Source organism: Prosopis cineraria, unplaced genomic scaffold, assembly GCF_029017545.1.
Source record: "Prosopis cineraria cultivar Desert tree isolate PC_DT_omini unplaced genomic scaffold, ASM2901754v1 PC8, whole genome shotgun sequence".
Classification (NCBI taxonomy): Eukaryota; Viridiplantae; Streptophyta; class Magnoliopsida; order Fabales; family Fabaceae; genus Prosopis; species Prosopis cineraria.
The window spans coordinates 15,252,087-15,324,175 of record NW_026555339.1 but is presented as its reverse complement, the minus strand read 5'-3'; the positions used below and the strand labels follow the sequence as shown (position 1 = coordinate 15,324,175).

Sequence of the window (72,089 nt, the reverse complement as noted above, 5' to 3'; positions counted from 1 at the left end):
TGATCCCCTCTCCACTTATTCTACCCATATGTCGAGACTTTGGAAGCCCAACATAGCTAATATGACTCAAGTATTCAGTATAAAAGTCAATAGCCTCTTCACAAATATACCGTTCAATAATACAACCCTCCAGTCGACTTCAATTTTTCATATAGCCTTTCAAAATCTTCATATAGCGCTCAATAGGATACATCCATCTTAAATAAGCAGGCCTACACATTTGAACATCCCTAACTAAGTGAATAGTTAGGTGGATCATAATATCAAAGAATGCCGGTGGAAAATACATCTCAAGCTCACATAGTGTTAATACAATTCGAGCTTGCAACCTTGGCAACTTATGTGGGTTAATCACTTTACTGCAAATGGACTTGAAAAACAAATATAACTTAGTGATCGTCCCTCATACTTTAGGGGGTAAAATTGCACGTATAGCAACTGGAATGAAATCCTCCATTAAAACATGGCAATCGTGAGACTTTAAGTCCTTCAACTTCAAATCTTTCATTGATACAATATTTTTTATGTTTGAAGAGTAACCCTCAGGAACTTTAACTATATTAAGGAACTCAGAAAATGCAGTTTTCTCTTTCTTAGATAGCGTATAAACTGTCGGAGGGAGAAAGGTACGGTTCCCCTTATCTTGAGGTGCTAATTCTTCTCTTATTCCTAAAGAGACCATGTCCAACCTTGCTTTTATGCCATCTTTTATTTTTCCTGACACTTGGAGTAAAGTCCCAATAAGACTCTCACAAACATTTTTTTTAATATGCATGACATCAAGAAAATGCCGAACATCCAAGGTGGTCTAATAAGGGAGTTCAAAGAAAATAGATCTCTTCTTCCATCCGGTTGTCCCAAGGTGCCTTGCAAATGGTTTGCCAAATTCAATATCCAAATCTTTAATCTTCTCAAACAACTCATCACCAGTTAACGGCAAAGGTGTCTTACCTTCTTCTGGATTTCTATTGAATGCTTTTCTCAACCATCGATAATGATGTTCTTGGTGTAAAAACTTACGGTGGCCGAGGTAAACATTCTTCATCCCATGCTGAAGCCTCATAGAATGTGTTCCCTCTTCACAAATAGGGCATCCAAGTTGCCCTTTAATGCTATACCCTGACAGATTGCCATAAGCAGTAAAGTCATTGATTATACCAAAGAGCATAGCTCTTAAATTAAATCTTTCTTCTCTATACCCATCATATACCTCTATACCTGACTCCCACATGATCTTTAAGTCATCAATTAGAGGAGCCAAATATATGTCTATGTTATTCCCAGGTTGCTTGGGTCCCGCAATTAGCATGGACAACATCATATACTTGCGTTTCATACAAAACCATGGAGGAAGGTTATAAATCACTAAAATGACTGGCCAAGTGCTGTGGCTACTACTTTGAATCCCATGAAGATTCATCCCGTCGGTAGACAATGTAAGGCGTAGATTCCTACTATCTTCCCTAAATTCAGGGCACTCATAATCAATCTTTCTCCATTATGGAGAATCAGCAGGATGACGAAGCATGCCATCTTTTATCCTTTCATCCGCATGCCATGTTAAGTTTTTCGCAATTTCTGCACTGCTATACATGTGTCTAAATCTAGGCACGATTGGAAAATACCATAGTGCTTTCGCAGGACTTGATCCGTTCTGCTTGTAGCGTGAGGCATTACACTTCGGACACTCGGTTAACAATGCATATTCATTCCGAAATAAAAGGCAATCATTAGGGCACGAGTGTATCTTTTTATAACTCATGCCAATTGATCGCAATACTTGTTTTGCATCCTATGTTCGACAAGGAAGCTCATTTTCCTTAGGAAGTAATTCTACTTTCAAATACCCAAGCAACTCAGTAAAGCTTGCATTACTCCATCCATGTTTTGCCTTCATGTTGTACAATTTTAACACTGTTGACAACTTTGATGCACTACAACCAGCATACAATGGTGTCTCTGCATCACTTTTCAACTTTTCAAACATTTTCGGATAATCCTCGAGGTCCTCTTCAACTGCTTTGGCCATCTGTTCAAGACAATCTTCCTCAAGTGTGCATGTGTCAAAATCATCAGGAGATGATGCACAGCTTTCACTATGCTTCTAGCTGCAACCAATATCATCTCTTGTCTCTCCATGCATTGTCCAACACTTGTAACTTTGATCCATCCCATTAATCACTAGGTGTTCTTCACAAGTATCTGGACTAACCCGCTTTACAAGACCACACTTTAAACATGGGCAAACAATCCTAGTAGGATCCTCCGCATGCTTAACTGCAAGCTTAACAAATTTGCCACCGCATCCCAATATTCCTTGGATAGACGATTGACAGACATCCATTCCTTATCCATAATTCCTAGAAAGATTAAGAGGGAAATATGATTAGTGACTTTGACTACTCCTAGATAGTGGGAGAATTAGATACAAAGATCAATTAGTCAATAAGTCACTAACCACATGTTTGCACATTCCCTCTTTAATCTTATTTAAAACTAATAATTATATTTTAATGCTAGCCATTGAAATAATTTCGGCAGCATAACAACTTAAAAAAGAGAGTTTCCCGAGCCTTATCCCCTCTTCTTATTAATCTAAATGACAACAACAACAGCATCCACAACAACAAACACATAAAGTTATATTCAAGAATAATTTAAAAAAAATTAATAGTATATATAACGGCTTAAAATGAGTATTACCAAGTCCTTATGCCTTTAAAAAAATCAAGTTATCCATAATGAGACTATATATGATCCAACGACAATAATAACAACATTAATAAGAAACTCAATTTTAATTAAAATCATATTAAACCACATCAAACACTATATAAATATCAATTTAAAATATCAAAAATATTAAAAACAAGGTAATTAGGTGGTATACTATTTTCATATCCTTAATGAATCTCCTCATATCAACAAAATAATTGGATGATCCCTTAATTCAATAATTAAGTACCCAAAAACTCAAAACTTCAAACACTCACTGGGAAGAACAACAATGCAGATCAAAATAAATAACACAAAAATTATTTATTACGTATGAAAATCAAAATCAACAACCCATACATTCAAAATGAAGATTAATGATTGGGAAAGCAAGAACCTACCTCAACAAGAAGAGGGAACACTGACTGTGCAGAAAAACAGAGACGAGAGTCTGTTGCACAGTGATAAAGACCGAGAATCCAAACGAACGAGTGCCTACGAGACTTATGGAGGCCGAGAATCAAAAACCCCTCAAGAATCGAGACCGAAAATATGTTTTTTGGCAGTTAGAGTGATGAAAAATGGATTTCGATGGCTCTGGGTTTGTTTCTGAAGACGAAGGATTTGCAGAAATGGAGAGCGAAAAAGAAATCTGGAGGAAATTTAAATAACAATACTTGATGGTTATTTCATAATAACCATCAAGTATTACATATATGACGCTTGTTTTAAAACAACCATCAAGTATATGACAGACAAACTTGACGGTTATTTCAAAACAAGCATTAAGTATGTGAAAAAATTTAATTTTTTTTTCTACTATTAATTTGATGTTTGTTTATTGAAGACCGACGTGTAAATTTTAACTTTATGTGATGGTTATTTATAAAAAACGTCAAATATATATACTTGACGGTTATCTTACTTAAATATTTGACACTTGTTTCGTAAAAACTGTCAAGTATTCTCTACCTTTTTTATTTGTCATTTTTTTCAAATAAACGTCAATTGTAGGGTGTCAATTATACACCTTTCTGTAGTAGTGCAGTCCCTCTATATCTTATTTGTCTCGTCATTTCATTTGAATCACGTCAATCAAAATTTAGCATGAAATATAAACAAATTAAGAAAAACATGGACAAAACCAAATCACAGGTATATATAATATATAGGTGAGTTTGACCAATGAGAATCTAAATCCTTCAGAGATTAATACATGGCCCATCAATTCCGAACCCTTCGATATTTTTCTCTTTGTAGTATTGCACAATCACCACCACGGAATCACAACTCAAATTCAAAGATGATGACGAGGAAGTCTAGGAAAGAATGGTGGCCTAGGCGGAGGAGATGGATTGGAGTTCTCGTCATGATTGAATGGATTAATCGTATACATAGTCTGAACGACAGTCAACGCAAACAGAAATATTGCAGCAGCAAGAGACACAATCGCCCATGGATTCCTGAAGTAAGTTTCAATGAGATCAGCTCTCCACTTATTCCATGGCGTCTTGCAATATCTACACACACTCACTTGCACTATATCCAAACCTCCTTCACGAGCCACTGCGAGATCTCTAGACAATGAGTTGAAAAGCTTCGCCACAGCTTTGTCACTTCCAAGAGCATTCTGTACAATCCCTTTCTGTTTCAAAATCACTACATCAACTTCGTTATCGATGATGTTATCCATGAAGAACACGAATGAAGAAACCTCGTTGCCTGCTCCAACATGCATGCGTTCAAAAGCTATGAGGTTAAACGACGTTGTGTCGGTGAAATCGTCTACGACGATTGAAGGAATTCTGAGGATTCCGGCGGCGCCATCAAAGGAGACATCTTTGAGGCTGTGGCTTTTGCTTGGCTGGAAGACGATGCCGGATTCTTGAAGCTCTCTTGCAGAGGGAATGATGAGTTCATCATCTTCTTGTTGGAGTTTGGTTGATGCGATGATTTGTTTGGGAATGATTGTTGGGTGAGTGGGTTCGTGCTGAAGAAGGCTTTTTCTGAAGAGATCTAAGATGTGTAAGCATTTGCCGAAGCTTTTGTGGATTGGAATGTGGGCGCATAAGAACTTGAGGATTAGCTTGTTCAAGAACTCTGGGTCCTTTGTATGATGATCCATATATACAACATGCGTTGAGTCAGATAAAGGGAATAAATTCAGTAAAAAATAAGGACAGATAATAAACAAAACGGCTTCTTTATTTGAATATATAACAAATATTAATATACTGGACCATTGATTTAATTTGAGGAATATAATAATGGCTTGTTTTAAAAAGGCCATTTTGACTAAAAGCCAATTGGAGTCAACCTCGAGATGCTTGGTTATCACTTTTTTATTTCAACACTTTGATGCCTCTAAAAGGGAGTAGTAAATATTTCTTCATGGCTAATAAAACAGGAAAAATGCCATTAATTGTTGCTATGAAAATCTAAAATGACATGCATGTAATATGAAACAATTTTTTTCTTAAAATAACAAATATATATACCTGGTTATTGTTTCCATCAAATTCAAGCAATATCTCAAGAACCGCCATGGGAATCTGATTCTCAAGCATGAGCATATCACGTCTGATATAGGGCATTACATGCAATCTTCCATGGCCACTAAAAACAGGATCATTATCTGCATAATCACCACCATTATCATCACTATCTGCAAATCTTAGCACTTCAAGCGTGAAACACCCATCAAGAATCATCATCTTCAAGAAACTATGACTCTTATTCTTCCATCGATCATCATCAAATGGCTTGTAAGAGTCTTTCAGATCTTCTTCCACTTTCGCCATGCTTTCAATCAGCAACTCCAATGGCTTCCCGTTACACCTCCTCAGAAAGTGAACCAGAGCTCTATGCTTGTGCTCTTCCATGGCTACCAGATGATTCTTCATGTAATGGTATGGGCCAAACGACACCGTTTGGGGGCTGTAAGCCTTCTTGTTCAGGTCTGCAACACAGGATGGTATTGCGTAAATGCAATGCTTCGTCCATTTTTGAATCTCCATTGATGAAGATTCATGGCTCTTGAGCTTCTCGTTTATTTGAAGCACCCACGCCTGATCTGTTTCTAAATCCATGTGTTTTGAATTTTGATGATAACAGTGTTGCTCTAATTTGAGATGTGTTTATAGTGTGCTGATGCATGTGAGGAGCAAAGATAAACTCAATTATAAATATGTAATCATGATTTCTTAATCTACTTTACGTGTCCTAAAATTCCTTTCCTTCTGATTGTTGTTTGTTAAATTATTGTATGGTTTCTTAGTTGGCCGGTTAGCTCTGCTCTTTATGTACTCACATGAAGATAAGAACAAAGGTCGCCAGAGGAATAGGAATGCATGCTACTTTTTCAAGCTTTTTCTATGTAGTTTTGCCAAAAAAAAAATTGATGATTAAAATTAAAACTTGAGAGCTGGGATCACATAAAGTCCTTATATAATTTACACACACGAGCAAAGCAAAAGGAAGATATGGTGCCATGTTGATCCCATTCTTGACTCTTAAGCAATGAAGTCAAGTCTTGCAAGAAAGACATGGAACCAAGAATTCATGTTGTGGTTTAATTCACATGAGCTATATTTCATAACGGATTCAATAAATGTAAATATATCGTTAATTATTCTCATTTTTTTGAAACATACATGTGCCTACCTATATATACATTTAATACGGAAGAAGTCCCTTTTTTTATTTTTAAGTATGTGTATTTTCTTTTATTATATTATCTTTAAATTACTTAAACAATAACCTTATTTGATTGATAATCGATCAAATTAGATCTTTCTTATGTGTCTCAAACAGTGCTACTTCTGATAAATATTGCTTAAATGGTGTCCACATTAGAACACATACATCATAATTTATATGGAAATCCATTAAAAAGTTAAAAATAAAAAAAAGAGGGGAAAATGATTTCTAAAATAAAAAAATCACTTCAACTAGAAGCCAGATTGATTGAAGGTGCCACAATGAAAGCGAAGGGATACGAGAAAGCATAATACCCTTAGGCCTTAACAAATCTCATGAATTACGACTTAAAATAAAACAAAATTCATTTCGCTAAAGAGTTTGCACTAACAAAAGTAAAATCTTATGCTTAATGCAATACCCAAAACAAATAACAAACTCAAATCCAGCCTCTAATATAATAATTATGTTGGTCCAAAGATGAAACAAATAACAAATTCAAATTCAGTGTTTAATAAGAAGCCATCATAGAAAGCAAATATAATTATGTTAAAGACTGAATTATTTTTTTTAAAAAAATTTATTTAAAGAAGTGTATTTTGAGTCCACATGTGTGTGTGACTTTACAATCAATTAATGGTTGCATAGATATATAGAAATGAAAAATTAGAAGTAGAAAAGAGGTTTAGGTTTTGTGACTATTGATTCTAGAAAAGGTTCAGATAGGTTTTACAAATTTAGAGATATATGTAATTAAGATAAAATAAAGGAAATGTCATATTCTTTACTACAATATAATGTGATTCATATAGTCCACCTCACATTGCTTGGTTGGAGACTAGACTCTTATGCTATGTTTGGTTGGAGAGAAAAGTGGGATGAAGTAGAGGCGAAAACAAGGGGGGGAATTAAAAACCTGTAGACTTTTGGAAAGGATGAAAATGAAATATATTAAAAATTAAAAAATTAAAAAATTAAAATATGAAAAGAAGATAGATCAACAATGTTCATGAGGGGAGAAGTATTTTAATTAGTCCATATGACTGGAAGTCAAGATTTATGAAATTTTTAGAGCATGGTAATTTTCCTACATTTTTAATACTGGATTTTCCCATAGGGGAAAGATGATTTCAAAATAAATGTTCCATACATTAGCTTATCATATTAAAATGGAGACTTTTATTTTTGTTATCAATTATTTTTTAATATATTCTATTCTCAGTCTTTCCAAACAGTCAAACGGCTTGTTATAATTTTTGCTTAGATAAAAAGAAAAAATTAAGGGAAAATAACATGTGAGACCTATATTTTTTTTGGACTTGACGATCACTATTTTTTCCTTCCACTTCCTCTCCATTTTTAATCTCAATCCTTAGATCAACTTAAATTTTCAATGATTTAAAATTTAACATTTCACAAAATTATTTTTAAAATTTGAAATTATGAAAAATAAATAAGTAAATTTAAACAACAAAAGGAAGATTTAAAAGAGAATGAAAATTATCATCCAATTATCTTCTTATTAGATGTTTCCATGTCTTAGACAATTCAATTAGCAAAATAGTGCTACAAAATTAATACTACTTGCCTAGATCATCAGTTTTTTGGAAGCTAAATTTGTTGCAATTGGAGACCACATCATGATGCAAAGAAGAAATAAACTAGGGGGAGCCAAAATCTATTTTAAATTATTTTACAAAGAAAAAATAAAATTTTAAAAATAGAAAGGAAGTTTAAGTAATTAAGGTAAAATAGCAGGGAGATTTGTGTATTTTATTATAATTATAATTATAACGTTAAAAAATAATAAGAGACTCAGGACTGTGGAAACATCATCAGTAGCTTGTTAATTCTATTGAGTATTTTCCTAAAGTATCTCATCACCCAAACTGATAGTCTCTCTTGCACCTTGATTGAGAAATACTTAAGTAGATTGGTGCACTATGTCATTTCTGATATGTCAAAAAACATAACATTTAGATAGCATTAAATATAAATTAATTTTAATATTAATGATAGTAGAAAAAGAAAATGCAAGAACTCAAATATGCATTCTATTATAAAAATAAAATCAATTTAAAAAAATATTATATAAGATTTTATTTAGATTACTTGAAATATTTTAATTGGACAGACTACAAAATGATATAGTATACTCAGTCTACTTAAGTATGTCTCGCCTTGACGAAGGATTCAAAGATATCCACAATCACTTGAAGTGAAATCCTAACTAGCAGATCTTTAAAGATTTGCTAATATCTGGCACAACTATAAAAATAAAAAAAAAATCACGAAACAATAAATTACTTTCATCATTACAACTCTATATGTAAAAATTTTCTACTTTTCATAAACTTTTCAATCAATAAATTTCTTTTCATAAAATTTGTAAACTAATGAAAATCTCACACTAACTTATCATTACTTTTGAAGCAATATAGGCCAAAACGCACACATAATGAAAGAAAGTACAAACAAAAAGCACTATTATTAGAGGAATAATTCATTTACAAAGAAATCAAATCTTCAAACTAGAAATCATAATAATATTTCTTCTGTCAAAGAGAAACAGTTGTTGCACCAAGGCCACATGACTGAAGGGTAGGTGAAAAAGAAATGAAGTCCAAATTAAAATCCCTTTCAGATCCAAGCATGCTAATATGTTCAAGCTTCGTCTTCTTTCTTTCACCAACTAAATCATACTTATACACATTCGATATAGTAGCAAACACCAAAGAATTCCCATTCATAATTGTAAATTCTACAGCAAGAGAACCCAACCCAAATAATTCTTCCAAATTTATTGTCAAATGCCTTGACCAAGAACTCGATTCATAATTCACCAACACCCATATGGTAAAAATTAGACCCTTGAATAATGTCACAAAACATATTGACTCATCATAAACTTTGCCCCACTTGAAAATCCCAAATTCGAAGTCAAAATGACCAGGATACTCAAAGGCTTCTAATGGAAGTCTAAGGAATCTTGACGTGCCACTCTCAAGATGGTGAACTGTCATGCTTACTGGAGTAATATATTCACAATTTAACATTAAGTGAATGGCCCCCTTATGGATTAAAGCAGGGTCACATATCTTGTGGTTTCCCCAACACATTCCATCAAAGAAGCCTCCTCTTCTTTATCACGCTCCAAAAATAGAGGGTGACCGGCATGGGTGCGAACTACATTGCACATTCTCATAGGCCTCAAAGTAAAAATTCATTTCATTTTGCTTTTAAATAAACAAGTCATGTGAAAATTCTAACACTTTTAATACTAGCTGTCAAAGCAAAGCTTCAAAGCTTTTATAAAAATTTTGACAGAACCTCCTCTGCAAAAAAAGTCTCTCGAAAATTCTTTAACATAAAAAAAATTTCACAAAATATAATATTAATCAAGAACTTAGCTCTTTCCAGCTAGCAAACAATATATAAAACAAAATAAAGTTCTCACAACAATCTATGTGGAGCAACTACTCTTTTCTCTAAATTAAAATACATAAGACTTAAATATTTACATTAAAAAGTAACAATACCAAGCCAAATTTCCACCCAATATTGCCCTTTTGAGGTCGACGATAGGATCAGCATCAACTAATAAATCTGAGACCAAAATAAATTTTTCAGTGAATAGCATCCCTAAAACCGAATTTAAAAGAATTAAAATAATAAACTTAAATAATCATGTAAATAATTGAAAAGATGATAATCCAATATAATAACTTCATAAATCTATAAATCATAATCATAATCATGAAATGAGAGTAAAGTGAAAATACTTTATTCTATCCTTGTTAAAGAAAACAAATTACTTGTACATAAATAATTAAAAAATACAATTGCTAATTAAAGCCATTAGAATTTCAAATAAGTGAGTTTCAAAATTCAAATTTTTGAGGACTTAATAGAACAAATAACAAACATGGACACACAATCCACGAGGGTAAGGATAACCAAACGCGGCTTATGCCACGAAAACAAACGTGAATATACAGTCCACGAGGATAAGTAATCAAACGTAGCCGAAGCCACGAAACAAATGTGGACATATAATCCACGAGGGTAAGTAACCAAACACAGCCGAAGCCACGAAACAAACGTGGACACACAGTCCACGAAGATAAAGCTAACCAAATGCAGCTTGAAGCCACGAAATCAAGATTGGGTGCAAAGCTCACGAATCAAAAACGTGAGAACAAAGCCCATGAGACAAACTAGCTAGTTATTAACCACAGCGCGCTACGAGCTAACGGAACTGCCGTTAGCAGCAGTGTTCTGTTTAAAGTCCTCTTGAAAATCACATTTCAAACATGTGAGAAAAATAATTATTTCTGCAATAAAATTTTCCATTCTTAATACCAAACTCGTATGAATTGTTTCAAATCTCAAAATTTGACAAAATAGCAATTCATAGCTAATGTACAAGCTAACATTAATTGAGTAACCAAGAAATTCTGGAGTTTAATAAACAAGAATGCCTTCATCCATGTTGAAAATATATTTCTTGAGGAAAAATAAATGAACATATCATAATTCAATTATCCTTCTTCAATATTCCATAAAAAAAATTAATATAATTTAGAAGAGTGAAATATTTTAGTAAAAGACTATTAAAAATAAAAATAAATTAAATGGGATGCTATCCACTTACCTAAAATCTCCAAAATTTAAACTTCTCCTCTCAACTTTAATCAAATTTCTCCACTTCCAAATTCCCTATAATCATATTAAAATTTTATTTAACCCTCAACCAGTACAATAATTTTTTTTTCTCACTTCACTCACCTCCAATATTAAACTATAATACATTTAAATTTTCTTTTAAATCCTCACTAGCATTTGGTCAAGGCACCAAACATAAATCATTTCCAATCTCCTCATAAAAATGCTAGCATTCAATATTTCATCTACAACTATTCATCTTCTAAAATAAAAAAGAATCACATTACAAATTTCTAAAACAAATATTCTTTGCAATATCCAAATTCAATTTTGTACTTCCCACAAGAATTAATAAATCTTCATAAATATCCAAAAATCAAGTTCAATTTCTATTAATAAGCACTTCAACAACCACCTCATCTTTCATCAAGTTTCATATCTCATCTCTTGTAACATAATCCTAACCAATTCTTCATTATCAACCCATTTAAACCAAATGAATTCAACTCAAAAGTTGATCCATATGTATATCATTACCAAGCTTTAAGTCAAAAAAATTATTATTATTATTATTGTTCAGCTCAACTGTGCACCTTCTTCTTCCTACAATGCACAGTCAACAGTAACAGAGCAAAAAGAATGCTGTAACCACACACATAGAGCAACAGCAGCACGCACACACTCACAGGATCAGCACACGATCAGCAGGCAATAGATGGATGATCCAAAATTCCTCACCTCAACTTAGGTAGCTTGAACAGTGGCGGACAGACAGGGAGGAGAAGACGAGCTTCTTGGACGCTGAACAGGGGAGAGGAATAACTGAATATAGCTATCAAGCAAGGATAGAAACCGAGTCAGTAACAACAGACCAAGCTCGCACAGCACCCCCGCAGCAGCTCCAATAACTTGGTTCCTCATTCCAGCCACAACTTGAATGTAAACGACACAAGGAAAGCAGCGAACGAAGAAGGAAAAAAAACAGAGGTGGGAGATACGCAGATGAACCTGAACGTTTCAGAGCAGCCGTGAGCCCCCTCTGACATCGGTGACGGCAAGGAATGAAGAAGACAGAGATGAGTCAGTGATGGCAGGGGAATGAAGAGCAATAATCGTCCAAACTCTCGATTCTTCTCGCACTCTCTTATACTCTGATAACCGACATTTTCCCAGTGAGAAAGAAAGCAAAACGAGAAAATTACATAGGGTGAGGAAGGGTATATTGGTAATTTTATAAAGTTAAAATTATAAAAATAGACCCCTTTGTTTGTTTGTTTGTTTTTTTTCTTTTGCTTTATCAGATCCGAACCTTAAGCTTAATAATGGGTGAATTAAGTTTCCCTTTCTTGTCAAAATTATTCCAAAATTAATATAACTACAATTATAATACAATACTATATATTAATTTTTTTTACTTAAAATTCTTGGTTATTACACTCTTGATTTCCAAACACCTTCTTTTGGCATAAAAGTTTTGCATTTATAACTTGACTTGGCATACTCAATAAGAATGATCTTGTATTCCTCTGAATCATCATCACATTCTAATAAGAATTTCACCTCATCAAACCAGTATCTTCTGTCAAGTTGGTTGGGAAGGAAATGTCCAAGAATTATTTTGTAATAGGATTACAAACATATAGTTGTTTTTCTTTTCTTGTTTGTCTTTGACAGAGAAGCAAACCATTACTGGAGGCTAGAATTTTGGATCGTGTTTGAGAAAGAAACTGAAGGAAGTCTTTCAGAGCGCCAGAAAATTTCTATTCTCCAGGTAATGCATATGGTTCAGTCTTGAATGATGCCAAATAATAATGCTTCTGTGGCTGAATAAAGAAGCAATAGTCATTCATAACCACGGAATGTTGAGATTGCTTCAAGGCAAAGTATGAATCTTGTGTCAACTTATAGATGGACTTGGAACAAGACTTGAATCTGCATATTGATTTTTCTGGGACCCAAGAAAATATTTCAGAGATAATATCTTCTGTTAATTTCATTCTTTGAACTGCAAACAATAATGTAAACACACAGTAGTATCGTATTAGAGAGAAATATATAATCACACAAATTATCCTACTAATTCTATTTGCATAGAACAAAATGTTAATTGGGAAGTGTATATAAGATAAGTGGAAGGAGAAAAAACGGATTAAACAATTAGAAATTATAGAAGAGCAAGAGAAAATAGTAAATGATGGCACATAAAATTTAACATTAAAAAACCTCTGGTGGCAAAAATTTTACAATATAAAATCTACGAACAAAGAAACCCGATAAACGATCGCTACCTATTCCTAGCTAATACAAAATTGTTGAATAATAGCGTTGCAAGTTTGTTGTATAAAACTCAAATGGATTCATAGGGAGATTATATTATATGATCAAACCAAGTGAATAACATTCTTTCATTCTTTGCGATCATATACTAAATGAAGGTGAAACTGGAACATTGAACAAAATACACAACTTACTTGAGAGTATAGAATACGCCTTTCTTCTAAATCCTGAAAAAGTAATTCACCCGAAATCAACAAATAAGGATGGTTTTATAATTTTATTTTATTTTCTGATGAGACGAGAATTCTAAAAGAAGTTGGCAATAGCTAATGCTGATGCGAATCTTTTTGATGACAAAGAGTCACATAAATTTGCAGCCCTCATTGTAACCCAAAAAAATAAATTGATGCGGGAAAGGAGAATGTCATGAAATACGGAAGCCGAAGATTTTATAAAATTTTTAAATAATTATATAATAATTTTTTATAAATAGATATTCACAAGATATTATAAAATCTAAAAATAACAAAAAAATAATATTTTTTATTATTGTAACTAAACATAAAGTAATACTCTCTCTGTCCCAAAATATAGGACACTTTTAAAGAAATTTTTTCGTTCAAAATATAAGACATTTTGAGTAGATTAATGTTTTATTAAATACACCAATTTCGATATTATCCTTTCTCTTTTTATGATTAATTTCCATCACTTTTCTTTTCAATATATTAAATGATGGATATTTTGGGAAGTTTATATTATTATTTTAGAAAGATAAGGTTGTTAAGTGTATTTAATGAAGTTTATTGATATATGAGATTTTGTTTAAAAGTGTCTTATAATTTGAGACGGAGGGGGTATTAGTTTTATCCACAATATAGTAAATTCCAATTGTCATAATTCACACCTGATAATGGAGGGAATTATTGTGATGAAATATTCCATTTTAAATGCAGAGATAAACTTCCTGATTTGGATTTAATCAGAAATTGATTAATTCTCATTCAAGTCCCGGATTTCGGTCAAACCTCATTAAACTGATATATATCAAATATTTGCTCATTAATTTGACATAATGACCCAATTTCCATTGAGGACGGATTAGTAATTCCACTAATCATCAATCACCAAGCACACAACAAATAAAACAATCAACAAGAAGTCGATTCATTTTATCATAGAAACTACATCCAACTACATCCATGGCCGAAAAAGAAGCATTTGAAATTCATCATATAATTATTTCTTTACAAAAGAGAATGAAGCTAATTGGACAAGAGACCGCGGGTAAAGATTTCTAGTTCTACACATTTCACCGTCATCACGGCATTCTCCTCCATTCATCACTTGGCTGCAGAAACAAATAATGGTGGTGGTAGTAGTAATAACGATAATGATAAACAAGATTTACATCAAATATATATTTATGGATTTATATTTTGGTATCATACCTTGGGAGTTGCAATGATATCGGTTGATGCAAATCATAAAATGGATTTATCTGATTTGTCACATTATTGTTGTGTTATTCTTGACTTGTCCTTCCGGTCCTGTTTCATTGGGGAGAGGATCCTCTCCTTTTCCTTCCCATCCTCTTCTTAATTTTTAATCATTTGATCTTGATTTGGATGATTTAGATTTAATGTCCTATAAAATATTTCATTTCATTTTATTTTTACTGTATTTTTTGGTTATTTATATTAAATTTTACAAGTTTGATTTTTATTATTTATAGTTTTTAATAATTTAACACTTTAATAATAATTTTATAGGAGATAAAATTTGAACCATTTAAATCTTGATCTAATGGCTTGTAAGGATAAAGAATGGAAGAGAATGGGAAGGAAAAGGAGAGAATCCTCTCCCGTTTCAATGAAGATCATAGGATTTAATTCTCAAATGAGATCTTTGAACTCATCTTTTGTTAATATAAATGGAGGGTGGTTAACTCATTAAATCTGTTTTAGAATGAAAAAAAGTTCCAACTTTGCTTCTATTAAAGAGAGAGAAATACAATATTTGAAAAGTCATATAAATACATGAAATTGTAATTAAATTCTCCTTTTAGTGATTTGCTAGGGGTAAAATTAAAAAATGTTAATTAATAACCTTCTATGATTTATATTAAGGGTCAAGAAATTTTTCTAAAAGACACCTTACAATAAGGATTGGAGGGAGCCTAGTCCCTATTATAAGCCACTTACAACTAATTCACAGGAACCAAAAAAAAAATTTTATCATTAAAATTGTCTGAAAGTTGCTTTGATTTTCATTTTTTAACCAAAATAAATACCATAAATTAAAAAAAAATAAAAATGCTCCTATCATCTCATTGGAAATTAAGAAGGTATATTTGAAAAAAAATAATTAATGTTATATAAACTCTTGAAAAGTAATTTATATTTAAGATCACACAATTTTTTTAAAAGGCAACAAATTAAATATGTAATATCCAAGGAAGTATATTCTAATAATTATCAAACAAAAATGAAAACACTTAGGAACTCACAAAAGATGATTGTAAGGAAAATTAATTCTTGCCTTTTTTGCTGCCGTAGCTATTGTCACAAATTTCACATCGGCATGTTCTTGTCCAACTATTCCCTTCATTGAATAAATAGAAAATTGTTAACAAGAATTAATTTTGAATTTATTATTGAATTTTACAATAATTTTTATCCAAGACGCAATCATGTCATTAAATAATTTGATAGACAAAGTTTAATAAATGCACAAGATAAACAATAAATTAATTACCTTGTGACAAGGGCAATATAATATCCATTTGAACAATTTGACTTCGTGCAATTGCACCTTCTTCTATATTTTCCTTGAACAGCAATGTCCTCCTACAAAGAGCCAAATAGTGAAGTCATTGAGAAATCCATTGAATTTACTTTGATTCAAGAAATAAACCCTTAAATTATCCTTAAGATAACAGGTCAAAGAAACAAACCTCTTATTTGGGGGAGTTGACAATTGAATGAATTGGTGAGAAAGGCCAAAACTTTGATGTTGATGAATTGGGAATTGATAAGTTAATGAGGAATTCGCCATCATATTTGACATTTGATTATCTTTGCTGGCACGTGTTGCATAAATGAATTGATTTTCAACAGTTGACCAATCAGAAGCCATCTCATGTTCTGCAGAAAGTGAAACTCTGCACGTTTGATCAGGTGCTTCGCATGGAGGTGATGTCATAATTAGATTGAACTAAATTTCTATTCCTCCAACCCTGAAACAAAAATCAATGATGATCATGATGATGATTGCAAATAACTCCGCATTAACTAAAGATATAACTTTATAATTGAGGCAACAAGAGCATATATATATATATATAGTGATTAATTGGTATTGCGTAAATGCAGCGCTTCTTCCGTTTTTGAATCTCCATTAATGAAGATTCATCGCTCTTGAGCTTCTCCTTTATTTGAACCACCCACGACTGATCTGTTTCTAAATCCATGTGTTTTGAGTTTTGATAATAACAATGTTGCTCTAATTTGAGATGCGTTTATAGTGTTCTGATGCTGTGAAGAGCAAAGCTAAACTTGTCTTGAAGAAAATGATTAATTTAATGTAATCATGATTTATTAATCTATTTTACGTGTCCTAAAATTCCTTTCCTTATGATTGTTGTTAGTTAAGTTATTGTACGTTTTCTTCATTGGCCGGCTAGCTCTGATCTTTATGTGCTCACATGAAGATAAGAACAAAGGTCTTGCATGCTACTTTTTCAAGCTTTTTTTATGTAGTTTTGCACCCCAAAAAAGAAATTGATTAATTAAAATTAAAACTTGAGAGCTGGGATCGCATAAAGTCCCTATATAATTTATACACATGCACACAATAAAAGGAAGCTTTCCAGAGAGAAGCAAAGCAAAAGGAAGATATGGTGCCGTGTTGGTCCATTCTTGACTCTAAAGCAATGAAGTCAAGTCTTGCAAGAAAGACATGAACAGAGAATTCATGTTGTGGTTTAATTCACATGAGCTTTATTTCATAACGGATTCAATAAAGGTAAATATATTGTTAATTATTCTCATTTTTTTGTGACATACAGGTGCCTACCTATATATACATTTAATAGCGAAAAAATTCTTTTTTTTTAATTTTTAAGTATGTGTATTTTCTTTTATTATATTATCTTTAAATTACTTAACACAATAATTTTATTAGATTGTTAATCAATCAACTCTGATAAATATTGCTTACATGGTGCCCACGTTAGAACATATATATACATCATAATTTATATAGCAATACATTAAAAAGTTAAAAATAAAAAAAGGAAAAATGATTTCTAAAATACAAATCACTTCAACTAAAAGTTTGCGGAAACAAAAGTAAAATTCTGATGTTTAATGCAGTACCCAAAACAAATAACAAACTCAAATTCAGTTTTTAATATGCGGCCATCATAGAGAGCAAACAAAATTATGTTAAAGACTGAATTATATTTTTTAAAAAAGTTATATTTAAAGAAGGGTATTTTGATCTAACATATATATGATTTAACAATAATCAATGGTGTTTGGATAGAAATGAAATATTAAAAGTAGAAAGGTAGTTTGGGTTTTGTGACTACTAATTATAGAGAAGGTTCATATAGGTTTTAAAATTTTAAAATATTTTGTTACGATTGACTTGTAAAGAATTTTATGGAAACATTTAGTTAAACTGGCTGTCAAAAAAATTTTGATGTTGCATTGGTACTGTTATAAAATATTGAAATATTAATGTCACACATAAGGGGGCTATAAGGAAACAATTTTGATATCAACATACAATGTCAGGTTCTTAGGATTTCTTTCAAAATATTTTGAAAGAACTAGTTTCCCACAGAATTTTTAAAAGAAAATAACCAATGTAAGCCACGTCCCATATGCCATGTTCTCTTGAATTATTCCAAGAGAAATATGTTTTCTTAAAAAATTTTGAGAGAACTTTTTTTTGGAATAAATTGAGAGAACATAGCTCTCAAATAGTTCAAAGAGAAAGTTTTCTTAAAAAACAATTGAGAAAACGTTCTCTCAAAATTATTCAAGAGAAGCTTATCTCAGATAATTTTAAGAGAACACATTTCTCTCAGAAAGTTCTGAGAGAAAATATTTCTCTCAGGATAATCCGAAAGAGAAAAAAAATTTCTACAAATTTTTACTCTCTCTTTTCATGTGAGAGGAATTTTGAGAGAAACGGATTTTTTCTCAAATATCTTCACTATTCTTGGAATACATCTAAGAGAAAAGTGTTTTTTTTTTGTAATGAAAATTTTATTTTTTTTAATTATTTTTTTAAATATTCTATTATCAGTCTTTTCCAAACAACCAAACGGCTTTTTATTTTTGCTTAGATAAAAAGAGAAAATTAAGGAAAAATAATATGTGAGCCCTATATTATTTTTTAGATTTGATTATCTCTATTTTTTTTTCTTCCGCTTCCTCTCAACTTATCTCAACCCTTAGATCAACTTAAGTTTTGAATGATTTAGGATTTAACATTTCACAAAATTATTTGTAAAATGTAGAATTATGAAAAACAAATAAATAAATTTAAACTATAAAAGGATGTTGGCATGTCTTGGACAATTCAATTAGTAAAATCCTACTACAAAATTAATACTACTTGCCTAGATCATCAGCTTTTGGAAGCTAAATTTGTTGCAATTGGAGACCACATCATGACGCAAAGGAAAAATAAACTAGGGGGAGCAAAAATTTATTGTAAACTATTTTACAAAGAAAAAAAAATAAAGTTTTTACTAAAAGTTATATGACATTTGGGGGACAAGAATCCCTCCTTGCCCTCTTTAGATCTGTCTCTTCTTCACTTCAATATTGCTTAAGAGCGGAATCATCATTTGCTTCTCTCAACAGTTTCCTTTTATTATCACAAGCTCACAACCCTGTATGACAGTGCATGTAAATGTAATTTTTTTAATGGACAACACCCAACTCACCTGAAAGTTTATATTTTAATGTTAATTAATTAATTTCTCCAAATTGTGAACAAAAAAGTTTGAAAAGCTAGCATGTTCTGCATGCATTTCAAAAACAATCAATCAATATATACACTCTCCAATTTTATTGGATCCCTGGAATGGACAATCAATATATATATATATACTCTTCCACCTCTATTTACTTGTCCTCATAAAAAAAATTTACGGCACACAAATTATATGGAGAAAGAAAAATCTATAAATACAATGCAGGAATCATTTTTCCCAATTTTGTCCTCCATTTAATGCTCCACTAGAATATTATTAGAAACAAGTAATAATTATACTTTGAAATTTGGAACATGACATATATTTATAGATAAAATGAAAATGTAAATTAAGAAAAGTAAATAGGGAGGGCGGAAAACTAAAATCATAATTAATGTACATGAACGTTATTGTTTGTTGTGCATTTGTTTTATAATTTTTTAAATAAACTTTAACAAATAATAATAGAAAAATAAGTAAGTGAAGATTTAAAATGTCCAAATTAAAGAAGGTTAGAAAATATGCAATCGTAGACACTTGAGGCTAACTAAAATCAGGCTAACTAAAATCACAATTCTTCCTTTTGAACTACCTAGTTTTGAGAGAAAAATTTGCATTTAATAAAACCACATAATCAAACATAGACACTATTCTTCTTTAAACTTGTTTTTCAATTTTCAGTGTAATCCTTGAATTTTGACTCAAAACAACTTACTTCCTATAATTTCTTGACTTGATGCAATTCAATTTCTATAATTCATCAATTCAATGAAGCACACAACTAATTAAATTATATCGAGTCAGAATTCAAAGATTAGATTGATAATTGAGAAAAAGTTCAGGCACTGAAGTTATATTAGTAAAAAAAATAATGATACCAAATCATAGAAAGAAGAACTATTATTGTTATTCTTCTTCTGGACAAAAAGAGTTCCAGAAGTTGCATGCGGTAACAATTATGACACATCTTCTCGTTTCAACTCTGTGTAATCACCACAAAAATTCAAAACTCCAATTTAAGTATTATGATACAATTGAAGAATTGTATACACAGTCTGAACGATAGTCAACCCAAACAGAAATATGGCTGCAACAAAAGACACGATCGCCCATGGATTCCTGAAGTAAGTTTCAATGAGATTAGCTCTCCACTTGTTCCATGGCTTCTTGCAATATCTACACACACTCACTTGCACTATCTCCAAGCTTCCTCCACGATCCACAGCAAGATCTCTAGATAGTGAATTAAAAAGCTTCGCCACGGCTTTGTCACTTCCAAGAGCATTCTGTACAATCCCTTTCTGTTCCAAAATCACAACATCAACATGGTTATCGATGATGTTATCCATGAAGAACACGAACGAAGAAACCTCGTTGCCTGCTCCAACATGCATGCGTTCAAATGCTATGAGGTTCAACAACATGGTCTCGGTGCAGTCGTCGACGATGATTGAAGGAATTCTGAGGATTCCGCCATTGAAGGAGACATCTTTGAAACTGTGGCTTTCGCTTGGCTTGAAGGTGATGCCAGCGTCTAGAAGCTCTCTTGCGGAGGGAATGATGATTTCGTCTTCTTGGTGTTTGTTTGATTTGGATTGATTGGGAATGATTGTGGGGTGTGTTGGTTCATGTTGAAAGAGGGATTTTCTGTAGAGATCTAAGATGTGTAAGCATTTGCCGAAGCTTTTGAAGATTGGAGTGTCAGGGCAAAAGAACTTGAGGATGAGCTTGTTCAAGAACTCTGGATCCTATAGTAATATTGATGAGGTACCATGTGTTCAATCAGAAAAAGAAACAAACAAAATGAAAATGAAGATATGATATATAAATAAATTAATGCAAAATTTCATCTTTACACCAAATGTCATTTTAATCTTTTAATTTTATACTGTACCATTTCGGTCATCTAACATTAACATTATTAGTTTTATTAACGAAAAAATGTTGATATCAAATTTTAAATGTTGACAAAATATTTTTAAATATAGACACATCAAGGTTAATTTTTTAAATGACAGTGAATGGGAAAAAATTCATTATATGAGACTAATGGAATTATAAAATTATAGGATCAATTAAAACCATGTATAAATTTAGAGTTCCATCAATATGATTTTTGCCAATGATTAATTTATTTATTTTAACAAAAAGTGCTAATATAATTGCTTTCAACAACTATATATTGGAGTCACGTGAATTACCTCTCACCAGTTGATTTTCACGACAAAACTACTTGTCAATGAAGTCTTATGTTGCTACTTATAAAATGTTGCAGCAGAAGAGTTTTGAGTGACGAAACTGGTTAAGTCAACTGACATTACTAAAATCAATTGTCTACTTCCATGATGAAAAAGAATTCAAAATTTTCAGCCGTTTATAAATGCCAACTTCTAATTATCTTAATAAACATGCCTGAAACACATGAGAAAATTAAAGTCCAGAAGTAATTAAATACCTGGTTTTTGTTTCCCTCAAATTCAACCAGTTTGTCAAGAACCATCATGGGGATCTGATTCTCAAGCATAAGCATATCACGTTTGATATAAGGTGTGACATACAGTCTTCCATGGCAACTGAAAATAGGATCATTATCTGCATAATCACCAGCAGCATGATAACAAGCTGCAAATCTCAGAACTTCAAGCATGAAACACCCGTCAAGAATCATCATCCTCAAGAAACTATGATTATTCTCGTTCTTGCTCTTCCATTGATCATCAAGTGGCTTGTAACAGTCCCTCAAGTCCTCTTCCACTTCTGCCATGCTTTGTATCAGCAACTCCAATGGCTTCCCATTACACCTCCTCAGAAAGTGAACCAGAGCTCTATGCTTGTGCTCTTCCATGGCTAGCAGATGCTTCTTCATGTGGTGGTACGGACCAAACGACACCGTCAGGGGATTGTATGCCTTCTTGTTCAGGTCTGCAACACTGGGTGGTGTTTCGTATATGCAGTGCTTCTTCCATTTCTGAATCTCCATTGATGAAGATTCATGGTTCTTGAGCTTCTCGTTTATTTGAACCACCCACTGATGGTCTGTTTCAAATTCCATGCATGTACGTGTTTGAAAGCACTGTTTCTGCTTCTTCCTTGAAGCTCTTGAGATGTGTTTATAGCGATCTCATGCATGTGAAGAATACGAAACTAAACTTGCATTCTACTCTTGAAGAAAATGATTAATTTGATGTAATCATGGTTCGTTAGTCTACTTTATGTCCTAAAATTCCTTTCGTGCCAAAGGTATTTTCTGAATTAATTGGATTCATAGCCTGTCAGCTGTTGTCTTTGTTTCAAGATGAAGATAAGAACAAGCTTACCAGCCGAAAGGCCATATTTAGTATTTTATATACCGACTTTTTTCCTTCTATATTGTGATATTCCAAACCCCCAAACAGTTAAAGTTCACCAGCATTGTTTTTGGTATGATAAAGAAGAATAGTGTCCATGCTTGATCATTATAGTTTTATTCTCAAACAACACAAAAATAAAAATAAATAAATAGTGAACTGTGAAGCCTCAGTCAACTAGAAATAAACATGAAGGTAAATTTTTCGGCCAGAAATTCAGAATTTTACTTGATCCTTATTGACTTCCAGAAATGTACACCAGCACTAGAAAGAAAATTAACAAGTGACCTGAAGCATTGTGACTATTTATACAGAAATGACAAATGCATATTATATAGCTCAGATTATGCACCTTCTGGCCCCACAAAAAAGATGTCAACTTCATTCAACATGGTGAAAGCCAACGTTCTCCAATTGAGAGTCACAACACTGAGGAAATTCACAATTGCAAGCACCTGTTCTGACCTGGTTCGAAAGTTTCAAATGTACAATTTTAACCGGAAAACTTGATTAGTTGAATCCTTGAATAAGGGAATAACTGCCAATTTTCTGTAAGTAACAATTTCTTTTCCTTATTAAATAAACATTACAAATAATAGTTTATAGGCACCGACATTATATCTCTAAGTGTTCCTAACCTCTACGATAGCGACCAGTGACAACACTATAATAAGACAAAAACAGTGGGCGAATACATGCTTGTTCATTTATGAAGTAAGATCTCATTTGGTTATTAAAAAAGAAATGGAATGGAATGAGATTAAAAAATCAACATAAAAATGAACTAATTATCTTTTTTTCTCATGATAAATATAATAAAACTCATTAATATATATTATAAATGTGAGAATCATCACACCCTCCAAAAATTTTATGAATCATAATTTTCAATCCCATGAATTAATTTACCCTTCTCCTTTATGAATGTGGTTCATTATTCCTTTTAATCATCTCATTTTTACATTTATTTTTTCAATCAATTTCATTCCATTTATGTCTAGTAACCAAACAGGACCTAATTCTTGAAAAGGAACCAGAAGCATGTATTATGCAACAAATAATTACTTGGTTTTGTGGAACATAGTTCAGGAGAAATTGGTGTCCCACAACTGATCATATTGACCAAAATAAACAAACAAAAGAGAAGGTAAATGACAAGCAAAAGAGGCAGCAACTGAAATAACCTGTTTAGGTGATTTAAAAGGCAGGATCGATCAATGGCCCTAACTAGTTGTTATTAAGTTCACTAATAAATATCCTCTGTTCTTCCTTGTCTTTATGATTGCATAGATTCTTTAAAAGGTAGCAGAGGGACTAACAGGTGTCTCTCAGGAAGATGCAAAACGAAAAATTTGAGATCCACAAACCTTTCGAAAAGCAAAAGACAGCCTTCTTGAAGCCCTTCTGATAACTCTATCATTCACCATGTCAATCTGTGGGAGGAAAAACGATAGTGGAATTGTTTATAGACAAAAGTATATGATCAAATCATCCGTGTTTATATATATTGATATAAATTATGGTTAATGCTAATTAAATTTCCGGTGTTTGATTATTTGTGTTTATTTTAATCAGAAGAAAAATAACCATTGCTTAAATTAAAATAATCACTAATATTTGCTTTTAAGTTAAAGTATTTTTTCACCCCTGTACTAAGCACATTATACTAATAAGTATGGTATTTTTTCACCCCATCTATTGGTGATTCGTTAATGGAGAGGAATTTTTACTTTTCTGAAAAATAATTTAAGGGACAAAATGTCTTCCTTATTAGTACAAGGTATCCAGAGAGATTTAACTTTAATTACTTATTAGTACAAGGCATCCAGAGAGATTTAACTTTAAAAATGCACTTTAACCAAAGTATATTTAACTTTAAAAATAAAACTTGAGAGTTGGGTTTAGTCCGTTAAGAAATTTCACGTGCACCGTACGGTTATGCGGAGTTGGATTACATAAAGTCCCTCTATAATTTATACACATGCACACAATAAAACGAAGCTGTCCAGAGAGAAGCAAAACAAAAGGAAGATATGGTGCGGTGTTGATCCCATTCTTGACTCTAAAGCAATGAAGTCAAGTCTTGCAAGAAACACATGGAACAGAGAATTCTTGTTGTGGTTTAATTCACATGAGCTTTATTTCATATATAACGGATTCAATAAAGGTAAGTATATTGTTAATTATTCTCAATTTTTTTACCATACATGCGTGCTTACCTACACACACAACACACACACACACACACGTGCACTTAATAAGGAAAAAAAAGTCTTTTTATTTTTATTTTTAAGTATGTGTATTTCTTTTATTATATTATTTTAAATAACTTAACAATAACTTTACTTTTTTTAATTTTATTTATGGACACATGGTCTACTTAATTGCAGGAATAAAATATAATGATTTTTTTGATTAAAATTACAAAGACCTCCCTCTTGTTTTGAAAACTTACACTTTAATCTCATTTTTTCAATTAGATATATTCTATTAAAACTTCTAGGGGAAACTATTTTGTTGGTATCTATAATTTCTCTCAATTTTTAAATTGGTACTTTTACATTTTTTTTTCCTTTTATTCCCTCTTTATGTTTCCTCCGATCTGTTAAACATTTTACCCCTGAACTGTTTGAAATTATCCATTCTCAAAAATTTAATTGAAAATGCTAATTTCATCTTAATTAGTTATAATATGTGCAATATAATGCGCGGGGTTTGAGTCTAGACAAGTAAATACAATATCCAATCATTCACCACTCTTTCATCAATTAATGTTTGAAATTGTTAAAAATTCAAATAATATGTATGGTTCATTATCATTGAAAATAACTGAAATCTCTGCAGTCTTTAATTGTGTAATCCTTAATTAAATATGCTTGCACACGGCATATTTTAAAGGAAAAATGACAATAAAATTATTTTAAATTATATAAATGATAAGTTGGTCCCTTGAAAGGACCTCTTTGTCAATAACTTTTTTTTAAAAAAAATTATTTTACCTTTACTAAAAATAATATGATCCAATCACAACTTTTATTTAAAAAATTACAACTTTTATTCTATAAATAGCAAGAGTTAAATAAGAAATCACAACTTATCAAGTGTAATTTTTGTTATTAAAAAACAAACCATAATCACAATTTTTGTTTAAGGAATAACAACTTTTGTTTTATGAATTGCAAAAATTGAAAAAAAATCACAATTTGTCAAGTGTAAATTTTATTATTGAAAAACAAGTTTTCAAAATAAAAAACTTTATTCACAACCTTTATTTAAAGAATTAAAATTTAAAAAAAATCATAAAAATTAAACAAGAAATCACAATTTATCAATAAGGGTAAAATAATCTTTTGACAAAGAGATTTTTAAGAATTTCATTGATATTATGGCATTTTAAGGGATCAAATTGTCATTTACATAATTTGGAGAGATTTTATTCTCATTTTTCCTATTTTAAATTAACTTTTAATGAATAAAATTTTATTTCATCAGCTGTACCCTTTTTTTTTTTTACCAACTTTAACATAAATGTTTGACATTTCATTCATTATAATTAATTTTGCAATTTAATTTGATTAGTACCCATGTAGAGTACGGGATTCAAGTCTAGTTAACCCTGAAAATGAAAACGCACCAGTGTTTTTGAAGGTCAACGCAGGTCCTCTGTTTTCAGTGTTGCACGAAGTGAAGATGGCGCCACAGATTAGGTCTTCCTCTTTTGCCAAGCTTTGAATCAGCAACTCCAATGGCTTCCCATTACATCTCCTCAGAAAGTGAACCAGAGCTCGATGCTTGTGCTCTTCCATGGCTGCCAGATGCTTCTTCATATGGTTGTACGGACCAAACGACACCGTAAGGGGAGTGTATGCCTTCTTGTTCAGGTCTGCAACAGAGGGTGGTGTTTCGCATATGCGGTGCTTCTTCCATTTCTGAATCTCCATTGCTGAAGATTCATGGTTCTTGAGCTTCTCGTTTATTTGAACCACCCACTGATGATCTGTTTCAAATTCCACGCATGTACGCGTTTGATGGCACTGTTTCTGCTTCTTACTTGAAGCTCTTGAGATGTGTTTATAGTGATCTCATGCATGTGAAGAATACGAAACTAGAATTGCATTCTACTCTTGAAGAAAATGATTAATTTGATGTAATCATGGTTCATTAGTCTGCTTTATGTCCTAAATTTCCTTTCGTGCCAAATTTATTTTCTGAATTAATTGGATTCCTAGCCTGTCAGCTGTTCTCTTTGTTTTAAGATGAAGATAAGAACAAGCTTACCAGCCGAAAGGCCATATTTAGTATTTTATATGCCAACTTTTTTCTTCTATATTGTGATATTCAAAACCCCGAAACAGTTAAAGTTGTCTTGTGCTTTGGTAATGTTTTTGGTATGAAATAAAAAAGGTTACTGTCTATGTTTAATCATTATAGTTTTATTCTCAAACAACACAAAAATAAAAATAAATGAATAAATAGTGAACTGTGAAACCTCAGTCAACTAGAAATTGACATCAAGGTAAATTCTTCAGCCGGCAATTCAGAATTTAACTTGATCCCTGTTGGCTTCCAAAAATGTACATCAGCACTAGAAAGAAAATTAACAAGTGACCTGAAGCATCATGACTACTTATAGAGAAATGGCAAATACATCTTATATAGCTCAGATTATGCACCTTCTGGCTCCAAAAAAGATGTCAACTTTGTCAATTCCTCCTCAAACATGGAGGAAGCCAACCTTCTACATTGAGAGTCACAACTGAGGAAATTCGCAATTGCAAGCACTTGGGCGAAGGTTCGATTCCCCATGAAAGACTCAGCCCTTACCTCACAAGGACAAAGGCTCGAATCCCGTTGATTGATGTGAGGCAATCATTGGTGGGTGATCTGTAATCTCTCCCAAAAATTCTCAAAGAGGTTGGAAGGTTTGCCCTAGCCCTGGTGGGTTACCACATCCGCCCCATCTAAACTTTTATCAGACAAAAATAAAAAAAAAAAGAAAAAAAGAAATTAACATAAGGTAAATTGTTCAGCCGGCAGTTCAGCATTCAACTTGATCCTTATTGACTTCCAGAAATGTACATCAGCATTAGAAACGATTGACGAAAGAAATCGTGACATATATGTAATCCCAAAAATCAACACCATGGATCCAAAGGAAATAGGAACCACAGTTCCTTATGATGTGGAAAGGGAATAGTATTGCTCTGCGTCCAATCATAGCATCACCGGTCATTACTCTGATGGCTACCGGAGATGGGACATTTGGACCTGAAAACCAGTAGAAGAGCATGGTTAATTATAAGGTCATCAGATTTCCGCAAGCAACAAATGAGAAGCCTCAGTCAACAAGAAATTTTCACATCAAGGTAAATTGTTCATCTGGCAATTCCAAATTTAACTTAATTCTCATTGACTTCTAGAAGTATATTTGAAATAAAACCATACTGAAAAAGGAAAGAATAAAAAAAAAATTCCCGACAAATATGTAATCCTAGATATCAACACCGTGGATCCAAAGAAAATAGGAACCACAGTTACCATCAGGATATGAAATGGAATGATCTTACTCAAAGTCCAATCATAGCATCACCGGTCATTACGCTTATGGCTGCCGCAGATGGGACATTTGGACTTACTTTGAGAACCAATAGATGAGTAGAGTAAAGTTAACCATGGTACACTCAAATCACACACAACATTGATCAAGAAAAAATCACACAACAACAGCAATAACAACAATAAAAAATAAGGAAAACCCGCAAAATACCTATTTCAAATCACATTTCACACTCATAGCAAGTCAGGCCACAATTACATTTACTGTTGTCATGCCCCAAAATGCCATTGTAATGCGAGGTAAACAAACCAAGATGAGTCTTGATGTTAAGAGGGTGAGAAATTGTTTACTTTTCAAGTTTCAGCTATAGGAGGATGAGAATGTTGAAACTCAATGGGAAATCACTGCTTTTTGGAGCGTGAGATGGCACTTCCTATCAATTTGGAATATCTTCCTAATAGGGTTTGCTTATTTTCATCAGAAAACCTGAAATGCTGAACCACATCATACAAAATACAATTATGGGCACTTTTCACTAATTCATGTAATAAACCTACACAAGAACAACAAAGTCAGAAACAGTGTACAATGGGTCCGTGCTACAGATTTGGAGAGGAAACAGCGCAAAGTGGGGAAATTATTATTCCTCTCTCATGTGAAATCCTCTCTAATAATATTAAAGATACTGTCATAATGATCAATCCAAATAACCATGCACCATTTTTTAACTGCATCTCTTCATCATCATCAAACTACTTTTCTTCCATCTTCTTTCATTCCTCCCCTTTTTCTCAAAAAACTATTTTCCTTTTGTTTTTGTTTTTTGTTTTTTTGTTTACCCTCACCTCTCTCAATCTTCTTGCTGTATTATATTTATACTATTGAAGTAATCTTCTCCTTGCTATATTACACTAATATTCTGACTATGAAGTGTGAAAAACAACAGTTGGTTTTTCCACCTTCTATTATTCATCATCTTCTTTCTTCTCTGCTTTAATTTTTTTTTTTCCTCATTTCTTTAATCTTGTTGCTACATTACAATCTACCATACCAATACTCTCTCCCTCTCAACCCCCTCAATTTTTTTAAATTTTCCAATAAAAAGAATATTTGTTTTCCTAAACAGATTAACCTTGCACAAGAGTGGCAGCTTGTTCCCGGCAGTCCATGCTTCCTCTTTCGAGATCTCACACCATGGCATCAGTCCACTCTTCGAGACAACATGATCTTATGCTGCTAATCTTCTCACACAACCATCATTGTTGCTCTCAGTTATATTTTTCAATGGGTGATTCCTCTTGGGCCATCAAACACCTGAGCTATTAAAATAGATCTCTGTGATACTCGAGCATGATAAAAATTCGCTTTTCCAATCAAAATAGTTCATCCTATAGCAGAAGATGATTTGCTCACACGTGCCAGAACTAGGAGATCAGGATGTGTAGGACTATTGAAGGTATATCTATTTCACAGTTCTACTAATCTAAGGCTTTGGTTGACACGGATCAGAACAAGCTTGCTAGAGCAGTGGCTCAAATATAATGTTAGAGAGATTTAGAGAGGAAACAGAGTAAAGCCAATAAATTATGATATCTTTCTCATCTAAAATTTAGAGTACACTAAGCATTTCTTCTTAATAACAAGTACATTAATCTTCCACGGACATTGCTCTCTTATCAGTTGACTAGTGTGGATAAACATGGGTAGTGAGTGACCCAAACAATATTATCATCTGTTTATACAAGTCCAAAAAGCTGCAAAAACATGCAAGAGAAATGAACTCGGTTTTGCACAGAATGGCCCCTTATATTTCACCATTCACTCATCGTAACAAATCCATCACCGTTATCTTCTCAAATAACCATTAAAACGTGCCCAGCGAACCCACATCTTCTAGACTTTTGTTGGATGAAATCGAAAGAAACATCAGGGCTCTTTGAATATTAAAATTTAAAAACGGAAATTTGAAATTGAATGTGGGTAAGATTCTTGGCGGTGGGGAATTATTTAAATATCAGCAGGGGACTTAGCCGAAGAATTCCTTCCCCACGTTACTCAAATTAAACGAAGCATACCCTATGAGAATTTCAGGCACAGATGAGTAACATTCAATCCCCTCAAAGTGCTGAACCAAATCATCAATCAACCACAGGGAAACAGAATACTCTTTCTGTCGAAGGTGAAATCGAGCGCATCTCCAGGTTTTAAAATGAGAATTCATCCTAAACTATCCCATTATCGAATTGGTTTCTTAAAATAAATCAGGACAACATGAGATGAATTGAAACTCAGAATAAAATTTCCATTAAAAAAAAACATCGGAATATCATAGTTCTGGGATAAATTTCGTCTGTGGAGGAACCAAGAGAGCGGGCAAAGAAATCACCTGTTCGAGCTGCTTCGACCCTCCCTCAAAAATTCCTCGTCTTGTTGGAAGCCAGAAAGGGGAGGGTTTGCGTGGGGCCGAGAGCTCATCTTACTAATTTTTTTTTTGTGTTTCTTCACAACATTTTTTTAGCAGTTTTGTCGGAATTTAATTAAAATGAAAAGAATTTAAGCAAAAGACAACACCTATCAAAGTTTCGCATAGTTTTATTTTGTTTGATAAAAAATAACTTAATTATTAATTTGGTCTTTCAAATGTAATTTTTATCCATTTGGTTTGCAAAGTTTGCATCCAATATTGATTTGGTCTTTATTATATAAGGAGAAAGTGAGATTGTTAAAATATATTACTCCCTCCGTTTAAAAATATAAAACATTTTTAACCGAATCTCACCCTCCAATAAAGTAGTTACCTATTTTTAAACTAATCCTATCTTTTTATATTTATTCTTATTAAACACCATATAATAAATATAAAGTCATTATTAATGGAGGCATTTTTTAAAAAAAGACAATGAGTATACCTCAAAAAATTAAAAATACTTTATATTTTTAAACATCTAATTCTTCAAAAAATATCTTACATTTTTGAATGAAGGGAGTAAAAAAAATTACAAAATATTGATGATAACTACATGATTAATAAAAAAGTGTAATTATTTAGATAAAAAAAATGAATTCAAAAGTTTCTAACCAAAAAAGGGCTCCTTATATTGGGATAAAATGTGAATATTAACACTCATATGAGATATAAATACATTTTTAATGAAAAAAATAGGATAAAGTAGTAAATTTGGCTATTGACTATTTTTTTTAAGAGCATCTAATAACCTAAACTATCAAATGATACAAAATAAATCCTCAACTTTAAAAAAACAAAACATTTAATAGCTCACCATTAATTTCAGTTAACGAATATTATGTGAGACTTACAAACATATTTTGCTTGTTATTTTTTAATATATTTTATTAAAGGTCTTTTCCAAACAACCAAACAGCTTGTTATTTTTGCTTAGATAAAAACAAAAAAAAAATTAAGGAAAAACAATATGTGAGACCTATATTATTTTTTAGATTTGATTATCTCTATTTTTTTTTTTTCTTCCGCTTCCTCTCAACTTATCTCAACCCTTAGATCAACTTAAGTTTTGAATGATTTAGGATTTAACATTTCACAAAATTATTTGTAAAATGTAAAATTATGAAAAACAAATAAATAAATTTAAACTATAAAAGGATGTTGGCATGTCTTGGACAATTCAATTAGTAAAATCCTACTACAAAATTAATACTACTTGCCTAGATCATCAGCTTTTGGAAGCTAAATTTGTTGCAATTGGAGACCACATCATGACGCAAAGGAAAAATAAACTAGGGGGAGCCAAAATTTATTGTAAAGTATTTTACAAAAAAAAAATAAAGTTTTTACCAAAAGTTATATGACATTTGGGGGACAAGAATCCCTCCTTGCCCTCTTTAGATCTGTCTCTTCTTCACTTCAATATTGCTTAAGAGCGGAATCATCATTTGCTTCTCTCAACAGTTTCCTTTTATTATCACAAGCTCACAACCCTGTATGACAGTGCATGTAAATGTAATTTTTTTAATGGACAACACCCAACTCACCTGAAAGTTTATATTTTAATGTTAATTAATTAATTTCTCCAAATTGTGAAGAAAAAAGTTTGAAAAGCTAGCATGTTCTGCATGCATTTCAAAAACAATCAATCAATCTATATACTCTCCAATTTTATTGGATCCCTGGAATGGACAATCAATATAAATATATATATATACTCTTCCACCTCTATTTACTTGTCCTCATAAAAAAAATTTACGGCACGCAAATTATATGGAGAAAGAAAAATCTATAAATACAATGTAGGAATCATTTTTCCCAATTCTGTCCTCCATTTAATGCTCCACTAGAATATTATTAGAACCAAGTAATAATTATAATTTGAAATTTGGAACATGACATATATTTATGGATAAAATTAAAATGTAAATTAAGAAAAGTAAATAGGGAGGGCGGAAAACTAAAATCATAATTAATGTACATGAACGTTATTTTTTGTTGTGCATTTGTTTTAAAATTTTTTAAATAACTTTAACAAATAATAATAGAAAAATAAGTAAGTGAAGATTTAAAATGTCCAAATTAAAGAAGGTTAGAAAATTTGCAATCGTAGACACTTGAGGCTAACTCAGGTGCTGACTAAAATCACAATTCTTCCTTTTGAACTACATAGTTTTGAGAGAAAAATTTGCATTTAATAAAACCACATAATCAAACATAGACACTATTCTTCTTTAAACTTGTTTTTCAATTTTCAGTGTAATCCTTGAATTTTGACCCAAAACAACTTCCTATAATTTCTTGACTTGATACAATTCAATTTCTATAATTTCTCAATTCAATGAAGCACACAACTAATTGAATTATATTGAGTCAGAATTCAAAGATTAGATTGATAATTGAGAAAAAGTTCAGGCACTGAAGTTATATTAGTAAAAAAAATAATGATACCAAATCATAGAAAGAAGAACTATTATTGTTATTCTTCTTCTGGACAAAAAGAGTTCCAGAAGTTGCATGCGGTAACAATTATGACACATCTTCTCGTTTCAACTCTGTGTAATCACCACAAAAATTCAAAACTCCAATTTAAGTATTATGATACAATTGAAGAATTGTATACACAGTCTGAACGATAGTCAACCCAAACAGAAATATGGCTGCAACAAAAGACACGATCGCCCATGGATTCCTGAAGTAAGTTTCAATGAGATTAGCTCTCCACTTGTTCCATGGCTTCTTGCAATATCTACACACACTCACTTGCACTATCTCCAAGCTTCCTCCACGATCCACAGCAAGATCTCTAGATAGTGAATTAAAAAGCTTCGCCACGGCTTTGTCACTTCCAAGAGCATTCTGTACAATCCCTTTCTGTTCCAAAATCACAACATCAACATGGTTATCGATGATGTTATCCATGAAGAACACGAACGAAGAAACCTCGTTGCCTGCTCCAACATGCATGCGTTCAAATGCTATGAGGTTCAACAACATGGTCTCGGTGCAGTCGTCGACGATGATTGAAGGAATTCTGAGGATTCCGCCATTGAAGGAGACATCTTTGAAACTGTGGCTTTCGCTTGGCTTGAAGGTGATGCCAGCGTCTAGAAGCTCTCTTGCGGAGGGAATGATGATTTCGTCTTCTTGGTGTTTGTTTGATTTGGATTGATTGGGAATGATTGTGGGGTGTGTTGGTTCATGTTGAAAGAGGGATTTTCTGTAGAGATCTAAGATGTGTAAGCATTTGCCGAAGCTTTTGAAGATTGGAGTGTCAGGGCAAAAGAACTTGAGGATGAGCTTGTTCAAGAACTCTGGATCCTATAGTAATATTGATGAGGTACCATGTGTTCAATCAGAAAAAGAAACAAACAAAATGAAAATGAAGATATGATATATAAATAAATTAATGCAAAATTTCATCTTTACACCAAATGTCATTTTAATCTTTTAATTTTATACTGTACCATTTCGGTCATCTAACATTAACATTATTAGTTTTATTAACGAAAAAATGTTGATATCAAATTTTAAATGTTGACAAAATATTTTTAAATATAGACACATCAAGGTTAATTTTTTAAATGACAGTGAATGGGAAAAAATTCATTATATGAGACTAATGGAATTATAAAATTATAGGATCAATTAAAACCATGTATAAATTTAGAGTTCCATCAATATGATTTTTGCCAATGATTAATTTATTTATTTTAACAAAAAGTGCTAATATAATTGCTTTCAACAACTATATATTGGAGTCACGTGAATTACCTCTCACCAGTTGATTTTCACGACAAAACTACTTGTCAATGAAGTCTTATGTTGCTACTTATAAAATGTTGCAGCAGAAGAGTTTTGAGTGACGAAACTGGTTAAGTCAACTGACATTACTAAAATCAATTGTCTACTTCCATGATGAAAAAGAATTCAAAATTTTCAGCCGTTTATAAATGCCAACTTCTAATTATCTTAATAAACATGCCTGAAACACATGAGAAAATTAAAGTCCAGAAGTAATTAAATACCTGGTTTTTGTTTCCCTCAAATTCAACCAGTTTGTCAAGAACCATCATGGGGATCTGATTCTCAAGCATAAGCATATCACGTTTGATATAAGGTGTGACATACAGTCTTCCATGGCAACTGAAAATAGGATCATTGTCTGCATAATCACCAGCAGCATGATAACAAGCTGCAAATCTCAGAACTTCAAGCATGAAACACCCGTCAAGAATCATCATCCTCAAGAAACTATGATTATTCTCGTTCTTGCTCTTCCATTGATCATCAAGTGGCTTGTAACAGTCCCTCAAGTCCTCTTCCACTTCTGCCATGCTTTGTATCAGCAACTCCAATGGCTTCCCATTACACCTCCTCAGAAAGTGAACCAGAGCTCTATGCTTGTGCTCTTCCATGGCTAGCAGATGCTTCTTCATGTGGTGGTACGGACCAAACGACACCGTCAGGGGATTGTATGCCTTCTTGTTCAGGTCTGCAACACTGGGTGGTGTTTCGCATATGCAGTGCTTCTTCCATTTCTGAATCTCCATTGATGAAGATTCATGGTTCTTGAGCTTCTCGTTTATTTGAACCACCCACTGATGGTCTGTTTCAAATTCCATGCATGTACGTGTTTGAAAGCACTGTTTCTGCTTCTTCCTTGAAGCTCTTGAGATGTGTTTATAGCGATCTCATGCATGTGAAGAATACGAAACTAAACTTGCATTCTACTCTTGAAGAAAATGATTAATTTGATGTAATCATGGTTCGTTAGTCTACTTTATGTCCTAAAATTCCTTTCGTGCCAAAGGTATTTTCTGAATTAATTGGATTCATAGCCTGTCAGCTGTTGTCTTTGTTTCAAGATGAAGATAAGAACAAGCTTACCAGCCGAAAGGCCATATTTAGTATTTTATATACCGACTTTTTTCCTTCTATATTGTGATATTCCAAACCCCCAAACAGTTAAAGTTCACCAGCATTGTTTTTGGTATGATAAAGAAGAATAGTGTCCATGCTTGATCATTATAGTTTTATTCTCAAACAACACAAAAATAAAAATAAATAAATAGTGAACTGTGAAGCCTCAGTCAACTAGAAATAAACATGAAGGTAAATTTTTCGGCCAGAAATTCAGAATTTTACTTGATCCTTATTGACTTCCAGAAATGTACACCAGCACTAGAAAGAAAATTAACAAGTGACCTGAAGCATTGTGACTATTTATACAGAAATGACAAATGCATATTATATAGCTCAGATTATGCACCTTCTGGCCCCACAAAAAAGATGTCAACTTCATTCAACATGGTGAAAGCCAACGTTCTCCAATTGAGAGTCACAACACTGAGGAAATTCACAATTGCAAGCACCTGTTCTGACCTGGTTCGAAAGTTTCAAATGTACAATTTTAACCGGAAAACTTGATTAGTTGAATCCTTGAATAAGGGAATAACTGCCAATTTTCTGTAAGTAACAATTTCTTTTCCTTATTAAATAAACATTACAAATAATAGTTTATAGGCACCGACATTATATCTCTAAGTGTTCCTAACCTCTACGATAGCGACCAGTGACAACACTATAATAAGACAAAAACAGTGGGCGAATACATGCTTGTTCATTTATGAAGTAAGATCTCATTTGGTTATTAAAAAAGAAATGGAATGGAATGAGATTAAAAAATCAACATAAAAATGAACTAATTATCTTTTTTTCTCATGATAAATATAATAAAACTCATTAATATATATTATAAATGTGAGAATCATCACACCCTCCAAAAATTTTATGAATCATAATTTTCAATCCCATGAATTAATTTACCCTTCTCCTTTATGAATGTGGTTCATTATTCCTTTTAATCATCTCATTTTTACATTTATTTTTTCAATCAATTTCATTCCATTTATGTCTAGTAACCAAACAGGACCTAATTCTTGAAAAGGAACCAGAAGCATGTATTATGCAACAAATAATTACTTGGTTTTGTGGAACATAGTTCAGGAGAAATTGGTGTCCCACAACTGATCATATTGACCAAAATAAACAAACAAAAGAGAAGGTAAATGACAAGCAAAAGAGGCAGCAACTGAAATAACCTGTTTAGGTGATTTAAAAGGCAGGATCGATCAATGGCCCTAACTAGTTGTTATTAAGTTCACTAATAAATATTGTGGTTGACCTATATTTAATGTAAATATTATTTATTAATAAAGGGGATACTGTGAGGAGTAAAAATAGGGATTTTGTAGATATCCTATTCCCGAATATCCTCTCCTGATTCCATCTCCTGATTTCTTGGAGATTTGATCATCTTCTCACATGTATAAATCAGTGTACATACTCTGGGATTCAATAATAAGAGTTTTTCGGTCTATTTGCTACATGGTATCAGAGCAACTAGCAGATATCGACGCCGAAAACTCTGAGACAGAAAGCACCGAAGACGAGACACAAGAGTTGCACCCGATTCACACTTCTCCAATGTCGAAGAGTGATGGGTCCTTGCAAATCGATCCAGATAAGGCCGGTAGTCCCCTCGGGTCGATCACTGGTCATGACGGATCATCGGTGCTCGTGGTTACCATGAAACTCAATGGCTCGAATTATCGGGTATGGGCACAGGCTATGCGACTTGCGATTGGAGGCCGAGGGAAGATGGGTTACCTCGATGGCTCATCAAAAATTCCAGAAGAGTCCAGAACGCAGGAGCTACAGCGATGGCATACCGAAAATTCGTTGGTATCATCGTGGCTGATCAATGCCATGATTCCGGAAATTCAACAGAGCTTCATATTTCTTCCATCAGCTCATGAAATCTGGAAAGCTGTGCGAGATTCATACTCTGATGGGAAGGATTTGGCGCGAATATATGAGCTTAAAACAAAAGCATGGTCACTGCAGCAGGGAGAACGTGATGTCACGGCTTTCTGGCTGGAGCTGAATACCATCTGGCAGGAATTAGACTTGATGACAGAAGTGGAATGGTCTAGCAGTAATGATGCAATCCGTTATAAGGAGCAAGTCGAGAATGAACGGGTGTTTCAGTTTCTTGCAGGACTGAATCAATCTCTAGATGATGTACGGGGGCGCGTTCTGAGCCGTATGCCACTTCCATCCACTAGAGAAGTATTCTCAGAGGTACGTCGAGAGGCTTCAAGACGCAAGGTAATGACTCCTGGAGCTATTTCTGCACCAACTTCTTCCTTGGACACTGTTGCACTTGTGAGCAAGGGCAGTGATTCAAATCATAAGAACCAAAAGGGGAAGGTCACTTGTGAACATTGCAAGAAGATTGGGCATACCCGTGACACTTGTTGGGATATACATGGAAAGCCAGCCGATTGGAAGCCGAAAAAGGGCAAGCAACGAAGTTATCAAACTTCTCATGATGTACCGCCAGATAAACCAGACTCAATACCTGAAATTGATAAGGAGCAACTAGGTAAGCTACTTGAGATGCTTAGTGTGTTGCAGAAGAATGAGAAAAACCAGAAACTGAATCCTACTGCATCTGTGGCTCACAAAGGTAAATGTGCCTTACTTACTTCTAATAGTAACCCCAAATGGATTGTTGATACTGGGGCAACTGATCATATGACCTCAGATGTTAAACTATTCAATACCTATATTCCTAGCGCTGGGAATGAAACAGTAAGTACAGCTAATGGATCTTCCTCGTCAATAGCAGGAACAGGAAGTGTGGTTATTTCTAAAGTCATGAGACTGAATCATGTTTTACATGTACCTTACTTGGCTTGTAACTTATTGTCTATAAGTAAGTTGACTAAAGAGGCAAATTGCTGGGCTCATTTCTGTTCTACTCATTGTATTTTTCAGGACCTCTTATCGGGGAAGATGATTGGCAGTGCTAAGGAGCATAACGGTCTCTACTATCTCGATGAATCAACCGTGAGTAGTCTTTGGTCTCGAATCCAGTGTCACATTGCAAATAAAGACTTTAATGATCTTATGTTATGGCATAGGAGAATGGGTCATCCAAATTTTCAATACTTATGTCGTTTGTTTCCTGAATTTCAAGTTAATAAAATTTCTTCATTTCACTGTGCTGAGTGTGAACTTGCTAAACATCACAGATCTGTGTTCAAACCTGTTGAATATAAATCTACCCGTCCTTTTTCCATTATTCATAGTGACTTATGGGGTCCTACTCGTATTGCTAATCGTACAAATACTAAATGGTTCATTACATTTATTGATGACCATACTAGAATGTGTTGGGTCTACCTATTACAAGATAAATCTGCTGTGCCCTCTGTCTTTTCTCAATTTTATACAATGGTAAAAAACCAGTTTGACACCACAATCCAAGTCCTCCATACTGACAATGGCACTGAATACTTTAATAAAACCATGGATATGTTCCTCACAGAACATGGAATTGTCCATAAAAGTACCTGTCCTAACACTCCCCAACAAAATGGTATTGCGGAACGGAAAAACAAACACCTCTTAGAAGTTGCACGTGCCTTGCTCTTCACTTATAACGTTCCCAAATATTTCTGGGGAGATGCAATTCTTACCGCTACATATTTAATCAACCGCATGCCAAGTCGTGTCCTCTCATTTACCACACCTCTTGAGAAATTAAAAGAATCTCACTCCATTACTCATCTTGACACCAACCTACCACTTAAAATTTTTGGTTGTTCCACTTATGTTCACTCCCATCACTCCCAAAAGCTGGACCCTAAAGCCATCAAATGTATCTTTCTTGGTTATTCCTCTACACAAAAAGGGTATAAATGCTTTGATCCTCATACCAAGAAACTTTACATAAGCCGAGACGTTAGCTTTGTTGAGCATGAGTCCTTTTACCCAAACACTTCAAGTCAGGGGGAGAGGGGGAGTGACTTTCAGTTTTTGGAAAGTGAAAGTGAGAGGCAAAGGGGTAAAGAAATCACCACCATTCATGATTCTGATCCCTTCATTCTTGCACCAACAAACTCTCAAATAGAGTCTGAACTCTTAAACCCACAGTCCACCGAATTCAGGGTCCAATCTCCTAGGCCAGAAACTGAAGTAAAAAGTCTTTCAGATTGCACTGAAATTGCTGGAAATGCACTGGAAAAGACACCCATAGTCTACTCTAGGAAGAAATGGCGAGAAAGGGAGACTGTTATACCTGAAGCACAACCAGAATTCGAACCACAAGAGGCTCCTGAAGCTGGGAAAGCGGAGACAGACTTACCGATAGCCCTCAGAAAACAACCCAGAACTTGTACACAGCACCCCATCCAAAGGTTTGTGAGCTATCAGACTCTATCCTCACAATTCCGCACTTTTGTAACTAACCTTGATAAAGTGAAGATTCCCAATGATGTATATGAGGCCCTTAGCATACCAGATTGGAAGAATGCTGTGATAGAGGAGATGAATGCTTTAACAAAAAATGGCACATGGGAAGTTGTAGAGCTACCAAAGGGGAAGAGGGTTGTGGGCTGCAAGTGGGTGTTCACCCCAAAATATGATGCTGCTGGTAAGTTGGACAGATTAAAGGCACGGTTAGTGGCAAAAGGGTTCACCCAAACATATGGCTTGGACTACAAAGAAACTTTTGCCCCTGTAGCCAAGCTTAATACTATCAGAATCCTAATCTCTGTGGCTGTAAATCTGGATTGGCCTCTCCAGCAGCTAGATATTAAAAACGCCTTCCTAAATGGTGACCTTAAGGAAGAAGTCTTCATGACACTACCTCCAGGTTTTGAGGCGGGAAAGAACAATCAAGTGTGTAAGCTTAAGAAATCCTTGTATGGCCTAAAACAATCACCGCGGGCTTGGTTTGACAGATTCTCGGAAGTCTTGAAGAATGAAGGATATAAGCAGGGATTGTCTGATCACACAATGTTTGTAAAAATGGAAGGTGGTAAGAGATGTATTCTCATTGTATATGTTGATGATATAATTGTCACAGGTGACTATGAGGAAGAGGTAGATAGAGTAAAGAAGGCTCTTGGAAAGGAATTTGAAGTGAAGGATCTTGGTAACTTGAAATACTTTCTGGGCATGGAGGTTGCAAGATCACAAAAGGGATTTATATGTCTCAAAGAAAATATGTTCTCGACTTGCTTACTGAAACAGGAATGTTGGGATGTAAACCTGTAGAGACCCCTATTGTTGTGAAGAAGAAGGGGAAGAAATTAATAAAAGATATGGAAAATCAAGAAGATGAAGTTGAACCTGAGGAAAATGATTGTGAAGAAGAAGGAGAGAAGAATGAGCCTGTGGAAAAAGAAAGATACCAGAAGCTAGTTGGGAAACTGATTTATCTCTCTCATACTCGACCAGACATAACTTTTGCAGTAAGTGTGGCAAGCCAGTATATGTGTGACCCTAGAGAAAGGCATATGGAAGCTGTATACAGAATCCTAAGGTACTTGAAGGGGACACCAGGTAAAGGATTATTGTTCAAGAAGCAAAGTCTACGATCAATAGAAATCTACACAGATGCAGATTGGGGAGGAACATACAAGGATAAGAGATCAACGTCAGGCTACTGCTCATGTGTATGGGGAAACCTAGTTTCATGGAAGAGTCAAAAGCAAAGAGTGGTCTCAAGGAGTAGTGCAGAATCAGAACTAAGGGCGTTGGCCCAAGGTATATCAGAGGTACTATGGGTAAGGCGAGTACTAGATGAGATATACGTCAAGACTGATCTTCCACTGAAGTTGTACTGTGACAACAAGGCTGCCATAAGTATGGCGCTAAATCCAGTTCAACACGAAAGATCCAAACATGTGGAGATTGATAGACATTTTATAAGGGAAAAGGTTGAAGAAGGAATTGTGTGCCTTGTCTACATACCAACAAAGCTTCAAGCTGCTGATGTACTCACCAAAGGATTACACAAGCCAGCATTTGATAGTTGTATAAGCAAATTGGACATGATTAGCATCTATGATCCAACTTGAGGGGGAGTGTGGTTGACCTATATTTAATGTAAATATTATTTATTAATAAAGGGGATACTGTGAGGAGTAAAAATAGGGATTTTGTAGATATCCTATTCCCGAATATCCTCTCCTGATTCCATCTCCTGATTTCTTGGAGATTTGATCATCTTCTCACATGTATAAATCAGTGTACATACTCTGGGATTCAATAATAAGAGTTTTTTCGGTCTATTTGCTACAAATATCCTCTGTTCTTCCTTGTCTTTATGATTGCATAGATTCTTTAAAAGGTAGCAGAGGGACTAACAGGTGTCTCTCAGGAAGATGCAAAACGAAAAATTTGAGATCCACAAACCTTTCGAAAAGCAAAAGACAGCCTTCTTGAAGCCCTTCTGATAACTCTATCATTCACCATGTCAATCTGTGGGAGGAAAAACGATAGTGGAATTGTTTATAGACAAAAGTATATGATCAAGTCATCCGTGTTTATATATATTGATATAAATTATGGTTAATGCTAATTAAATTTCCGGTGTTTGATTATTTGTGTTTATTTTAATCAGAAGAAAAATAACCATTGCTTAAATTAAAATAATCACTAATATTTGCTTTTAAGTTAAAGTATTTTTTCACCCCTGTACTAAGCACATTATACTAATAAGTATGGTATTTTTTTCACCCCATCTATTGGTGATTCGTTAATGGAGAGGAATTTTTACTTTTCTGAAAAATAATTTAAGGGACAAAATGTCTTCCTTATTAGTACAAGGTATCCAGAGAGATTTAACTTTAATTACTTATTAGTACAAGGCATCCAGAGAGATTTAACTTTAAAAATGCACTTTAACCAAAGTATATTTAACTTTAAAAATAAAACTTGAGAGTTGGGTTTAGTCCGTTAAGAAATTTCACGTGCACCGTACGGTTATGCGGAGTTGGATTACATAAAGTCCCTCTATAATTTATACACATGCACACAATAAAACGAAGCTGTCCAGAGAGAAGCAAAACAAAAGGAAGATATGGTGCGGTGTTGATCCCATTCTTGACTCTAAAGCAATGAAGTCAAGTCTTGCAAGAAACACATGGAACAGAGAATTCTTGTTGTGGTTTAATTCACATGAGCTTTATTTCATATATAACGGATTCAATAAAGGTAAGTATATTGTTAATTATTCTCAATTTTTTTACCATACATGCGTGCTTACCTACACACACAACACACACACACACACACGTGCACTTAATAAGGAAAAAAAGTCTTTTTATTTTTATTTTTAAGTATGTGTATTTCTTTTATTATATTATTTTAAATAACTTAACAATAACTTTACTTTTTTAATTTTATTTATGGACACATGGTCTACTTAATTGCAGGAATAAAATATAATGATTTTTTGATTAAAATTACAAAGACCTCCCTCTTGTTTTGAAAACTTACACTTTAATCTCATTTTTTCAATTAGATATATTCTATTAAAACTTCTAGGGGAAACTATTTTGTTGGTATCTATAATTTCTCTCAATTTTTAAATTGGTACTTTTACATTTTTTTTTCCTTTTTATTCCCTCTTTATGTTTCCTCCGATCTGTTAAACATTTTACCCCTGAACTGTTTGAAATTATCCATTCTCAAAATTTAATTGAAAATGCTAATTTCATCTTAATTAGTTATAATATGTGCAATATAATGCGCGGGGTTTGAGTCTAGACAAGTAAATACAATATCCAATCATTCACCACTCTTTCATCAATTAATGTTTGAAATTGTTAAAAATTCAAATAATATGTATGGTTCATTATCATTGAAAATAACTGAAATCTCCGTAGTCTTTAATTGTGTAATCCTTAATTAAATATGCTTGCACACGGCATATTTTAAAGGAAAAATGACAATAAAATTATTTTAAATTATATAAATGATAAGTTGGTCCCTTGAAAGGACCTCTTTGTCAATAACTTTTTTTTAAAAAAAATTATTTTACCTTTACTAAAAATAACAAGATCTAATCATAACTTTTATTTAAAAAATTACAACTTTTATTCTATAAATAGCAAGAGTTAAATAAGAAATCACAACTTATCAAGTGTAATTTTTGTTATTAAAAAACAAACCATAATCACAATTTTTGTTTAAGGAATAACAACTTTTGTTTTATGAATTGCAAAAATTGAAAAAAAATCACAATTTGTCAAGTGTAAATTTTATTATTGAAAAACAAGTTTTCAAAATAAAAAACTTTATTCACAACCTTTATTTAAAGAATTAAAATTTAAAAAAAATCATAAAAATTAAACAAGAAATCACAATTTATCAATAAGGGTAAAATAATCTTTTGACAAAGAGATTTTTAAGAATTTCATTGATATTATGGCATTTTAAGGGATCAAATTGTCATTTACATAATTTGGAGAGATTTTATTCTCATTTTTCCTATTTTAAATTAACTTTTAATGAATAAAATTTTATTTCATCAGCTGTACCCTTTTTTTTTTTTACCAACTTTAACATAAATGTTTGACATTTCATTCATTATAATTAATTTTGCAATTTAATTTGATTAGTACCCATGTAGAGTACGGGATTCAAGTCTAGTTAACCCTGAAAATGAAAACGCACCAGTGTTTTTGAAGGTCAACGCAGGTCCTCTGTTTTCAGTGGTGCACTAAGTGAAGATGGCGCCGCAGATTAGGTCTTCCTCTTTTGCCAAGCTTTGAATCAGCAACTCCAATGGCTTCTCATTACATCTCCTCAGAAAGTGAACCAGAGCTCGATGCTTGTGCTCTTCCATGGCTACCAGATGCTTCTTCATATGGTTGTACGGACCAAACGACACCGTAAGGGGAGTGTATGCCTTCTTGTTCAGGTCTGCAACAGAGGGTGGTGTTTCGCATATGCGGTGCTTCTTCCATTTCTGAATCTCCATTGCTGAAGATTCATGGTTCTTGAGCTTTTCGTTTATTTGAACCACCCACTGATGATCTGTTTCAAATTCCACGCATGTACGCGTTTGATAGCACTGTTTCTGCTTCTTCCTTGAAGCTCTTAAGATGCGTTTATCGTGATCTCATGCGTGTGAAGACTACGAAACTAGACTTGCATTCTACTCTTGAAGAAAATGACTAATTTGATGTAATCATGGTTCATTAGTCTGCTTTATGTCCTAAAATTCCTTTCGTGCCAAATTTATTTTCTGAATTAATTGGATTCCTAGCCTGTCAGCTGTTCTCTTTGTTTTAAGATGAAGATAAGAACAAGCCTACCAGCCAAAGGGCCATATTTAGTATTTTATATGCCAACTTTTTTCTTCTATATTGTGATATTCAAAACCCCGAAACAGTTAAAGTTGTCTTGTGCTTTAGTAATGTTTTTGGTATGAAATAAAAAGGTTAGTGTCTATGTTTAATCATTATAGTTTTATTCTCAAACAACACAAAAATAAAAATAAATAATAAATAGTGAACTGTGAAACCTCAGTCAACTAGAAATTGACATCAAGGGAAATTCTTCAGCCGGCAATTGAGAATTTAACTTGATCCCTGTTGGCTTCCACAAATGTACATCAGCACTAGAAAGAAAATTAACAAGTCACCTGAAGCATTATGACTACTTATAGAGAAATGGCAAATACATATTATATAGCTCAGATTATGCACCTTCTGGCCCCAAAAAAGATGTCAACTTTGTCAATTCCTCCGCAAACATGGAGAAAGCCAACCTTCTATCATTGAGAGTCACAACTGAGGAAATTCGCAATTGCAAGCACTTGGGCGAAGGTTCAATTCCCCATGAAGGACTCAGCCTTTACCTCACAAGGACAAGGTTCGAATCTTGTTGATTGATGTGAGGCACTCATTGGTGGGTGATTTGTAATCCTCCCAAAAATTCTCAAAAAAGTTGGAAGGTTTGCCCTAGCCCTGGTGGGTTACCACATCCACCCCATCTAAACTTTTATCAGAAAAAAAAAAAAAAAGAAATCAACATCAAGGTAAATTGTTCAGCCGCAATTCAGCATTCAACTTGATCCTTATTGACTTCCAGAAATGTACATCAGCATTAGAAACGATTTACGAAAGAAATCATGACAAATATGTAATCCCAAAAATCAACACCATGGATCCAAAGGAAATAGGAACCACAGTTCCTTATGATGTGAAAGGGAATAGTATTGCTCTGCGTCCGATCATAGCATCACCGGTCATTACTCTGATGGCGGCCGGAGATGGGACATTTGGACTTGAAAACCAGTAGAAGAGTATGGTTAATTATAAGGTCATCAGATTTCGCAAGCAACAAATGAGAAGCCTCAGTCAACAAGAAAAAAAGTTTAGGCACTAAAGTTAAATTATTAAAAAAATAATGATGCCCAATCATAGAAAGAAGAGCTATTATTATTATTATTATTCTGGACAAAAAGAGTTCCAGAAGTTGCATGCTCTAACAATTATGACACATTTTCTCTCTTCAACTCTGTGTAATCACCACAACAATTCACAACTCCAATTTAATTATTATGATACAATTGAAGAATTGTATACACAGTCTGAACGATAGTCAACCCAAACAGAAATATGGCTGCAACAAAAGACACGATCGCCCATGGATTCCTGAAGTAAGTTTCAATGAGATTAGCTCTCCACTTGTTCCATGGCTTCTTGCAATATCTACACACACTCACTTGCACTATCTCCAAGCTTCCTCCACGATCCACAGCAAGATCTCTAGATAGTGAATTAAAAAGCTCCGCCACAGCTTTGTCACTTCCAAGAGCATTCTGTACAATCCCTTTCTGTTCCAAAATCACTACATCAACATGGTTATCGATGATGTTATCCATGAAGAACACGAACGAAGAAACCTCGTTGCCTGCTCCAACATGCATGCGTTCAAATGCTATGAGGTTCAGCAACATGGTCTCGGTGCAGTCGTCGACGATGATTGAAGGAATTCTGAGGATTCCGCCGTTGAAGGAGACATCTTTGAGGCTGTGGCTTTCGCTTGGTTTGAAGGTGATGCCAGCTTCTCGAAGCTCTCTTGCGGAGGGAATGATGATTTCGTCTTCTTGGTGTTTGCTTGATTTGATTTGATTGGGAATGATTGTGGGGTGTGTTGGTTCATGTTGAAAGAGGGATTTTCTGTAGAGATCTAAGATGTGTAAGCATTTGCCGAAGCTTTTGAAGATTCGAGTGTCAGGGGAAAAGAACTTGAGGACGAGCTTGTTCAAGAACTCTGGATCCTATAGTAATATTGATGAGGTGCCATGTGTTCAATCAGAAAAACAAACAAACAAAATGAAAATGAAGAGATGATATATAAATAAATTAATACAAAATTTTATCTTTACACAAAGTGTCATTTTAATCTTTTAATTTTATCCTGTGTCATTTCGGTCATCTAACATTAATATTGTTAGTTTTGTTAACAAAAAATGTTGATATCAAATTTTAAATGATGACAAAATATTTTCAAATATAGACACGTCAAGGTTAATTTTTTAAATGACAGTGATTAGGATTTAAATGAGAGTGATTAGGAAAAAAATTCATCATATGAGACTAATGGTGTTATAAAATTAAAGGATCAATTGAAACCATGTATAAATTTAGAGTTCCATCAATATGATTTTCGCCAATAATTAATTTATTTATTTTAACAAAAGGTGCTGATATAATTGCTTTCAACAACTATATATGGAGTCACGTGAATTACTTCTCAACTAGTTGATTTTCACGATAAAACTACTTGTCAATTAAGTCTTATGTTGCTAGTTATAAAATGTTGCAGCAGAAGAGTTTTGAGTGACGAAACTGGTTAAGTCAACTGACATTACTAAAATCAATTGTCTCCTTCCATGATGAAAAAAAATTCAAAATTTTCAGCCGTTTATAAATGCCAACTTCTAATTATATTAATAAACAAGACTGAAACACATGAGAAAATTAAAGTCCAGGAGTAATTAAATACCTGGTTTTTGTTTCCCTCAAATTCTATCAGTTTGTCAAGAACCATCATGGGGATCTGATTCTCAAGCATAAGCATATCACGTTTGATATAAGGTGTGACATACAGTCTTCCATGGCAACTGAAAATAGGATCATTGTCTGCATAATCACCAGCAGCATTATCACAAGCTGCAAATCTCAGAACTTCAAGCATGAAACACCCGTCAAGAATCAGCATCTTCAAGAAACTATGATTATTCTCGTTCTTGCTCTTCCATTGATCATCAAGTGGCCTGTAACAGTCCCTCAAGTCCTCTTCCTCTTCTGCCATGCTTTGTATCAGCAACTCCAATGGCTTCCCATTACACCTCCTCAGAAAGTGAACCAGAGCTCGATGCTTGTGGTCTTCCATGGCTAACAGATGCTTCTTCATGTGGTGGTACGGACCAAACGACACCGTCAGGGGATTGTATGCCTTCTTGTTCAGGTCTGCAACACGGGGTGGTGTTTCGTATATGCAGTGCTTCTTCCATTTCTGAATCTCCATTGCTGAAGCTTCATGGTTCTTGAGCTTCTCGTTTATTTGAACCACCCACCGATGATCCGTTTCAAATTCCATGCATGTACGTGTTTGATAGCACTGTTTCTGCGTCTTCCTTGAAGCTCTTGATATGTGTTTATAGTGATCTCATGCATGCGAAGAATACGAAACTAAACTTGCATCCTACTCTTGAAGAAAATGATTAATCTAATGTAATCATGGTTCATTAGTCTAGTTTATCATGTCCTAAAATTCCTTTCGTGCCCAATGTTTTTTGTTAATTAATTGGATTCATATGGCAGCTGTTTTCTTTGCCTTAAGATGAAGATAAGAAAAAGTTTACCAGCCGAAAGGCCATATTTAGTATTTTATATACCAACTTTTTTTCTTCTATATTGTGATATTCCAAACCCCTAAACAGTTAAAGTTCATCAGTATTGTTTTTGGTATATGATAAAGAAGAATAGTGTCCATGCTTGATCATTATAGTTTTATTATCAAACAACACAAAAATAAAAATAAATAAATAAATAAATAGTGAACTGTGAAGCCTCAGTCAACTAGAAATAAACATGAAGGTAAATTGTTCAGCCAGAAATTCAGAATTTTACTTGATCCTTATTGACTTCCAGAAATGTACAGCAGCACTAGAAAGAAAATTAACAAGTAACCTGAAGCATTGTGACTATTTATACAGAAATGACAAATGCATATTATATAGATCAGATTATGCACCTTCTGGCCCCCCAAAAAAAATGTCAACTTTGTCAATTCCTCATTCAACGTGGTGAAAGCCAACGTTCTCCAATTGAGAGTCACAACACTGAGGAAATTCACAATTTGCAAGCACCTGTTCTGACCTGGTTCAAAAGTTTCAAATGTACAATTTTAACCAGAAAACTTGAATAGTTGAATCCTTGAATAAGGGAATAACTGCCAATTTTCTGTAAGTAACAATTTCTTTTTCCTCTTTAAATAAACATAACAAATAATAGTTTATAGGCACCGACATTATATCTCTAACTGTTCCTAACCTCTATGATAGCAACCAGTGAACAACACTATAATAAGACAAAAACAGTGGGCAAATACATGCTTGTTGATCCCATTCTTGACTCTAAAGCAATGAAGTCAAGTCTTGCAAGAAAGACATGGAACTGAGAATTCTTGTTGTGGTTTAATTCACATGAGCTTTATTTCATATGTAACGGATTCAGTAAAGGTAAGTATATTGTTAATTATTCTCAATTTTTTGTAGCATACATGCGTGCTTACCTACACACACACCCACACACACTTAATAACAATGAAAGTCTTTTTTGTTTTTATTTTCAAGTATGTGTATTTCTTTTATTATATTATTTTAAATTACTTAACAATAACTTTACTTTTTTAATTTTATTTATGGACACAAAGTCTACTCAATTTCAAGAATAAAATATAATGATTTTTTTATTAAAATTACAAAGACCTCCCTCTTGTTTTGAAAACCTACACTTTAATTCAATTTTTTTCAATTAGATATATTCAATTAAAAATTCTAGGGGAAACTATTTTGTTGGTATCTATAATTTCACTCAATTTATAATTTGGTACTTTTCTTTTTTCCTTTTTACCCCCTGCACTTTTTGAAATTATCCATTCTCAGAATTTTAATTGAAAATGCTAATTCATCTTAATTAGTTATTCTATGTGTAATGCGCGGGGTTTGAGTCTAGACATGTAAATACAATATCCAATCATTCCACCACTCTTTCATCCATTAATGTTTGAAATTGTTGAAAATTCGAATAATATGTATGGTTCATTATCATTGAAAATAACTGAACTCTCTGCAGTCTTTAATTTTGTAACCTATAATCAAATATCCTGATACAAGACATATTTTAAATTAACTCTTAATGAATAAAATATTATTATGTTAAAAATTTTATTTCATCTGCTGTATGGTTTTTTTTCACCAACTTTAACATAAATGTTTGACATTTTATTTTTACAATTAATTTTGCAATTTAATTTGATTAGTACCCATGCAACGTGCGGGATTAAAGTCTAGTTAATTCTAAAACGTTGAGAGAAAAATGAAAACGCACGAGTGTTTTTGAAATTTGAAGGTCAACGCAAGTCCCCTGTTTTCAGTCTCCCTCTTTTGCCAAGCTTTGGATCAGCAACTCCAATGGCTTCCCGCACCTCCTCAGAAAGTGAACCAGAGCTCTATGCTTGTGCTCTTCCATGGCTACCAGATGCTTCTTCATACGGTGGAATGTGACAAACGATACCGTTTCATATATACAGTGCTTCTTCCATTTCTGAATTTCCAGTGATGAAGATTCCTGGCTCTTAAGCTTCTCGTTTATTTTGAACAACCGACTGATGATTTGTTTCAAATTCCATGCACATGTACGTGTTTGATAGCACAGTTTCTCTTTCTTCTTTTAAGCTCTTGAGATGTGTTTATAGTGACCTCATGCATGTGAAGAATACGAAACTAAACTTACATTGTACTCTTGAAGAAAATTATTAATTTAATGCAATCATGATATCATGATTCATTAATCTACTTTACGTCCTAAAATTCCTTTCGTGATGTTGTTCGTTAATTAATTGGATTATTAGCCTATTAGCTGTTCTCTTTGTTGTAAGATGAAGATAAGAATAAGTTTACCCACCAACAGGCCATATTTAGTATTTCATATACCAACTTTTTTCATTTTATACTGTGACATTCAGAACCTGAGAGAGCTACAGTTGCCTGGTGCTTTAGTATTATTGTAAAATAATGACAGTTAAATTCCAAAACTTTGAATTAATAACAGTTAAATTCCTGCCAAAATTTTCTGAAAATGAATCTTAAACATCAATTCAAATAATTACAAATTAAAATTTATATTATAATTTAAGAATTACAATTGATACTTGAACACTAATTTGTAATTGAAATTCCTAAATTTATAATTATCTAGATCGATATTTTTAATTAAATTTTTTTAAAAAATTATTAGGGATTTAACTGTAATTAATTCAGTATATTCAAACCAAACTATCATTCTCCCTATCGATTTTGGTATGAAATCAAAAAGATGAATGTCGATGTTTTATCATTATAGTTTTACTCCCAAACAACACAAAAATAAAAATAAATAAATAAATAGTGAACGGTGAAGTCTCAATCAACCAGAAATTAACATCAAGGTAAATTGTTCAGCCGGCAATTCAGAATTTAACTTGATCCTTATTGACTTCCAGAAATGTACATCAGCACTGGAAACCAATTACAAAAGAAATCATGACAAATATGTAATCCCAAAAATCAACACCATGGATCCAAAGGAAATAGGAACCACAGTTCCTTATGATGTGAAAGGGAATAGTATTGCTCTGCGTCCAATCATAGCATCACCGGTCATTACTCTGATGGCTACCGGAGATGGGACATTTGGACTTAAAAACCAGTAGAAGAGTATGGTTAATTATAAGGTCATCAGATTTCCACAAGCAACTAATGTGAAGCCTCAGTCCACAACAAATTTTCACATCAATGTAAATTGTTCATTCATCTGGCAACTCCAAATTTAACATAAGTCTCATCGACTTCTAGAAGCATATTTGAAATAGACACTATACTGAGAAAGGAAAGAACAAAAAAAATTTCCAGACAAATATGTAATCCTAGATATCAACACCGTGGATCCAAAGAAAATAGGAACCACAGTTACTAACAGGATATGAAATGGAATGATCTTATTCTACGTCCAATCATAGCATCACCGGTCATTACGCTAATGGCTACCGGAGATGGGACATTTGGACTTACCTTGAGAACCAATAGATGAGTAGAGTACGGTTAACCAGGGTACACTCAAATCACACACAACATTGATCAAGCAAAAAAAACGCACAACAACAACAACAAATAAGGAAAACCCGAAAAATCCTGTTTCAAATCACATTTCACACTCATAGCAAGTCACCAAGGCCACAATTATCTCTAATGTTGTCATGCCCCACAATGCCATTGTAAGGCGAGGTAATAAACCAAGTTAAGGGTTGAGGTTAGAGGATAAGAAATTGTTTACTTTTCAATTTTTTGGCTATAGAAGGATGAGAAAGTTGAAACTCAATGGGAAATCACTGCTTTTTCGAGCGTCAGATGGCACTTCCTATCAATTGGGAATATCTTCCTCATAGGGTTTGCTTCTTTTCATCAGAAAACCTGAAATGCTGAACCACATCATACAAAATACAACTATGGGCACTTTTCACTAATTCATGTAATAAACTTGCACAAGAACAACAAAGTCAAAAACAGTTTACAATGGGTCCGTGTAACAGATTTGGAGAGGAAACAGAGCAAAGTGGGGAAATTATTATTCCTTTCTCACATGAAATCCGCTCTAATAATATTAAAGATGCTGTCATAATGATCAATCCAAATAACCATGCACCATTTTTTAACTTCATCTTATCATTATCATCAAACTACCTTTCTTCTATCTTCTTTCATTCCTTCCCGTTTTTCAAAAAACTATTTTCCTGCTTTTTTTTTCTCATCTCTCTCAAACTTCTTGCTGTATTATATTTATACCATTGTAGTAATCTTCTCCTTGCTATATTACACTAATCTTCTGTCTATGAAGTGTGGAAAACAACAATTGGTTTTTCCACCTTCTATTATTATCATCTTCTTTCTTCTCTGCTTTAATTTTTTTCCTTATTTCTTTAATCTTGTTGCTACATTATAATCTACCATACCAATACTCTCTCCCTCTCAACCCCCTCAATTTTTTTAAATTTTTCAATAAAAAGAATATTTGTTTTCCTAAACAGATTAACCTTGCACAAGAGTGGCAGCTTGTTCCCGGCAGTCCATGCTTCCTCTTTCGAGATCTCACACCATGGCATCAGTCCCCTCTTCGAGACAACATGATCTTTTGCTGCGAACTTCTCACACAACCACCATTGTTGCTCTCAGTTATATTTTTCAATGGGTGATTCCTCTTGGACCATCAAACACCTGAGCTATTAAAATAGATCTCTGTTATACTCGAGCATGATAAAAATTGGCTTCTTCATCCTATAGCAGAAGATGATTTGCTCACACGTGCCAGAACTAGGAGATCAGGATGCGTAGGACCGTTGAAGGTATATCTATTTCACAGTTCTGCCAATCTAAGGCCTTGGTTGACAAGGATCAGAACAAGCTTGCTAGAGCAGTGGCTCAAATATAATGTTAGAGAGATTTAGAGAGGAAACAGAGTAAAGCCAATAAATTATGATATCTTTCTCGTCTAAAATTTAGAGTACACTAGGCCTTTCTTCTTAATAACAAGTACATTAATGTTCCACGGACATTGCTCTCTTATCAATTGACTAGTGTGGATAACCATGGGTAGTGAGTGACCCAAACAATATTCTCATATGTTTATACAAGTCCAAAAGGCTGCAAAAACATGCAAGAGAAATGAACTCAGCTTTGCACAGAATGGCCCCCTATATTTCACCATTCACTCATCGTAACAAATCCATCACTGTTATCTTCTCAAATAACCATTAAAACGTGCCCAGCGAACCCACATCTTCTAGACTTTTGTTGGATGAAATCGAAAGAAACATCAGGGCTCTTTGAATATTAAAATTTAAAAACGGAAATTTGAAATTGAATGTGGGTAAGATTCTTGGGGGGAAATTATTTAAATATCAGCAGGGGACTTAGCCGAAGAATTCCTTCCCCACGTTACTCAAATTAAACGAAGCATACCCTATGAGAATTTCAGGCATAGATGAGTAACACTCAATCCCCTCAAAGTGCTGAACCAAATCATCAATCAACCACAGGGAAACAGAATACTCTTGCTGTCGAAGGTGAAATTCGAGCGCATCTCCAGGTTTCAAAATGAGATTTCATCCTAAACTATCCGATTATCGAATTGATTTCTCAAAATAAATCAGAACAACATGAGATGAATTGAAATTCAGAATAAAATTTTCATTACAAAAAACAACGGAATATCATAGTACTCGGATAAATTTCGTCTATGGAGGAACCAAGAGAGCGGGCTAAGAAATGACCTGTTCGAGCTGCTTCGACCTTCCCTCGTCTCGTGGGAAGCCAGAAAGGGGGAGGATTTGTTTGGGGCCGATCGCTCAGTTTACTAAATTTTTTTAGCAATTTTTTTTTTTTACAACATTTATTTTACAATTTTGTCAGAATTGAATTGAATTAAATTTATAAAAAACACAACCTTTAATTCTTGCAATTTCACTCAGTTTTATTTGTAGTTTTTATAATTTTTTTAGTATTTTTAATACCTATAATTTCAATTTTTTTTAAGATTCTTATAATTTTTATTTTTCAATAATTATAAGGACTAAAATAAAATTCAATAAAATTATAGGGGTTAAAAATTATAGTTTTTTTTAAATTTAAAAGAGTTTAAGCAAAACACAACTCCAAAATTGATTATTAATTTGGTTTTTCAAATGTAATTTTTATTGATTTGATTATTAGTGTTTGCATCAAATATTGATTTGATCCTTATTATATAAGGAGAAAGTAAGATTGTTAAAATATATCAACAAAAATTACAAAATATTAGTGATAATTATATAGATTAATATAAGAAATAATTTTAACAAATATACATTGACCACACTTATTTAAATTCAAAGTTTATAAATTTTTTAAATTACATTATAATTTAGGATACTGATTTGATATTAAATTTTTAATAAAAATAATAAAATTATCTCTCATTTAAATGAATATCAAAACTTTTCTATTTGACACATTTATTTTTTCACTTCACTTATTAATTTACTTACGAAAAAGTTGTCAATGTTTGAAGAAAAAAATGATAATATTATTAATATATTAAATTCTAACACCATGGATTGGTTATCACATAAGTAATGAAAAAAAAAAATTGAGCAGAAAACTAAATACAATATATGAAATCATTGGACCACATTTCCAAACCTTCATTCAAATTTAGTTTACAGCAAACTAGTTTGAGAGTCTATTTCTAACATTTTGCTTTTTCTATTTTTCAACAAGTGGTATCACAAACTTAACGGAGTGAGTATTCTATTGGAATTTAATTCTTTGTTTGATAAAACTGTTCTGTTAGGAGTTGGTCAATCAATTCATATTTGAAGAAGGGTTTAACATTAAGTATTGACTAATAATATGTCATCAACATACATGAAAAACTAAAAAAAAAGAAAAAATTGACAAAAGTGAATGATGAGAGAATAAAAAACCACAAATCAAAGATAAAAAATTTTATCTCATGAAATTCTCCTAGTCCGTATTATTTATATATTTTAGAATTAAGAATGAGAATTTTTTTGGCCCTTGAGAATGAGAAATTAGAAAACTAAAGTAAAACTAGCTATTTACATTCTACCAACAAAGAAAAAAAAAAAAAAACAGCCTTCTAAATTAAAGAGGTGGCGTTTGAGATGCAATGGCTGGTGACACGTGGTATAATCCGGGTGGATGTATACGATACCTACGCTCTTTTGCTCAGTCTGTCTCTACTCATAGGTGGTGGTTTGGACTAGTTGGTAATTTAAGTAAATTGGATGGACTATTCTGAACCTGTGAAAAAAATTTAGAATCAAGCTTAAAAAATAATATTTTTCTTTCAATGTTCAGGCTAAATTCTGTCGAATTTAAATTTACCTCAAATACCTAAATAAAAAATAATATTTTTTAAAATATATATATAAAATATAATAAATATTAATTAATTTTTAAAATTTTTTATAATTTAATATTAAAATATCATATATTTAAGTACATCAGCATTATTATAGTTATTTTTAAAAAAATTAAAATTATTTATATTTTCATATTTTTATTATTTTTAATTAATAAAATATCTCATATTTAAAGTTAAAATAATATTTTATGCATAATAAAATTATTTAAAAATCAAAATTAATTCAAAAATATAAAAATATTTTTAAAAAGTTCTAAATATTTAGAACTGCCCAAATAATCCTATGGCCTAAAGATATTAGGATTAAACTTAATTATATAAACTTTTTAGATAAGATAAAATATTTTAAGTCTGAGCTGAATAAATTTAATCCGCCTAAATTACTAAAGCTTAGACTCCCCTAGGTTGCCCGTTGTTTTCACGTAGGATTGCCTTCATGGCCTAAGAATTTGCATTGAAATATTTCATGCGGTCAGTGTTGGACAATTCGTACTTGGTAGTTTTGTACACTTTCTTTCTTTCTTTCTTTCTTTTTTATGCTTACCCATCTGGCATCCTAGGCAGACTATCTTTTAGGTACAATAACATTTCAGACTAATTTAGATTTGCCCATGGTCAGGCATCTCGAAGGATAGGAGAACTGGCCAAAGGACATTTTTCCATACTCAAACAAGAATGGAATTCCTAACGCTTGGTTAAAGGAGTATGAGTCCATATCACTCAACCACATGCCCTTAGTTAGTTTTGTGCATTTTTGATGCTTGTTAAATATATGCCTTGCTTGTGCTTATCTTTTCACATATATCATTTCTGTGTATTCATGGAATTTGTATCTGAAGATAATTTTTTAGATGGATGCTTCTTATCAAGACCTAATATGGATGGAAGTTTTATCTTGTTAAATTTATAATGACAGTGTATTTGTTAAATCTTTATACATATATATATATATATATATATAATTTCTATTGCGGGTAACTTTGGTTTCTCCTTCTATGTGTTTCTCCTTCAGATCCGTGGTTATGGTTTGCTTGTTTGGCAATTCCTTTTATTTAATGCGTTCCTAAAATGGGAAAGGAATTATAATTAGCAAGGGGCAGTGGTACTGTTTGGTGATCAATAATTGAATAAATTAATACTCTTCTTAGAAAATGTAGCCGTGGAGAAAGGAGTTCGCGAATCAGCAAGTGTTTGGTTAACTTGATTGTGTTTTTATAGTGACAGCAGCCATTTTTAATTACTGATTATTTAAATTAAGCTATGATTTGGGGGGAAAACTTAGTTTATATACATACTAATTTTAAGAAGCCCGTTTATTTACAACATCTTTACAAACTGAGCTGCATTACTCATATCAGCTTATATTCAATTTGATAGGTGATTTTCACTGCTGGGTGGCAATATATTGCATAATCTTAAGTAGCCACTGGATTTTGCAGCTAATTGAATGTGCTTATTACTTTTTCTTTTTTTTCCTTTTTTGCGAGATTTTGTGGCTTTTTGGTTTTGGGAAAATTACTGAAAAGTTCGGCACATAAATTTCAATTACGGTAAAATTTCATAAAATGTCTCCAATTCTATACAATTATAATTTGGTGAAGGAAAACCCATACCCAAATTATCATTTTCCTTTATCAAGTGGTTATTTTTCTTTACCAAGTTATAACTGTACAGAATTTAAGATTTGAAATTATTTTGTACATTTTATGAAATTTTTTAATAATTGAAATTCTTATAAGAGATGTTGGGGTGATATTTCCCTTCGTTTTTCTAATTCGTAATTCCTAGGAACAATGCGTATCACATTTATAATTTCCACTTTTGGATTGGGAGTTACACTAGAGAAATCGATGTTAATTTACGTGTCTTGATCTGGGAGCTATTCATTTCTTTCTTGTCAATTGTCTCCTTTCAATTTTCATCTAATTTTTTGTCCATTTTAAATTTAGGTAACTATATATTTAATAATTTAAAAAATTAAAATTAAAATTGGGTAAAATAATTTTTTTTCCTGTAATCGAATAAAAGAATTTACTTTTGCACAGCGAGACAAGAGGAGAAAGCATGCTCTGTTTTGCTCTTCAGAAACAGAGCATGATGATCGTTTTGGGCCACACACATGATTCTCCTGGGACCTTCGTGGGATGCAGCTTCAAGGAAGTCCAGTGTTTTGTGCTGCAACTTTTTAATAGTTGTTTTTGTCTTCTATGGCTAGTTTTGTCGCCTATGTTTGCTGCCACTGTCTTCCTCTGCTTCTTTATGAGTAATGCAGATGGTTGTCAAATTAATCTGAAGCTGTTTTTGCTTCTTTCAAATCCTACGAGATCCCTTTCACTGAACCGATTGTCAATTGTCGGTTTCTTAATAATCAGTTCAGTCATCCTTTACTCACTGGTCTTACGACCTTTTTCTATGCGAGGTTTCAAAACTATCATCTGCATGATTTCATCTTCGGCAACGGGGATTTGGTTAGCATCCATGGATGTCATTTCTGTTCTGCACTTTGGTCTTTCGTTTGTTTGTGTTTTTCTGCATTTGGGGCTTTTGGTGTTGGCACTAAAAGCCCATGTCTTTTTCTTTTTTTTGGGGAAACCATGTTATAATCGTCTTCTTGCAGATATGAATTGACTCAGTTCGAAAAAAAAAAAAAAAGAATTTACAATTGCATTTTCATTTAACCAGTAATATATAGTAAAAATGTATAAATAATATGTATATAGATATATTAACTTTTTAAAAAAATATGCTTACAGGTTATTATAGTTTTATTTAATTTTAAATTAATTTTTATAAGTTATTTTGTTTTAATTAAGTCTTTATAATTTCATCTATTATATAGATTCACTCTTGAAGGTTAAAATTAATAATAAATTATTAAATTTTACAAACAAAAAATACTCTTAAAATTTGCAAAAAAATCATTTAATACTTTTAGCCAAAATAAAAAAATATTTGATTTAATTCACTGTTTTTATTTTTATTATAATTTTTTATAAAAGTTCTACATGTATTAAAAATATTTAGAAGACAGTCTAATTATAGAAATTTTAAATTATAAAAATTATGTAATTAATTTAAAAGTCATATAATAATTGAAAAATTTAATTGGTTAAACTACAAGGGTTCAATTAAAATAAAATAAACTATAGGAACTTTATTTAAAATTGATTAAAACTGTAAGGACTTACAAATATATTTTCTCTAACTTTTATTGTATATAAATATTTGTCTAAAAGCCCATGTTGTTATAATCGTTTTCTTGTATGTATGAATTCACTAAGTTCAAAATAAAAATAAAAAAGTTTACAAATATATTTTTATTTAATCAGTAATATATATTAAAAAATATATAAATAATATGTTAAAATATAAATTAATTTTTATTATATACAAATATTTTTCTATAAATAATAAGATTATTATTGTCTATATATGAAATTAATAATTTTTCATTCCTCCCATTTTTAAGGAGAGAAAATTACATTTATTTTTTTTTCTTTTCTTCATTTTCTCTCTTCACATTTTTCTCTTCTCCCTAATTTTCCTCATAAACCAACTATAACATCATGAGAGAGAGATCATGACTGTGAAGGTGAGAGGTCGTGTATTGTGTATTATTCTGAGAGTTGGAGAGTGCGAGTGGTGAACTGGTGAAGTCACATGTGTGTCAGAGAGGAGTAAAATTTGTGTTTGTTTGATAAAATCAAGCACAATCATATTGAAATAATCAAGGTTATAAAACCACGTTTCATGTGGTAATTAAAAATCTACATCATTAGGACTTAAGCTAATTCTGTCAATAATTCGAATTTATTATATATTTCCTTTTTAATGTGACATATTGTTATTCCTCTTTTGTACATTTCAAATGACTTAAGCTTATTAGGACCAATGGGAGTTTCTCTTAAGGGCCCTTCTATGGTTTTTTTGTAATTGATTTATTTTTAATAATATTTTCCAGTAATTTCAAAAAAAAAAAGAGATAGTGACTTATACTCATTCGTATAATTATTTCCTATTGTCTCCTATCGTATAATTTCATTCATACAATTTCAAAATTTCATCATCTTTTATGATCCCTTGATTATCTCCTAAATTATTTTCTATTTTAATGGTCCTTTGATTTGATTTCCTATTTTGAGTTTAGTCAAAGGTTAGAATTAATTATAGTATTAATTTTTAAATTCTGTAATCCCATAATTTTAGGATCACATCTCCTAAATTATGTGGCTAAATATTTTATCATTATTTTATATTATTTCTCCTTTTAGTATTAGGAAATTAGGGTTTTAATTTTAGAAAATATTCTTTTCTATGAGCCTATATAAATTAGGCATGCTCCCTCTTGTAAATGGAACAGAAGTTGAATGAAATTATTCATTTTAGAGTTTATAACTCTAGTGAGCCTTAGTGCTTTGTGGTGGCATCCCGTGTGAGAAACAGACGTGATCAAGAGCATGATCAACTCTTGTGGTGTCTTCGAAGGTTGAGGTTCCTAGATGCAGGTGCTCTAGAGGATCTTCTCCTTGATCATTATCCTATTGTTTACTTCATACCTTTCTTTATTTCCGTCATAAATTTTGTCTCTTTCTTTTTGTTCTTGTGTTTTTGTTGTTTCAGGGTTATATCCTAAACTAGCACGATTCTGCTTCCGCGTCCCCTATCAGATTGGCATTAGAGCTTTGGTTGCTAGTTTTGGTTCAAATTCTTGTCCTTTCTTTTTTTTTTTCATCTTAAGTTTTTTTGTTGTGATCATCTCTTATCTACCCCATCTACTTCTATCTTTTGGTTTTTCTCTTCTTCATCTTTGTGACTTTTTCATCTTATGTGAGTTTTCATTTTATTAGTCTTCTAAAAAAAAATCTAGAAATTCGTGCAAAAAAAGGTAAAAAAAGTGTTAGTGTGTTGAAAAAAAAGAGAAAAAAAATCTAAAAATTCAAAAAAAATGACAAAAAAAATATATTGCTGTGAGTTATGACTGTAGAAAAAGACTATTCTTGAACTTCAAGTCACCAAGAGGTTGCCTAAAGAGAAAAGTCAACTTGGGTAATAAGAAATTCTTATACGTTGATCACTTTCTTAATTTTTGGTAGCACTTTTCAAATTTTCTACTCTCTTATTTGCTATTTGTGCTATTCTCTTATTTTATTTAGTTTTCTATTTTTGTCTTTGAGTATTTGACTCTTTAACTTTTATTTCTTTTTTTTATTTTTATTGTCACGTGTGGTTTTTCCTTTAGCAAGCTTAATTTTATTTGAAAATTTTGCTTTCCTATTTGTTTCAAAATTGCAAAAAAAAAAATCTTCTTTTCATCTTGTGCTTATTTTCTAGTTTTTTTAATTTAGAAGATATTCACTTGATTGTTTTTTAGTTTCTTGATTTGTGTTTGGTTTCACCATTGGATTCTATCCATAAGCTTAGTGAGTGATAAAAGGCAAGTGTGTTTTTCATCGTTAAGAAAAAAGTCATTAATTTTTTTTTGTGAAACACGAGTGACTTTATTTATTTTGAGAGTAAACATGTGAGTTTGTGTGTGTGAGGACCCATTTTTATCTTATATGTTTCTAGTGCTTTTGTGAATATGAGTAACAAGGATGAATCCCCTAGTATTGATATGAACTCTGTTTTAGAACTTATCAAAACACAGTTGTAGCAGTTTCACTTGGAACTTGATCATAGGTTCCATAAAGAGGATAAAGATGAGCTGGAGACTTCCTCTTTTAAAGGAAAGAAGCATGAGATCCCCAGCGATGATGAGGAGTATGAAGAACCCCCTTCTCTTAAAGGAAAGAAATCCTCAAAGCGTGATGTTGACTTACCGGACCAAAAAGTAAAGTATCCTTCATTCAAGGGTAGCAACAATTTAAAAAAATACCTTGATTGGGAAATGAAGATGGACCAAATCTTCATCACTCTTGATTTTTGAGTCAAGGAAGGTAAAAACTACTTCTTTGAATTTCACTGACTATGCTGTTTATTGGTGGCAAGATTTACAGTACAAAAGAAGCCAACTTAGGAAAAAGCTTATTAAAATGTGGGAGAAGCTTAAAAGGTACTTGAAAAAGGCTTATGTCCCCAGCTACTACTACACAGAGATGAATAAAAAATTAAGAATGTTTTCTCAAGGATCTATGACAGTGGAGGAGTATGTGCACGAGTTGAGTACCTTGAAGTTTCGTGCAAACATTCAAGAAAATGAACGTGAAGCAATGTCAAGAATTATGGATGGCTTGAGGCCAGAGTTGAGAGATAAGCTTGACTTGTACACTTTTGTGGACAAGGAAGAGCTCATACACAAGGCTATAAAGTTGGAGTAGAGAAATAAGAACAAACGTTCCAAGTCCTCTTGGAAAGACTCCAAGACAACTTCCAAATGGAAGGATTCCAAAGCTAAAGATACATCCCAAGCTAAGGAAGAAATAAAGACCAAGTATGAAGGTAAAACTTCTAACCCTAAACCTTCTTCTTATTCATCTAACACTTCTCCTATTAAGTGTTTCAAATGTCATGGTGTGGGCCACATGGCGAGAGATTGTAGTAATAAAAGACTTATGATCTTGAGAGATGATGGTGGTTATGATAGTGTCCATAAAAGTGATAAAGATGATGCTGATAATGTTGATGATGATTCTACCTCCCATGAATCAAATGATGAGCTTAAATGCAATGGTGTAGTTGACTCTATCTTGGTGGCAAGAAGAGCTCTCAATATTCAACTAAAGGAGGATGATGAACATGAGCAACGCGAGCATATTTTTCACACTAGATGCTTCATCAAAGAGAAAGTGTGTAGAATGGTAATTGATGGTGGTAGTTGCACTAACATCGCTAGCACTTTACTTGTAGATAAATTATCTTTACCTTTAATTCCACACCCTAAGCCCTACAAATTGCAATGGTTGAATGATTCTGCTGAAATTAGGGTTTCTAAGCAAGTGTTGATTACTTTCTCTATTGAAGTTTATACTTGTGATGTATTACATGATGTAGCCCTATGCTTGCTGGACACTTGTTATTAGGTAGGCCTTGGCAGTTTGATAGTAAGGTTACTCATGATGGTTTTAGAAATTGTTACAAGGTGCCTTTTAAAGGCAAGATTGTTGTATTAAATCCTCTTAAGCTCATCCAAGCCTATGAAGATCAACTAAAGATTACTCAAGATTACAAGAAAAGGAGAGATCTCCTTGATTGTGGCGTGAGTGAGAGAGAAAAGAAAGAGAGTATTACTTTACTTAAAATCAATCAAAAGAAAGGAAAAATAGTGGTGAGAATGTGAGAAAAGAAAAAAATAGAATGGTGGGAGTGAAGGAAAATAGTAAAAAGAAAATATTATTGTGTGGGAGAAGTGAGATACAAGAGGCTTTGATGAGTGATCAAGCTCTTATTGTAATGCCCAAGAATATTTATTTTTCTACTGACACTCTTGACCCCACTTTGCCTTCTAGTGTTGTCTCTTTGTTGCAGGATTATAGAGATCTATTCCCTGATGAAATTCCTGATGGACTTCCTCCCTTAAAAGGAATTGAGCATAGGATAGATTTTTTACCTAAAGCTGCTATTCCAAATAAGCCTGCTTATAGGGCTAACCCTGAAGATGCTAAGGAGATCTAGCGCCAAGTAGAGGAATTGATGATGAAAGGCTTTGTGCGTAAGAGCCTTAGCCCTTATGCTGTCCCTATTATCTTAGTGCCAAAAAAAGATGGATCTTGGAGGATGTGTGTTGATTGTAGAGTAATCAACAAAATCACTGTAAAGTATCATTATCCTATCCCTAGACTTGATGATATGCTTGATGAATTACATGGTGCTTCTATCTTCTCTAAAATTGATCTTAAAAGTGGTTATCATCAAATTCATATGAAAAAGGGTGATGAATGGAAAACTGCCTTTAAAACTAAATTTAGATTATATGAATGGTTAGTTATGCCTTTTGGTTTGACTAATGCTCCTAGTACTTTTATGGCATTAATGAATCATGTTTTTAGAAAGTTTATAGGCAAGTTTGTTGTGGTTTACTTTGATGATATTCTAATTTATAGTAAATCTTTGACTGATCATATGAATCATCTTAAAAATATGTTTGACACCTTGAGGGAATATAAGCTATATGTTAATTTGCAAAAGTATTTCTTCTGCATGAACTTTGTTATCTTTTTGAGATTTGTTGTTAGATCACAAGGAATTTGTGATTAAGCACAAGCAAGGTAAAGAAAAGAAAGTTAAGGCTATTCGTGAATGGCCAACCCCTAAGAATTCAAGTGAAGTGAGAAGCTTCCATGGCTTAGTAAGCTTCTATAGGAGATTTGTTAGGGATTTCTCTAGCATTGCTGCCCTTCTTAATGAACTTGTTAAGAAGAATGTGACCTTCAAATGGGGTGAGACACAAGAAAGGGCTTTCCAAATCCTAAAGGATAAATTGACTAATGCCCCTTTACTTGTTTTGCCTAATTTCTCTAAAGCATTTGAAATTCAATATGATGCTTCTGGTATTGGTATAGGTGCTGTTTTAATGCAAGATTATAAGCCCATAGCTTACTTCAGTGAAAAGCTTCATGGCGCAGCTTTGAATTATTCCACATATGACAAAGAGCTTTATGCTCTAAAGAGGGCCTTAGAAACATAGCAACATTATTTGTGGCCCAAGGAATTCATCATTCACTCTGATCATGAAAGTTTAAAGTTTCTCAAGTCTCAAGGTAAGTTGAACAAGAGACATGCTCACTAGATGAAATTTATTGAGACCTTTCCTTATGTGATTAAGCACAAGCAAGGTAAAGAAAATATCGTTGCTGATGCCTTATCTCGAAGGTATACATTACTTTCTTATTTGCATGCTCAATTACTTGGTTTTGAGATTCTAAAAGACCTTTATAAAACTGATCCTGATTTTGAAAATATTTGAAAATCTTGTGAAAATCATGGATCTAGTAATTTCTTTAGATTTGATGGATTTCTTTTTAAGAAAAATAAATTATGCATTCCTATTTGTTCTATGCGTGAGTTGCTTACTAAGGAAGCATATAGTGGTAGTTTGATGGGACACTTTGGTGTAGAGAAAACTTTGACTATTTTGTCTGAGCATTTCTTTTGGCCTCACATGCGGAAAGATGTCATATCTATTTGTGATAAATGCATCAAATGTAGACAGGCAAAATCTAAGGTCCAATCTCATGGACTTTACTCTCCTTTACCCATCCCCTCTCACCCTTGGGAACATATCTCTATGGATTTTGTAATTGGATTGCCTAAATCTTCTGCAGGCAAAGATTTCATATTTGTTGTTGTTGACAGGTTCTTTAAAATGGCACACTTTATTGCTTGTGCTAAGACTAATGATGCTGTTAACATTGCTGACCTATTCTTTAAAGAGATTGTTCGTTTGCATGGTTTACCCAAGACTATTGTAATTGATAGGGATGTGAAGTTTCTTAGTCACTTCTAGCGTACCCTATGGCATAAATTAGAGACTAAGTTACTTTTTTTCACTACTGCCCATCCACAAACTGATGGTCAAACTGAGGTAGTTAACAGAATTATGACTACACTGCTAAGAGTAATAATTCAAAAGAATTTGAAGAATTGGGTGAATTGTTTACCTCATATTGAATTTGCTTACAACAGGGCTGTTCATTCTTCTACTTCTTATTCTCCATTTGAAATTGTTTATAGTTTCAATCCATTATCTCCTATTGATATTTTACCTTTGCCTTTTTCTGAGCATGGTAACACTGATGGCAAGAAAAAAGCTAAGTTTGTGTAGGACTTACATGCTAAGGTTAAAGCATACATAGAGTGAAAGAATGAGCAATATGCCAAGTAAGCTAATAAAGGCGGGAGACATGTGATCTTTGAGCTCGAAGATTGGGTTTGGTTACATTTAAGGAAAGAAAGATTTTCTAATCAAAGGAAGTCCAAACTTCAAGCTCGAAGAGATGGACCTTTCTAAGTTTTGAAAAGAATTAATGATAATGCTTACAAGATTGATTTGTCTAGCTCTTATGGCAATGTTAGTGCCACATTTAATGTTTCTGATCTATCTTTATATGATTCTGCAGATTCGAGGATGAATCCTTTCCAACTGGGAGAGAATGATGGACCCCATGGCATGGGTGACATAGCAATAGAAGGAGCCCAATACTTCCAATCTAACGTACCTAAAGACCCAATACAACATATTAGAGGTGCAATGACAAGAGCCCGAACTAAAGCCATGAAGCAAGCCTTGTTCAGTCTTGTACAAGAAGTTCAAGAGCTTGGAGAGCATTAAGCCACTCCTCTCAAGCCCAAAGGAGAGCATCTATATGTGTATAATGTATTTAAGATCCAAACTCATAAAGAGTCAAGCCCAAGAGATGCAGACCTTAACCCAATGCAAGAAAGACTACAAGTTGAGCCTCTTGCAAGTAAGGAGGCATGAAACCCTAGAGAAGAAGTCAAGGGTGGCGTGATTTTAAATCCTTTATGATCCTTTGATTGTCTCCTAAATTATTTCTTATTTTAATGGTCCTTTGATTTGATTTCCTATTTTGAGTCTAGTCAAAAGTTAGAATTAATTATAGTATTAATTTTAAATTTTATAATCCCATAATTTTAGGATCACATCTCTTAAATTATGTAGCTGAATATTTTATTATTATTTTATATTATTTCTCCTTTTAGTATTAGGAAATTAGGGTTTTAATTTTAAGAAATATTCTTTTTTATGAGCCTATATAAATTAGGCATGCTCCTTCTTATAAACGAAACAAAACTTGAATGAAATTATTCATTTTAGAGTTTATAAATCTTGTGAGTCTTAGTGCTTTGTGGTGGCATCCCGTGTGAGAAACAGATGTGATCAAGAGCGTGATCAACTCTTGTGGTGTCTTCGAAGATTGAGGTTTCTAGAGGCAGGTGTTCTAGAGGATCTTCTCTTTGATCATTATCCTATTGTTTACTTCATACCTTTCTTTATTTCCGTCATAAATTTCATCTTTTGTTCTTGTGTTTTTGTTGTTTCAGGGTTCTGTCCCTAAACTAGCACGATTCTGCTTCCGCGTCCCCTATCAAAGATAGTGACTTATACTCATTCATAAAATTTGGACATTTTTTTAGCAATAATGTGAGCAGAGTTTTGCACATATTGGCAACTTTATGTTCCTTTGGGTATTGCCATATCAGCAACTTCTTCAATTTTTAAACTGTTCAAACGTGAACTTGTACAGCGCATCTCCAGGATTACATACTAAACTTGTTTGCTTGTTGTTTATCTCATTTTTATTCAAAACTTTTATTATTTTTTTAAGCCAACATTTTTGAATAAATAAATTAAAATCCAAATCCTTACTAATTGACCAACATTTAATTTGTTGGGCTACTCCTCTAATCTTATTTATAAAGTAGAGAGATAAGACTAATTTTAATCTTATTTATATAGCTCTTCATCTTTTTCTATATTCATATTTACTTTTTTGTTTTTATTAAATGCTATAAAAAATTATTAAAAATAGTTCCTTTTGTTCTTATTAAGGGGTAGATATAACAACCTAATTTTAACTCAGGAATCTATTGTGGACATAGAGGATTTATATCATCATCATCATCATTATTATTATTATGAGGGTTTAGTTGAGGAATAAATTGTGATTAAGTTTATTGAGGATAATTAATTATCTAGCACTTAATTATGATTAAAATTGGGTTTAAGATAATGTATTATGATTAATTAAGGAATCTAATTATAATTATAACTCAGGAATCTAACTGTGAACGTAGAGGATTTATATTAGATTTATTATTATTATAAGGTTTAGTTGAGGAATTAATTGTGATTAAGTTTTATTGAGGATAAAAAAATTATCTAGGAACTTAATTATGATTAATTAGGGAATCTAATTATAATTATTATTCAGGAATCTAATTGTGGACGAAGAGGATTTACGTCATCATCATCATCATCATCATCATCATCATCATCATCATCATCATCATCATCATCATCATCATCATCAAGGTTTAGTTGAGGAATAAATTGTGATTAAGTTTTTGAGGATCATTAATTATCTAGGCACTTAATTATGATCAAAATTGAGTCTAAGATCATGCATAACCATTATTTATGGATTAAAATAATCATCATTTATTTATTTATTTATTTTCTGTAATAGTGATAAAAAATATGACCACACATAGACTTATAATTGACTTCTATGTCGAAGGCGGTAAATAAATATTTTAACATATAAACTAAAGAGCAAATATCACATGTAGGATTTTAAGAAAAATGATGAAGTCAACACATTCACCCATGTCTACCAAACATAGAATACATGAAACTCAATTCTCAGCAAGAAAGTGAAAGACACTGAGACAGAGGCTGCACTCACCTTAGCATTATAGTTGGAAAAACATGATAGTTATATATTCCCACTCTAAGTTTAAAAGTAAGTTTAAAGGGTAAATCGTTGAAAACAAATTTGGTTTATGCTATAAGGTGCAAGTTAAAATTAGAGCAATGAACAACCATTGAAGTTTTCAAATTGCAAATAAATTTATGCAACCAAACATATTCATCCAATAAGTAGCAGAGACTGAAAGTAACAAATCAAAACTCCAATCAGAAGATTTAATTTTATTTATGCCAGGGTATATGCACCTAAGATTACAACTCTAGAGATAACAATGATCCATTAGTTGACTTATATTATGTATAAATGAACTCTGTAGTATCTTCTAAAAAGCCTACAAAGACTCCATCAAGTCAAATGCATAAGCATTTCTTTTCCATGAGAGATCATGTTATACCACAATAATTCTGATATAGACAGAGATAGAGAGAAATAGGTAGAATTGAGGAATCAGAGAGATTGAAGGGAAGAGAGATAGAGAGACAAGAGAATATCCACTACTACAAAATAGACTTTTCACGTCGCATTTTTAGGCCTTTTCACGTCACAACTGTAGGGGACATAATACTGGGCGACTTAAAATAATGGCTTATCCACATCACAAATAATGGAGACGTGAAAAAGAATAAATCATGTCCCTTTTAATATTCAGAGAGGTTGTTTCTATATAATTCACGTCCCCATTTTTCTAGAAAGAGACGTGATTTCCATATAAATCACGTCCCCTCAAATAAGGGGGACGTGGCTAACAGAGAAACCACGTCCTCCCCAAGTAAGAGGGATGTGGTTTATAGGAGAAACTACGTCCCTCATTCATGAAGGGGAAGTGGTTTCTTTGAGAAACCACATCCCCCTCTATAATAGGGGACATGATTTGTTTTGAACACACTTATTGCTACGTCCCTCCTTTTAATAATGTGATGTGGTTTTTATAATTTTTTTTATAAATAATTTGTATTTGCTTGACAACCAAAATAGAGTTTGTGAAAGTATGCCATAGAAATAGCCAAATTCATACGACAAAAATTCACCAAATAGCAACTCATTTATAGCCATTCATAAATTATCACAACAAAATATACTAAGTGCATTGGAATGACAAAACTATTGTCACCCATTCAAGTGTCAATATTTACAACCAAATTCCAACAAACTACTTGAACACATTAGGGTTTATATCCTTCTATCTAACTATATGGATAAACTATAAAATCACACTATGTAAATAGCTCTTGAAGAAGATAACCTGCTAAATTGTTTTGAATGTCAGTTATGTCTTCACTGGTATAGGGGTACCCACTATCAAAAAGCTGTAAATTTTTATCGAATGTTCATTAGATATTTAAATTCTAAAGCCTTGCAAAACTAATATTATTAAAATAAATAATAATGTAACTTACCATGTGTAAATTTTCATTAGTTTCGAATTGAATAATCTCATACATATAACGAATAATATAATATCCATACTCTGTACTCCCTATCTGGCGATGACACTGAAAGTTAAGAATTAGATAATAAGTATAAACAAAAATATATATATATAAAAAAGTTGTGAATAAAAAGTATTGAATTGAAATTACTTACGTTTGGAAAAATCCAAGTCGGTGAGGGATTTTTTTGAGATGTATTTTTTGTTGGGCGTCACTTTCCCCCGGTCATATAATATATCTTCAATGCTCTATCATGATATTTAAATAAAGTATAAAGCATTAAAACAAAATAAATATCTAACATTTATAAAAATAATCTTAACTTACGTATTGAATATATTTTTAGTTTCAGCACTCGGTTGCTTGCCCATGGAACAAAACTAATAAATCTCATAAAAATACAGGCATATAACACAAAGGGACCAATGGTAACTACAAAGAGACAAAAGAAATCAATACATGAAAGCATAAAAAAGATTATCAAAAATATATATATATATATATATATAAATGAATATAAAAGAACTTACCCTTCAAGAATTGGAGCTAGATAACAGGGCAATTTTGTTTCTGAAATAGTATTGGCCACGTATCTCATCCTATCACTGATATCATTGTGGGTCGATGTCAAAGAAGCTAGACACAAAAATCTAAATTGATCTTTCCGTGATCCAGTATAAAGACTACTAAGAAACCTATTAATAGAATGACACAAAAATTATTGCATATAAATTAAAATAAATATAAATGAGATAGAATAGAGGTAATAAAATTACAAGATAGATAGCATAACCCATGAGATATCCAACTCCCTCAGCAACAAGAATTCCAAGATGTCTTTCTTGTCCATTGCAAAAGGATATGACTTGTCTATACCCACAATTCCTTTAGGCATTGTCAAATTGATAGGCTTTGTCATTGTCTTAAAAAATTCATGTAATTGTAACAGAGCAGAATAGTCCTCACCCTCATCAAAATCCTAATAATATATGAAATGAATAAAAGTTATATAAGTAATCAAAAGAGAGAATTAAAGAATAATGAAGAGTTTTTCTACCATTGGAATTGCCATCTCTATGTCAACAAGTCTTTTATGCCATAAAATGAATTGTCCCAATGCTTTACCTAATTTTTCAACCTCATCAGTAGGGAATGGCACATTCACGTTTGGCTCAAGAACAACCTCAACCATCACCTTCACTTGATCATCCAAAATACTCATGTTATGGATTGTTTCTGTGAGCATATATAGCCGTACTGAACCAACAATCCTCTTCCAAGGATTATCCAAATAAAGAAAACAAACTTGTTCCTCTTCTACTAAGGGACTAGAGGCATGTAGTGCCATCTCTGGTGGATTACAGCTATCTTTAGTACTTTGAAGCACAGGAGAAGTCTGAAAAAATTAGTAAACACAATGAAAAAAATAAAATAAAATAAACAAAATTGAATAATTAAACTAATTAAAGGTAATGAAAACCTGGAGTTCCTGCTGCCCAATTCCCTGTCCACTGTCTTGTGTGGTTCCCATGTTGGTGACCATGGATCTAACCTCTTGAAGAATCTGCTCACGGAGTAGCAAATTATCCTACTCATACTTTCGAGCACATTCGTCTCTAACCTTTACCAGAAGGTCATCAAGCTCAGCTCTTGATACAACTCCTGATAAGCCTCGTGAAATTGGTCCGAAATATTCCTTCAGACCAACTCCTTTTCCTATCCCCTAACACGACCAGAATAATCTGGTGTTCCAATTACTAATGCCAAGATATCCATTCTTATAGTGGATTGAAATGATCCTTGGGAAGCTTGTTCCTCAAGTGAATCCTGCAATATTTAATTAATGAATTTATCTTAAAAGATATGAAATCTAAAATTGAATCTAGTTAATTTAATTACTTACAATCCATTGAGCAACTTCAGCAACCTCCGGAGTAATATATTAGCCTTTCTTGATTCTGGCTTCTTTCCATTTCCTTTGCCGTGTTGGAGGAGCTGGGGGATGAACAACAATACTGGGGTCAGATCTCGCAGCTTCCTCCAATTATTTCAAATCAACTTCCCTAAGTTTCTGGTCCAGCTTCCTATATCCCCCCCGAGACAAATAATGCTGATATTTATTTTTGGACTATCTCTCTTTATTTGCAGCACTTAATTCCTATAATAAAATAAAAATAAAGTTAGTTGTAAACTAAACAAAAATAAACTAAGTTATTAATTATATCAAAATTTACCTGAAATTTAGGATCATCTCGTGACCTCACAAATTCTCTCTAAGTGTCTTCATCAATGAAATTATATTCCAAACATGGATTGTACTTCTTCTTTGCTCCTCGAATGTATTCCCTGGAAAGTGATGACTTGAAATCTTTCCACCGATCACGAACTTGCTGAAGCCAGTACCTCTTCATCTCATCGGTAGGA

General features: G+C 32.7%; 5 protein-coding genes, 2 long non-coding RNA genes and 6 other non-coding genes across 13 annotated transcripts; all 13 read right to left on the bottom strand.

The window, feature by feature from the left end:
- Positions 1-3,947: 3,947 nt before the first annotated feature.
- Positions 3,948-5,747, bottom strand: LOC129317679 (UPF0481 protein At3g47200-like). The gene is made up of 2 exons (XM_054962029.1): positions 5,214-5,747; positions 3,948-4,822 (listed from the first exon to the last, which is right to left on the bottom strand). Exons 1-2 carry the CDS (start codon positions 5,730-5,732, stop codon positions 4,013-4,015), a joined length of 1,329 nt encoding a protein of 442 aa, XP_054818004.1. The 5' UTR covers positions 5,733-5,747; the 3' UTR covers positions 3,948-4,012.
- Positions 5,748-15,886: 10,139 nt separating this feature from the next.
- Positions 15,887-16,688, bottom strand: LOC129317371 (uncharacterized). Its single transcript, XM_054961705.1, has 3 exons — positions 16,313-16,688; positions 16,114-16,205; positions 15,887-15,960 (listed from the first exon to the last, which is right to left on the bottom strand). Exons 1-3 carry the CDS (start codon positions 16,558-16,560, stop codon positions 15,887-15,889), a joined length of 414 nt encoding a protein of 137 aa, XP_054817680.1. The 5' UTR covers positions 16,561-16,688.
- A 3,522-nt stretch (positions 16,689-20,210) lies between these two features.
- On the bottom strand, positions 20,211-22,609 carry LOC129317151 (UPF0481 protein At3g47200-like). Its single transcript, XM_054961511.1, has 2 exons — positions 21,807-22,609; positions 20,211-21,099 (listed from the first exon to the last, which is right to left on the bottom strand). The coding sequence occupies exons 1-2, from the start codon at positions 22,401-22,403 to the stop codon at positions 20,368-20,370; spliced, it is 1,329 nt and encodes a 442-aa protein (XP_054817486.1). The 5' UTR covers positions 22,404-22,609; the 3' UTR covers positions 20,211-20,367.
- A 4,565-nt stretch (positions 22,610-27,174) lies between these two features.
- On the bottom strand, positions 27,175-30,749 carry LOC129318786 (uncharacterized). The gene is made up of 2 exons (XR_008595306.1): positions 30,642-30,749; positions 27,175-27,966 (listed from the first exon to the last, which is right to left on the bottom strand). It is a non-coding gene; the product is annotated as an uncharacterized LOC129318786 (long non-coding RNA).
- On the bottom strand, positions 27,817-27,967 carry LOC129319137 (small nucleolar RNA snoR2/U65). The gene has a single exon (XR_008595447.1). It is a non-coding gene; the product is annotated as a small nucleolar RNA snoR2/U65 (small nucleolar RNA).
- On the bottom strand, positions 28,035-28,111 carry LOC129319126 (small nucleolar RNA snoZ7/snoR77). The gene has a single exon (XR_008595437.1). It is a non-coding gene; the product is annotated as a small nucleolar RNA snoZ7/snoR77 (small nucleolar RNA).
- Positions 28,180-28,331, bottom strand: LOC129319140 (small nucleolar RNA snoR2/U65). Its single transcript, XR_008595450.1, has one exon. It is a non-coding gene; the product is annotated as a small nucleolar RNA snoR2/U65 (small nucleolar RNA).
- A 2,402-nt stretch (positions 30,750-33,151) lies between the features above and the next one.
- On the bottom strand, positions 33,152-35,292 carry LOC129317175 (UPF0481 protein At3g47200-like). Its single transcript, XM_054961537.1, has 2 exons — positions 34,748-35,292; positions 33,152-34,040 (listed from the first exon to the last, which is right to left on the bottom strand). Exons 1-2 carry the CDS (start codon positions 35,270-35,272, stop codon positions 33,309-33,311), a joined length of 1,257 nt encoding a protein of 418 aa, XP_054817512.1. The 5' UTR covers positions 35,273-35,292; the 3' UTR covers positions 33,152-33,308.
- A 10,435-nt stretch (positions 35,293-45,727) lies between these two features.
- On the bottom strand, positions 45,728-45,877 carry LOC129319139 (small nucleolar RNA snoR2/U65). The gene has a single exon (XR_008595449.1). It is a non-coding gene; the product is annotated as a small nucleolar RNA snoR2/U65 (small nucleolar RNA).
- Positions 45,878-46,044: 167 nt separating this feature from the next.
- On the bottom strand, positions 46,045-48,209 carry LOC129317147 (UPF0481 protein At3g47200-like). The gene is made up of 2 exons (XM_054961504.1): positions 47,604-48,209; positions 46,045-46,875 (listed from the first exon to the last, which is right to left on the bottom strand). The coding sequence occupies exons 1-2, from the start codon at positions 48,198-48,200 to the stop codon at positions 46,144-46,146; spliced, it is 1,329 nt and encodes a 442-aa protein (XP_054817479.1). The 5' UTR covers positions 48,201-48,209; the 3' UTR covers positions 46,045-46,143.
- Positions 48,210-51,199: 2,990 nt separating this feature from the next.
- Positions 51,200-54,240, bottom strand: LOC129317210 (uncharacterized). Its single transcript, XR_008594968.1, has 2 exons — positions 52,956-54,240; positions 51,200-52,335 (listed from the first exon to the last, which is right to left on the bottom strand). It is a non-coding gene; the product is annotated as an uncharacterized LOC129317210 (long non-coding RNA).
- On the bottom strand, positions 51,416-51,565 carry LOC129319138 (small nucleolar RNA snoR2/U65). Its single transcript, XR_008595448.1, has one exon. It is a non-coding gene; the product is annotated as a small nucleolar RNA snoR2/U65 (small nucleolar RNA).
- Positions 51,782-51,933, bottom strand: LOC129319136 (small nucleolar RNA snoR2/U65). The gene has a single exon (XR_008595446.1). It is a non-coding gene; the product is annotated as a small nucleolar RNA snoR2/U65 (small nucleolar RNA).
- Positions 54,241-72,089: the final 17,849 nt, after the last annotated feature.

Coding starts and splice junctions, on each gene's coding strand:
- LOC129317679 (XM_054962029.1), bottom strand. CDS start 5,732: ATGGAGATTCAAAAATGGACGAAGCATTGCATTTACGCAATACCATCC. Junction 4,823..5,213: donor TTGATGGAAACAATAACCAG/GTATATATATTT, acceptor CATCATACAAAG/GACCCAGAGTTCTTGAACAA.
- LOC129317371 (XM_054961705.1), bottom strand. CDS start 16,560: ATGACATCACCTCCATGCGAAGCACCTGATCAAACGTGCAGAGTTTCA. Junction 16,206..16,312: donor TCAACTCCCCCAAATAAGAG/GTTTGTTTCTTT, acceptor GGCTCTTTGTAG/GAGGACATTGCTGTTCAAGG. Junction 15,961..16,113: donor TATATTGCCCTTGTCACAAG/GTAATTAATTTA, acceptor TATTCAATGAAG/GGAATAGTTGGACAAGAACA.
- LOC129317151 (XM_054961511.1), bottom strand. CDS start 22,403: ATGGAATTTGAAACAGACCATCAGTGGGTGGTTCAAATAAACGAGAAG. Junction 21,100..21,806: donor TTGAGGGAAACAAAAACCAG/GTATTTAATTAC, acceptor ATATTACTATAG/GATCCAGAGTTCTTGAACAA.
- LOC129317175 (XM_054961537.1), bottom strand. CDS start 35,272: ATGGAGATTCAGAAATGGAAGAAGCACTGCATATGCGAAACACCACCC. Junction 34,041..34,747: donor TTGAGGGAAACAAAAACCAG/GTATTTAATTAC, acceptor ATATTACTATAG/GATCCAGAGTTCTTGAACAA.
- LOC129317147 (XM_054961504.1), bottom strand. CDS start 48,200: ATGGAATTTGAAACGGATCATCGGTGGGTGGTTCAAATAAACGAGAAG. Junction 46,876..47,603: donor TTGAGGGAAACAAAAACCAG/GTATTTAATTAC, acceptor ATATTACTATAG/GATCCAGAGTTCTTGAACAA.